We start from the raw sequence: 72,089 nt of genomic DNA on the forward strand, positions 1-72,089 counted from the left end.
AAATATTTCAAAGATATACAAGCATAAAAAAAATTATATTTTGTAATCCATATACTTGCATCTCTATATTGTCTATGAAGGTTAGACAATTTATGTACCATAAGTCATAAATAGTATCCTTTTATTACTAAAACACATATATAATATGATAATTGATTAATCGGTTTTTTTATTTTTCAGATATTTTTTGTTTTTTTTGTTGTATCTATGTTAACTACAGCATACTCTAGAACTTTGAAGAAACGTGATTTACAAGAAGTTGAAGACAACGAGGCATTGTATACTTCACATGGTAATTATGGTGGCGGTGGTGATCATGGACACGCAACATCTTACCAGAGCTATGTCTTACACGCTTTCCACCCATCTAAATTCCATGTTAAAGAACACTGAAGATCATAGATTTCTAGAGTAACTAAATACTTTAATTTTACAGGAATTAAGACCTTCTATAGTCTAGCTATTAAAGAGCTATATTAGCTATAAAGCTAATTGTATTGGATATATTTTAAATGTGCATTAATTTTTTCTATTTTTTATTCACATATAATAAAGGATATTGAATTATAAGATGAATAGAAATAATTATTACATAGTGTATATTATCCTCATCAAAATATTACATATAATAAAATATCCTTTATGAATTAAATTAGAAACTATTATATTAATAATTTACAATAAAGTTTTAAATACATTAATTGCAATATTAATATTCAAACGTGTTTATATAAGAGAAAAAATGTTTTTGTATATTATTTCAATAAAATTATAATTAATAATTTTGAACTTATTTGTAAAATTCATGTTCAGATTCATCCTTTTTTATGTTGTTTTTGTATCCTTTTTCAAAATCTTTTGGTAGTACAATGTAACGATTTTCTCGAACAGCATGCATTCCAGCCTAAAAATGCAATACAAGTTTTTTAGATTAAACAATATTCAAATGAAAGTATGAAATTATATTACTCAAACAACATTTTGATGGAATATCTTTTAATATATATTTAATATACATTTTTAAACATGAAAATATTCTAAACAATTACAAAATGTTTGTTTTTGTATTTAATTGAAATAAAACTTGGAATGTAAATATTACCTCTTGACAAATTGCATTAATATCAGCTCCAGAAATCCTGTCTGGTCTAGCAACATAATCTTCTAAATCAACTTCTTCACTTAAATTCATTTTAGCAGTTATAGTAGAAAATACTAAACGTTTTTGTCTACGATCAGGTAAAGGAAATTCAATTTTTCGATCTAAACGACCAGGCCGTAATAAAGCTGGATCCAAAGTATCAGCTCGATTAGTAGCCATTATCACTTTAACATTAGTTGTTTGATCAAAACCATCCATTTGATTAAGCAATTCAAGTAATATACGTTGAACTTCACGATCAGCACCAGTTTGAGCATCAAATCGTTTAGTAGCAATAGCATCAATTTCATCAATAAATATTATAGCAGGTGAATTTTCCTTAGCTAAACGGAAGACATCACGCACCATACGTGGACCTTCTCCTAAATATTTTTGAACAAACTCTGAACCAACAACACGAATAAAAGCAGCTGAAAAATAAAATAGAAATAATATTACATACTGACAACCTAAATTTCAGTTTAATAAATATATATAGGTATAAACAAAATACTATTGGTTTTATAATTTATTAATTTAATCGTAATATTAAAAAATATCATAGCAAATGTATTAGAATGATTTTACAAGACATATAACATTAAAAAAAAACTATTTGTTATTATTATCAAAAAGGCATAAAATAAATATTTATTTCTTTTTTTTACTAAAGAAATATTTTTGTAGTGAAAAAAAGATCAAAAAAAAAAAAAAGATGGTTGGATATGATTGAGAATGAGCGCTGTTAGTATGTGCGCAGGGGATTATAGGAAATCAAGATGAGTGGAGGTGTAAGACAAAGGTGGCTGACTCAAAATAGTAGAGAGAAAGGCGAAGGAGAATAAGAGATATTTTTGTAAAATATTATATAGAATTATATACAATAAATACATATTATTTAGATATTATTAGAAATATTTGTCATTTTACAATATAAAATATCATTAATCATTAGGACAAAGGATTTGAAAATATAAACAAAATTTCTTATATTTTATTGGTACAGAACAATAATATATTAAGTTTTGGTGTAAAGGCCACTTAACTAACACTAAGGCTTGTAACTTTTAAACTGAAACAATATAGATAAATATATCAAAGAATATATTTCAGTATAAAGTGGGTAAATAAAAAGTATACAGTATAAAAAATAATAATAACATTTTACATTTTTTTTTCATAGTTTTTATGAAAGTAAAATATTTGTCTTTGGCTTGCCATAGAAAAAAAGTAAAGCATTCTGGCATGTAGTACTGACTATATATATATATATATCATGATTGAATAAAAAATCCAGAAAAAAAATTTAATTTCTTATAATTTAAAATATTAATAAATTGTTATTCATATAATCATTAAGTATATAATTACCAGTAGTGTGATGAGCTACAGCTTTTGCCAACATAGTTTTACCACACCCTGGTGGACCATACATTAGAACTCCCCGAGGTGGATCAATACCAATCTGCTTATATAGTTCAAAATGTGTCAGAGGTAATTCAACAGCTTCTCGAATTTCTTGTTTTTGCATATCCATACCTCCAATATCAGCATACTGGATATCAGGTTTTTCATCTATGATTATACAATTGTTTTTATTAATACCCCATAAAAAAAATATATATATATCACTAACCAGCCTGAAGCATTGATATAGAAGAATCTGCTTCGGGGGGTAATACATCAACTAAAGCATTGCTATGTTTATGTAATGCAACACTAGCAGATGGTTTGAGTAATTCACGGTCAATGGTAGATAAAATACGAACATAATAATTTGACCCAGTAGTACTCCCAACAATACCAGTATTTTGATCTACCGCTTCTAAAAATTGACCTATTACAAGTGGTACACTTTGAATACGTTTGACTTCTTCTTGGGCATGTAAATATTCTTTTTTTAAATTCCGTTGTTCATCTTTAATATATTCTTCTTGCACAGTCAAAAATTCTAGATACCTTTGTAAACGCTAAATATTCCAAAAAGATAATTAAATACAAACTATTTTAATTTGATATTTAAATTGATATACTGTAATTTTATTATTTACCTTGTATCTAGAATAATGATCTAAACTGTCTAAACATGCTTCTACATTGTTTAAATTAGGAAGAGTTGGTTTAGCATCTTGACTATCATCCTGTAAAAAAATTTAAGTATGACAATTTCAATCAATATATATAATGTTCATGGTTTGTAACTTAAAGCATTTGCATATTTTTATTTTTTATTTTAAAATATAGCAGTGAACGAAATAAATTAATTTTTTGATGCTATGACCTCAAATCAAAAATTTGAATACACATATTTTTGCAAATTTCAAACGTTTTACAGGAAAGTGTTTATATTTGTACTTATTTTGCATATATTGACAAATTATTAAAATTTAAAAATTAAAAGCTATATTAATTTCAATATACAACTCATAGCTTGTAAAATGTTCATCTTGGAAAAATATCTGATTACATCAGTTATATCGAACAATGTAATTGTAAAACGTTCACGTGAAAATAAAAGATTCCAAATATAGTTCGAATACTTGATAGTCAATAGTAGTAGTTATTTAATAATTCAAAAACAATTAAAAAATTGGGAGAGTAACTAAATATTTTGATAAATTGATTAATTTATAAACAAGTTCATAATTATTTATTGAATATTCAATGTAGGTAATACTAATTAATAATGAATATATTAAATGTATATTTTTAGATAGTTTAGTATATATTTAAGTGTTTATTGTAGTTTTAAGTCCCAAACCCTGATAACGTTAAGTATATAATTAATAATTCTTATTTGTAAAACATCAAACGTATCAACTGAAGTATATAAATGATATGAGGTGATTTTATTAAATCAAATCGTCAAGTAATGTCCTCATTTGGGGCTATATGCACGAAAAGGTTAAATACTAAGTTCATAGATCTTATGATCATTAAATCAAAAATTTTAAAATACATGTTTAATAATATTACCTAATAATAACTATAACTATATCTGATCCCTAATTGTACCCAATATATTATATAGTTTAAACAATTATTGAATATTATTAGCTATAGGTATATTTATGATACATGAATAAATTAAGTACAATGAATCAACACATCAACGGGTTATATTGAAAACATTGGTCAAGAAACAAGTGAAGCCGTTTTTAATATACTTAATATAAATGTTGAAACATATAAAATGACACTTAGATTTAGTCTTGTCACAATAATTAATGCAAGCATTACAAATTGAAACAATTAATTACTTACCCTTTCCGGCAACACGATACCGATTTCTTCCATGGTTAATTCTAGTTATCGAACGGGTGAGTAGAATGACTTAAAATTTTCACAGGTAACTGAAATAATGGTCGAAAATTTTGTATCCGTTTGCTCGGTGCTTCGATGTTGTTTTGTCTTGCTTCTATTATCAAAATGATTAATCACAATTTTAATGATAATCCAAACATAATCTTATAACCTCAAAACGCGAGTCGCAGTGTGACCAACGGTACTACGACATTGGTCCGGTTTGCGAACGCAACGCAAACCGTGCACACCGACCACGGTTTCCGGTGGTACCGTACCACAGCAACCGATAGATTACGAGACGAGGCAAATTCAAAGTTTACGCCGCCGTCGACGCTCGCAAACAACGGACGGTTGACCAATCGTTCCGACGACCAGCTGCTAATCGCGGTGGCTGGTTAATGAGGCGTGCATGTTCGTTAGTGTGTGTGTGTGTGTGTGTGTGTGTGTCGTTTGCTGTCGTTACGTCAAAGAATGACGTTTGCACCGTTCATCGACTACAACGAATCCAACGTAGTCTTTTAAACATTGTACGAGTTACAATATTTTTCATCGCAATCGTACCATTTGTTATTTGTAAGCGCCCGTGAGCCCGTTTATCAGATGTGATTCCAGTCCGCGGAACTTCACTCAACGTAAGTTTACATCCATATACGCATCCGCAGGCACGTACGCGATTTTCAGTTATTTGACGAGAAAGACGTAGGTACGCGATGGAGTGGACGGCCGATGTTTTTCGGCTCGGCGAATACAAACCTTAGCGGCTCACGATGACCTATTGAAAGCGGAAGAATTGCGATATTCCGCAAAAAATAAAAATTATATAAAAAAAAAAAAAGTTGTCCTCGCAAAGATCGGCCAAGAAACTTTACCCGTATAATACCCGTTATGCCGATCACCTTCCAGGTGCACGTGTGTACAATACGTGGTGCATATTATACACATACTTGTAATTACATTTCGTCCTGGTGAGAAAAAAGTGTTCCGGACATTTTATTCGGATAATCTGTCTAAAACCATAGACCCGTCTGAAACGGAATAAGTCTCTGACCGGGGTCTAATACCGTGGATACTATAGTTATCATTGCGTACTTACCTTGATTACATATACATGTATGTTCAATCAACGGTACTTATTCTAAACACTGAACTGTATTTTGTGAAATTTAAAAGTACGCAGCAAACATATTTTTATTTATTGAAACATTATTGAAATATACAACGTGGAATTCGCTATGGAGTTCGCTAACCTACAGGTTAGAATATTTATTTCATATTAGGAATTAAAAAGAGTTGCTTGGAATGGACTCTTTATTGGAATTATAAAAACGGTCACTTAAATTTGCGAAAATCGTAAAATTATATATATAAGTATATATTTAATACCTTATAATTCAAAATGAAAATCACTTTTCATTATTGTTGTTTATGTTTGTCTGTGTACATTTAGGCTACAAGTCTACAGTATTTTATTTAAAATATAGCGTTTAGAACGAAAAATTGAAAATTTTAAACCCTGCCTAGATTGAAATTCCATCTTCACTGTGCAGTAAAAATACTAATAAATAATTGTCGGTATTCCGCAAGTGATTGACTGGGTGTTATCCATTTGCGCCAAGAAAAATCAATTCGTTTTGGATACAGTCCATTTCTATCAAAATAAAAAAGGTATGTTATTTCCGACAGCTTACATACTTGCATTAATATTTCATATTTATTACTTGATTTAATTAGTTTACTTTAAATGTCATGTCTTTAACGTACAATAAAGTTATTTTTATAATTCTGAAAACAAAAAATTAACGTGTTATGAATAAATACAGATGGTTGAATTTAATTACAATAAAGATTTTCATGATTTGAAAATTTTTATTTATATTTTGTTATGATAAATTTATTATAATTATTTTGATTAATTATATATTATATTTATTGCCTTATTATAACTATAGCAGTTAAATTTTTGCAAATGGACTGATGAAAAAAAACATATTTTTTTTATTTTGGCGCAAATGGGCTGTACCCATAAAAAATGAATTTTTTTTAGCGTAAACCGGCGATGTCTGATTGTCTATAGTTATTCTTGAATGTATTTTTACTGTAAATAATTTTGTTTTTAGCGCTATATTACTTTTAAATTTGGTATACTTTAGTGTAGTTTTTTTAAAATAAATTGTACACATATATTTTTACATATATTCTGTAGGTATATAGTGATATGATTATGTAGCACGTCACGCGTGGATACCATTTTAATGAGTTTTCGTTGGTTAATAACTTAATCGTTTTGATAATATAATATGTGCTGTTGAATGTTATGCAACTATATGTGATCATCTTTGACAAAATTTGTGGTCGTAAATATATAATACTGCAGTATGATTTTGGTGGTGAATGGTTTCTTTGAATATTAATATATATATTTAAGTGATAATTTATTAATATAAATAAATTTATTGAATTCGAAACTATTATTGAGTATTTTTATTTTATTAGAAAAGATTGTTAATAAAAAAAAAAAATTATTATTATGAATTTCATACTACCTACAAAATGTTATCAATCTTAGAATATGAAAAGTACAATTAATTAAATTCTGAGTACAAAATTGAGTTTGTTACATACATTTATTTAAATAATGAACTATTAGATTTAACTATAACAATTACTTATAGTATTTTAAAAAATATTATGTATCGTATATTATATTAATTTATATTTACTATTGATTGTAATAAATTATGATAAAATTGGGTTATTTCATAAATGCATCAGTTATTTTGTATGGTTGAAATGTGAATTTATCCAGTAAATTGTTTGTTATACCCACTCAATTGTTCTTGTTCAATTACGCTTTAGTAATACTTGTCAGTTGTTCAATTTAATAATTGAAACAAAATTTTTAAACTATATTTTTCATTACTGAGTAATGTGTGTTTATAAAATAATAGTTTGAAATTTGAAGGCATTAAAATTCCAAAATATTATGTTTTAATTTTGTAAAATATACCTAATTCCTTAAAATAATATTTAATAAATTATTTATATAATTTTGTAAGTCTTGACTCTAAAATTACATTTTTTTTAACGAATATTTCTATTGAGATACAGTCAGAATAAAAACTAAATAATATTAGATAAAATAATATTTTTATTTAAATAAATTAAAATTAAAATACTATGTAGGCATTATTTTAGTTATAAGATATTAGTTCACAGTGCATTTCAAATAGCATGCGTATAATATATTAAGCTATATATGACTTTTTAAATTGCTTGTAAAAATATATTTTATAATTTACTAGGTATATAAATAAAAAATATATTTTTCCTTTTTTTCTCTATTTTATTACATAAATTAATTCTTAATCATAGCTTATGAGTATTATCCAAATATTGATTTTTCCTTTTACTTCTGGTATACTCTGCTGTCTTCGTAATAATTGCTGTCTTACAATAATTAACGACCGAAAAAAATTACTTATACTATCAGTTATCATTACTTTTAATGAAGAACCGATAATTTAAAGTGATACTACTATTCAAAGAGTTTTATAGAATGTAGAATATAGTGTATAGGATAAATGTAACCAATACTCACTTGTAAATATTTTCACGTACTATTGGTGATAAGAATGGTGTTTTGATGGATAAAGCCTTGATAATATATATAATAATCGGGTTCATAGTTAGTAATTTTCGATGGAAGTGATTTTTTTCAATTTTTTTTTTTTTTTTTTTTTTTTATCATACATTTAATAACAATAAATATGAAGTGTATTAAATTTGAAAACATATACGTTTTATGATAATCAGATATTAAAAATTCAATGCTAATATATTTAAATAAGAGTGATTTGTAAGTAGTTTTATATTATATATATATATATATATATATAGTGTTATATAATAGACTTACCGAAAAAATGTCAAGTATTTATATGGTTTTATTTATTTTTCTATTGTAGAAAAATTATGTCATATTGTAAGCTATACTTTTTAAAAATAAATTTCAAGTTAACTTTGTTGGCTTGAAAATTATTCATTAAAATAATACAACTTTAATTGCATATAATTTATTATATTGTATATTATATTAAGAAGATAGAGTTAAAAGAATATTTGTTGAAATCTAAGGAATTATATAAGAATAAAATAATTAACAACCACAAAAATAAAATAAAATTAATAATGAAAAAAAAAATGATGACATTAAAATTAATATAAATTTTAAATATAATAAAATAAAATCTATTAAATTCCATCAATTTTTTTTTTTAAATTTTTAAAGGTCTTAGTGTTTTATTAGTGATAAGAAAATACAATGAAATTCTAAAATTACCCATTTTAGGTTCAATTTTCTTTCATAACTATGTGACTTCAACACCTAGTATCATTCTCCTATGTTGACGGTCAAGAAAGTTGGGTGTTAAATAAGGACTCAACTTCTTAACTTACTTTAGAAAAAATTATTATTTTGTCAGTATATTTTCAAAGGAATGCCTTATTAGTTATTCTATGAGCTTAATTAATGTACTCGATATTTTTCTCATAAATTCTTCCACGTAAAAAATTGATGGGTCTTCTTATTTTTCTTCTCCTTTGTCTTTCTCTCAACTATTTGGGGTTAGCCACCTTTGTTCTATATCTCCATTCGTCTCGATTTTCTACATCTTACATATTCGTTCCTTATTCTATCTTCAATTGTCACTCCACTCATCCACCTAAGCATTCTCATTTCCGTAACACTCATACTCTGTTCTATTTTTCTGTCAACCACCAAACACTTTGAACCATATAGCATAGTTGGTTTCACTACACTCATATAAAATTTACCTTTCAGCTTCATTGGAATTCTCTTATCACATAAAACGCCCGATGCTTCTTTTCATTTCACCCAACTGTACTTAATCCTATATTTTACAACCATGCCAAAGACTCCGTCCTTTTGTACAAATGATCCTAAATATTTAAATTTCTTGACTTCACCCATCTAATCACTGCTTAATGTATCCTCATACCCTCAACTTCTTGGTATCTTCCTCCTAAGTCTTATTCTATATAGGTACTATGTTTTATTTCTATCAATTCTCAATCTCTGTATTTTTTAGGGCTAACCTCCATTCATCCAACCTATTATTAACTTCTTCCAGATTTTTTCCAACAAAAACTATATCATAAGTAAACATCATTCACCATGATATCTCACCCGGGTATGTCTTTCGTAACTTCATCCATTGCCACAGAGAATAAATAAGGTCATAGAGCCGACCTCTGATGCTCACCAGCATAATAATACGTTAAAATCTTTTGTTATTCTACACAAACACTTTACATTAGTTCTCGAGAATTCATACATATTCTGAATCAAATTTATATATATTTTTGGGATTTTTGCTCATGTAAATAAAAATTAAATTATAATTACCTATCTAAAAATATATTATAGGGATGAATATGATTGTAAAAACTAAATATGAATTGTGTAATTTCATTTTAATATTATTTGACAACCTATGTCATATATGTTTATTATAGTTATGTTTTCCATTTCATATGATATTTTTAAGTATATTAGTTATATAAGCTTTTAATTTAATTTAATTGTAAAAAATTACTTGACAAATAGTAATCTTCACTTCAAAATACTTATATTATTTATTATTATAACAATAGAAGTGTAATAAATTATTTTACTAATTACCATTAAGACTACTAATTTTTTTTTTTTTTTGTATTTAAAGCATTAAATTAATTAATTTAATTTTCACAATTTATGTTTTAATATTTTTATTGAAATGCTATAACAGTAAATGCTATACAAACTTTATATATATATTTTTTTTGATTCGAGTTATGTATCAAACAAAATATATTTATGATTTTATAGTAAAAATATAAATTCGATTTCTAATAATAAATAATATATTGGGGATCTTTAAATAATATTTTAATACATCTTTAAAATGTATTGTTATTTATAGAATAATTTCACGGGAGAGGTTATAATCTAAAAACTTCACCAGCATTCATAATAATAACATTATTTTTAATTAATTGAATGACAGTGATTAAATATTTATGAATCGATAGTGAATAGTTGAGAATAAAAGAAACACATCTTTAACTATTGTTAATGTTTGTTATGCGTGTGTGAACAACTATAATATATTTTTAGTATAAAAATTTAATTTATAATATTTTTGAATGAAATATGTAAAATCGTGTTAATTTCAGAAATTTCATTATGGAACCTTGGGAAAAGGTGTGCATACACGTATCTATGTATGCTATCCTCCGAGAGATGCGACCTATAGATCCATTTTACGTAAAGTATCTGTCACAACTTCCGAAACAAATTACCGAGGAAACAGTAAGTATATAACAATTTAAGAATAAGATTAAGATAAGTTTGAATATAGTTACACAAAAATCATATTTCAAAAAAGATAATCGGTATGAATATATTATTTGAATTATATATTACAAAAAATGTATGTGTATTGGATATCAAATTGTTTTAGATAGGTACTCATGAAAAATTATGTTGATCGTACTACTGATTGTTACATTTTATAATATCTTAAATATTGCAATCTATTTTTTTTTGTGAGGTACATAATAGGTATAATCTTTAAAAATGATTTACATTTTTTAACATTGATACTGTTGATTTCTATATTATTATTAAAAATAAATACAAAATTCATTAAAAAATACTTATATTATGTAAGTTTTTAATACATTTAATTTGCTCATAGATGTATGTTATAATTAGAGAACGGATTTTAATTTAAATAAATATTTTTATGTAGTTTTAATATCGGGAAGTTTTTAACATATGTGTACGTTTCATTTCATTTTGAATGAACTGATGCCAATTTAATTTTAAATATTTTTAAATATTTTATAAATAAATAAATAATAATGAAATATTTTACTAATAAATATACGTAATCTGTAATATTATAGAATTTTCGTTTTTATTTTAGTATTTTACGATGGACGAAAATATATGATTAAGTCTGTACAATATCTTATCTAGGAAGTAGGTACAAATTTCAAAAAACTTGCAAAACTATTTAGCACTTATTTCCGCTAATTTTGGAATTTTAGTTGGTACTATTTTAAAACTAGAATTTTTATTTTTGTATTATGTATTACATATAAATTATATTGAATTATATTTTATTTTTAATTTCAATATTTCAATATTATAAATAAACATTTATGAGGTAATAAACAAATATATATTTAAATATTTTTAATTTTTTACTAAATTTAAATCCATTCCCTAGTTATAATCAACATAAAAATAAACTGAATATTAATTTTTATTAAATCATTTTTAGTTACATTTATTATTTTAGTTACAGTAAATTATTTTAATTTTATAAATAATGATTATGTGGTTAAAAGTTATAATTATATTTAATAATTTAGTTATCAGGCATGAAATTAACTAATATTGTTTAAAATACTTTTTAAAAATTTATTATAACGAATTCATCAATAACTGAATGACAATCATCAATTTTATGACTTTGTTATCTATGGCTATAATGTACTATTATTTAATATTAAAATATTATTAGATAAATACAAACTGTAATTATAAACGATTAATTTATAATGATTATATTACATATAAATTCAAAAATACACATCATTATTAAATTATAGGTATAAATTAATAATAAATGGTAAATAGTTGTTAAAATATGGATTATTTTTTCAATTCATATTTGGATATTAAAATGTATAAAATATTTTATTTTAAATTTTATTCATACGCATTAGCTTTTAAATTATTGTTATTAAATTTTAATAGGTATTTGATTTGTTTTTATATTTGTTACATAGCATATGATTAAACAAGAAGCATTATTAGTGCATTAAAAAAAAATGTTTTAAAAAGTAGTTTACCTAAATCGTCTGATTTAGATTTAGATTTTAGAATAAATATTTTAATATTTAAATTTTTTTTTTTTTTACATTAGTTAACTTTTAAATAAAAGGTTTTAATGATAAAATAATAATAATATCAATAATAACCAATAGTATAAATAATGTCATATATTATATTATAATTTATTATTAATAATATCAATTTATACTAAATTTATAGTAAATTTTATAATATAATAACCCCTTCTGTTTAATAATTATAAAAAAAAATAAGTAAAAAATAAAAATATTTAAAAAGGTTAATTTCTTTTATGGGTATTATTTATTTATTTTTATTTAAGTTAAAGTCTTGATATAAAGGACTGTAGGCTTGTATTACTGTATTATATATTATTATTCTTTAAAATATTTGTTTTCTTATAAATTATAATTTGGTTGGTAATTTAAATTTATTGTTTTTTGAATTTGGATTTATAAGAAATAAAAATCATTCCTATCAAATTTATTATTTTAACGATACTTAACTATAATCTAGAAAATAATAACTGAATATAGATCACAATAACTTTTGAGTTCACAAATATTTATTTTCTTTATTTAACATTATAAATGAATGAAAAAAAATAGTTAAAGTATATGTCATTTTAACTAATAAATACGAAAAACATTTATATTATATTACATTTATTTATTTCTCAACAACATAAAATCCTTCAGAACGAGAGGTTAAAACAAATTCTCTTGTACAATAATTTTTAAGCTTAAATCATTATTTCAATAACTAAAAGTTCTTTATTTATTTTTATAAATTACTTAAATACTGAAAATTATAAAATACATTATGTATATTTTGTACTGCAGCAATTGTTATTGAAATTATTTTTTTAATATAGTTATGGATTTTAGCCAATTAACTTTTTGGATGACTATAAATAATTATATCATATATAATTATATTATAACGAATTAAAATGCAAGATAAGTTGTATAATACATGAACGATTAAATTCTTCAATTAATTGTAGTGGAAAAATTAGTTTTTAAACATTTTAATTTAAATTATTGAGTTGAATGAATTGTTAGTAAATGGCGTGTGTAATGTATAAAACAAAGCTATTTATAATTTTTTTTTAAATCTAAACTAAAAATACTGTAATGTTGATTATGATTATTAAATATTATATTAAATAGTAATTTAATGGCTAACTTTATATTCAATCAAAGGTGTATTTAGATGATATGGGTGTTAGAACATCCCCCATCGACCATATTTTATGGTATTTCATTAAATTGCAAACTTACTTACAGTATAATATGAATAAACGTTGTATACAACTTACAGATTTGACATATACTGTTTTAATTTAATAATTTTCATTAATATAATAATTTATATAAATACATGGTATTTATAAATGTAATACGGGGGGACAGAGCCCACCACTTACCATAAGTATATTACATATTAAAACACCCCCTTTAAATGATTCCTGGATACGTCACTGTATTCAATAATTCCTATTCCATTATTAAGTCATTTAATTTTAAATTTGAATCTTTGTATTCAATTAATTATTTAATGGGAGCTTTGACAGTTAAGCGGTATATCCTAAATTATATTTAAAATGAATTATTGCTTTTTGTTTTTATTTTTTATTTATTTATTTATTTTTGTTATTTAGGTCTTTGTCAAAAACTACTGAGAAATTAAAAAAAAAATGACCCATCTAAAATACAATTCGTGATGAATTTTCAATATTTATGAAGGTACTGCATAAAAATGTTGAGCTTTTTCTTTACATAATGAGTTTTTTCTGAATAAAAAACTGGGTGAAAGTAGTAGAAGTAATAAAATCTACCTTTTATAAACTTTACCTTATCCGATTTACTTAAAATCTAAAGTTGTTTTCTAATTATATAGCTACCTAAAAAGAGCTTTTTAAATATGAATAATATTTTACACATTAGATATTTTATTGGATAGAATTTTTTTTTCCTTTATATATATATACAATCTGTTCCTAAAATGTACAATAAGAGTATTTGCTTTAAGTATATAATGTAACATGAGAATTTGATTAAAGAAGCCACCCAATGATGACACTTTTAATTTTTAATTATTATTTTAAACATTTTTTTTTTTTTTTGCTAAGTTAAAAGATCTCTATACCATTTGCGCTTTAAGCGTCTTGGAGGATTTCCAGGAATAGTATTTGTTGAAAGAGAGGCTAGACAATTGTGGAATCTGCTATAGTAAATTATTGCTTCTTCTTTAACAGATTTAATTTTCAAATCGGTGTGGAGGGTATGATTTGAAACATATGAGGGGAAGTTTGTTAGTTTTCTTAAAGCAATGTTTCGAAAAGCCTGAATTCGGCTTATATTCGACTTTTTAGCATTTCTCCAGAGTTGGAGACAGTAAGTCCAAATGGGTTTGATGAGGGATTTATACATTAGTAGTTTCATATTTAGGTTTGTGTGTTTCTTATTCACTAGTAAAGTTTTGAGCATACGAAGTCGGAGGTTTATCTGAAGTCTTTTTACACGCGTATGATGGGCCCAGGTGAGTTGGCGGTCTTGGGTTAGGCCGAGATATTTTACAATCTGAGTAGATGGAATTTGAGTATCGAAGAGAGTAACGGCTGGACAACGTCCGAGCTTAAGAGTAAAGGTTGTGTGATTTGATTTAGTTTGATTGACCTTAATCCTCCAATTATTATACCAAATCACCATAAGGGAAAGATGATTTTGCAGATTATGTGATGTGACAATGGGGTCTTCATTAGTAGATATAATAACTTTATCATCAGCATAGTCAGCCACTATTGTGAGGGGCGTGGTTAGTTGATCTGAAGTAAATATGTTATATAGAATTGAGGATAATTGCCTCCCAGTGGAACACCAGCACTGATAACAGCTAAATAAGAATATGTGGATTTAAAATTAACTTGAAAGAAGCGATCAGTTAAACATGACTTAAGGAAAGTATAATAAGTAAGAGGCAAAACTTTTTTTAGCTTGTAGAAAAGTCCTTGGTGCTATACTCAGTCGAAAGCCTATTGAATATCCAGAAAAACACAGGAAAAATATAGTGTTTTTTCAAGTACTGAAGAAACTGAGTAAACTAATCGATGCCCTTGATGGATAGTTGAGTGTTGTGCACGGAAACCAAATTGATAGTTGGGTAGAGTTTTATTTTTACTAATAAGGGGAAGCATTCGTTTCAATATGAGTCTTTCCAGAACTTCAGAGAAAAATGGTAGTAAACTAATTGGTCTATACAATATTGCTAAGTCTGGAGGCTTATTTGGCTTTGGGAAAAAAATGATTTTAGAGAACTTCCATAGGAGTGGGAAGTAGGACAGTCTGAGTATGGCATTGAATATATGAGTAAGTAGTACAATTGCGCATTTTGGTAGGTATCTAGCCACTTCCGCATTTATTAAATCGAAGCTCGGTGACTTCTTGAGACAATATTTTTGAATGGTAAATTTAATATCGCACGGTGAAAAATGTTTAACTAGGGGAGTATTTGGAAAGGGTAAATCAAAATACCTAAGTACCGCATTTGTGTTAGTAGGTGAAACGTCTTGATTAGGTTGGAAAACATTAAAAAGGTGGTTTTTAAATAGTTCGGCTTTTTCAGAGTCTGACGAAGCGTAGCTTCCATCAGATCTTTTAATAGGTGGGGTAGTAACTTTATAATGAAGTGTTTAGCCGCTTTCCAAAGACTGCCATTTTTAGTTGATAAATTAGTAAAGAAGTTTTCAAAAGAACGATTTTCACCTTTCGATAAGACTTTTTTAGGAGTGTTGGCTAATTTATTGTATATTTTTTTGTGGGAAGGTAGACAAATGCGTTGGTATATAGCTCGAGCACTTCTCTTTTCAGCTATAAGGATACGGATATTAGGCGGAAGCGAATTAGTATAATTATGTACATGTTTTTTAGCTGTGTTAGCAGATCAAGCTGCTGTTTGAATAAAATTCGTGAGGTTATTTACAGCTGTATCTATATCATCATTATATTTTAATCATATATTTATATGAAGGTTCTGATTCACAAGGTCGTGAAATTTGTGTAGGTTCGTAGAGGCGTAAAAGAGCTTTGGTGGTACAGTACTTATTGGAGGCTAGTCATGAAGGGTGAGAATGACCTATGAGTGGTCCGAGTTTAAATCCAGAATATTATTCATATCAAGGTGTATATTTTAAGGGATTTTTGTTACGAACATATCCAATATATCGGGATTTTTATGGGGGGATGATGGCCAATAAGTAGGACCTGAGGGAGCACCTTGAATTTTTTAGAATTTATGAAATTTTAGAGAACCTTTCCTCGGGGATTTTTTACCCGACAGCCCCAGCTCTGATGCTTCGCATTATAATCACCGCCTATAATAAAGTTGTTGTTTATTGTGTTGAAATAATTGTCAAAGTTCGCATGAGAGACATTATGTTTTGGAGGTGAATAAATTACAGCAACTGTGATTGGGTTGTTATTTAGATGAATTTGTATAGCACAAGATTGAAGAAAACCTTTTCAGAACTTTGGGAGGGATTGATATATTAAAGTAGATTTTACTAAGATTGCTACACCAACATGCGCTGTGTTGTCTGGGCGATTGAATTTATGGAGTTTATAACTAGGTATATGTATGTACGAGTATTGGGTAAAATAGGTTTCGGTAATTAAGGCTATATCAATACGTTTATTGTATAGTACTGATTGAAGTTCCAATGTATGATTTTTTTAATCCGTTAGTATTAAATAGTAAGATAAGTAGGGATTTATTAGTAGCAGTATTAGTCATTTTTTTTTTTATCCAATAGAGAGAAAATTACTTTAGTAAGTTGTGTTATTAGTGGATTTAACAAAGATTTAAATTCTTCTAGAAAATGAGTCATTACTTTATTCATGTTAGGTTCTGAGGAGGGAGGAGGATGAGTTGAGTGTTGGCTAGAGGTAGCCTGATCATAGGAACGAGTATTATTTGAGGGGGAATTATTTGTTGGGTGGTTAGTTTGTATATTAAATTTAGAATTATCAGATAGAAAAGCATTGTTTGAATGATGCTTCTTGCGCCGTTGAATTTCTTTGTATACCGAGCCTTTGTAGCTGGCTGGATGGTTTCCTTTACACAGAGCACACACGAGTGGAGAATCTCGAGAATTGGTGCAGTCAGATGAAAGGTGGGAATTGCCACAGCGAACGCAGTGTGATAGAAATTAAAATAAGATTTGGTGTGACCGTATTATTGACAGTTAATATACTGACTTATTTATTTAGGTTTATAGATTCCTCGAATTTAATTTTGGTGTGGAGCATAGAAGTCAGATTGTAGATATCATTTGATCGGGGGAAGGTTCGAGGTCAATGAAAAAAAAGTGGTAATGGACGCTTATGGACTTTGTGAATAACGTTTGTAACATTACGATCCTCAAAATTTCGAAGTTCCAGTTCAGATTTGATTAAGCTGATTTGCGTTGATGAGTGTAAATTTCTAATCATTACATGAGTGGGTTTGTCTTGATGGAGCTGATACTTATGATATTCTGCTTTTTGATCCTTGAGAAAGTGAATTAGTGTTCTGTATGCATCAGGAGTACTAGTTTGAATTTTTAATCGATCCGTGGAAGACTTACAAAAAAAGTTTATCTACACCAAGTATCTCAATTAGACTTGAGCATAGTTCAGGAAAGTCTAGGACACCTTTTATAAAAATTGGAGGAAGAGATTTGATAGTAGATTCTGTGTTGTTTTAATCTGCATTATTAGAACACATGTTAGGTTAGTGTTATGGTTATCGTTAATTTTGTCATTAGTATTATCAGGTGTGCTGAAAACTTTAAATCGATTTGCTGTTGCAAATAATTTTTTTTTTTGGTTGGTTGACTAGATGATTTGGGTGAGTTTGGAACTGATGAGTTTGAAAGATTTCTTTTATTCATATAAATGGTCCAATTTCCATTATCTGAGGTGTCATTTGAATTCGATTGAGTCGATGTACTGTTATTAACAATTTTAATTGGTGGTACCAATCTATTATTATTATTGTTTCGGTTGTTGTTCCTTTGATTATTGTTTTTTCATTATGACATTAGTATTTGTATATATATATACAAATATTATTATTATTGACGCGATAGCGAACAACGTGATAAGAACGACTAAGAATCTCGAGGCCACCGCGGCGGCTGCCGTAATGAAAATTCAACTGCGGTTAATGTGAAATACCGTCCAAGTAAAACTAAATAAGCGTAAATTTCGCGTTTGAAATTAATTTTAGTTAAAAGATCAAACAATCACTAGGATAATGCATTTCGGCTGGTTTACCGTATTTGTAAGTGAATAATTAATCGAAAATAAAAATAAAAAAATAATAGCACACGGAAGCACGAATACACGTGCGTGCCGGACGACCGTTATCGCAGAACTGGATAGAACTAAAATATTTATCATTTCTGTAGATTTATTTATATCTAAAGAGTATTCAATAATGTTTAAAAATAGTTTTACACTTTTTGTGTATATATTGTATGATATATAATGACTATAGATAAATTTTTTTTGTAGTTTTCTGATTTTGCTTTTGTTTTCTCTCACTTATCAATATAAAAATGGTATTATTGATTATTATTGTAATAGTATGTAGTTGAATTTGTTGAACTCTCGTAATGGTGTTAAATTAATATACCATGAAGTATAATGATGTTGAGGCATAATAAATTGTTATGAAATATTTTTATTATTATCACCTAATATATCTATGAAATAACATCATTGATGGTCCAAATAAACTTGTATTTTTTAGTACAATAATTATTATTTAAATAATTGAACTGTTTTCTAACTTTAAAAATAATTTATGATTTTAGATTGGAGAAGAAGTATATCCGATTGGTACTTATATTAATGTATTTTTCGTTGTTATTGTTTTTCTCGTAACTGATTATTTACGATACAAGCCAATTATGATCATAAATGGAATATCTGGTATTATTTATTATAGTCTACTGTTAGGGTCTCCTACTACTATGAAATTAAAAGTATGCATTCATTGTTTTAAATTTATTGTAGAATTTTGCTAAAAATTATGTATCTAATGTAACTCCCATCATCAAATGTTTTCAGATAGGTCAAGTATTTCAAGTCATTTTTAGAGCAGCTGAAGTGGCATATTACACATATATGTTTGCTCAAATTAAGAACAAAGATCAATACCAGATCGCTTATAGTAGAGTAAGAGCTTCAGTATTGGTTGGAAAATGTGGTTCTGGTCTGCTGTCTCAAGTTGTGATATCATATTTATCACCAAATCTAACTGGATACATATATTTGATTTATATAAGTATTTTTGGTAAGTCGGCATTTTTTAAAATCTTAATCTGTTTAATATTAGATTCTGAGTGAAACGAGAAATGTGTTGAGTTTTATTATAATGTGTATTATTTTTACGCGTAAAGGATTTCGACCAGAAGAATTGCTCCGACTATCAAAATTTCCAAAAGAAAATATTTTTTAGTTAGAAATTCAAAAACAACTGCAGACGTTCAACAAAATTAATATTCATTACGGGAACTTGTTAGATTGGGGTCAGTTGAAACCGAACAAGGCTATTGATTAGCTATATATTGACGTACTTGTACGAATTGCACATCAAAAAAAAAAAAATAGTATGATGTGTGATATGGCGTGTAACTCAGGTCATACTTGCCAAAATATTTAAATATAATACAATTTTTTTTTATTTACTTTTTTTTACACATTAAAATGTATTTATTATTTTATTATATTTCTGGTGTTTTACATATTTATTTAAATTAAATTATGCTTTATAATTTTTATAAGGAGGACCTTGCCGATTTTACGTATTCGGTGACAACGTTGCTGATTTCATGAAATCGGCAATTTCATAAATTCGGCGTAACATATGCACCATTCATTATAGATAGTATAACATTCAATAGCTTTTTTTGAGATATTTTAATATAATTAAAAATGTCATGCTTTTTAGATTGTTTTGTAGTATTGTAAAATATCGATAAAATAATTATAGTTAAGTAAAAAATCTTAAAAATGTAGTACAAATTTTCTCATAAATATTTCTTACGGATAATCAAAAAAATTTAGCTTATATTTAAAAAAAACGTACTAACGTTTGAATTTTAAATGTGGACAAACCATTAAAAATCACGAAAATCCTCTACATTTTAGATTTTAGAATTCATAAATATGTATACATATATATTTATACTTTTCTTCAGAACAATGTTACATTGGTTCCAAGTTTAAAGACTTATACAGTTGAGTTAACTAGTAATTAAGTTATAGTTAACGAAAAATTACTAAAATCGATTATGATTTTAATACTCAAGATTTGAAAATTAAATACCAGATTCATTACAAGTTTTGATTATATTTATTAAAAAATTGACGGAAAAGTTGCAAGAAATTATTATGAATAGTAAAAAATTTAATTTTGACAAAATGGGGTAGGTAATTTCAATGAAATTCATTCATTTTTTCTAAATGTTTATATGAACTTTATTTAAGTGATATTTTTTTGTCGAAAAAATATTAACCCTAGGTTAGTTAGGTATTTTAATTGTTATTAATATAATAATGGAGTCAAAATCTAAATTCTAAAGTAATACTTACATTATATTTTTAAATGTCTGTTTTACCAACTTAATTTTGATATTATTAGTTACTTATACTAATATAGTACACTAAATTTATATATAAAAACCAAGTCACTCAATATGCTTTGCTCGTTATTGTTTTTTGGAAATCAATAGTAGGTACATAGACTTTAAAATGTATCCATATCAATTTCACAAGTAGAATTTTAAATCTCACCCGATGTTCTGTAATTCATTATTAAATAATTAGCAATTGTGTTTTAATTTCTTTAAACTCCTAATCAGTAATAATATGTTTTTATGAAGTGAAAAAAATGTATAATCAATAATTTTATATAAAATGAAACATTTTTATATACTTGTATGGAACAACTATGATAAATTTATACTTGTATCTTAATATTTTTTCCAGGTATGGTTTTAACTACAATTTGGTCATTAATTATACCACCTGTTAAATTTAGTTTATATTTCTACAAACAGAAAGAGCCTGTTATTAATTTCGAATCAATAGATACTAAAAAAATCATTCAGAATAAAGTCATTGAACCATTTCGTGAAAATATTGACAGAACGTATACACAAGTATGTAAAGTAAATTATTATATGAAAAAATCATGTTTATAATTTAAACTGTATTTAACGTAGAATGATTTGAAAAAATTAAAATGTTCCGAAGTCATACGGAAGCTTTGGTTGGATTTCAAAGTATCCTATACAGATGTTAATTTATTGAAGTGGTCGGTCTGGTTGTCATTATCACTTTGTGGTTATATTATGGTAAATATTATTAGTTTATAATAATAAATACAACTTACGAGAAGTAATAGAATTTTTTTTTTTTTTTTTGCTGAAACTTTTTTTATTTTTATTTTTCTATAATAAAATATATCATCTATACAAATATTATATTAATTTAGATTGGACAGTATATTCAAATTCTATGGCAAAAACTTGAAAAACAAGATATTAATGCTCATTTGATGAATGCAGCAGTTGATTCACTAACTACAATACTGAGTAATATTTATATAAAATATTTATTTAGATACGTACAAAAGCCGATAAAATATTTATACAATTATAATTATTTGTTATTCATAATATTACTAATATGAAATTGATAGTTGCAATATAATTTTTAACAATTTATACTTATTATATTTTTATGTTGTAATTTATAATTTTATTAATTTACATCACTTTACAAATATGCAATGTAAAGTTTATTGTTGTCATAGGAGATTAAAACAATTTAAAGTAATTGACAGACTATGTAAAAAAAAAGTAAGTTGTGTTATTTTCATTTGGATCCATTAATATATTTTATTACAATTTTTATAAGTTTAAAGAATCTTTTATTATATTTAATATCATTTTTGAAGAAAAGCGTAAAATTCAGCTAATTTTTCTAGTTTTTATTTCATGTAAAATAATTGTACTTTATTATAATGAAAGAGTTTTTTTTCAAAATAATTTATATTTTAGGTGCTGTTGCTACATATTCTACGGGAAGAATAAATGGAAGTTGGGACAAGTATGGAGAATATTTAATTGCAATAGTATCGATGGGACTAGGATGTATATTAATTGTTCTTTCATCAAATAAATCTTTAAACTGGTCATATGGGTACTACATAATATTCTGTTGTACCTATCAAACTATGTTAACGATTTCCAGGTAAAATAACAAATAAAATTTGAATTACCTGTCAGCGTATTATGTACTCACAATAAACTTGATTATAGTACTTAACTAATATTTCGATTTTATTAATGATATTAATATTGATTCTGCTCTTATGCTAATATTTTATTTTACATTTCTGTTAAATGTTATATTTCTAATAAATTTCTATATATATTATTTCTAATAAATTAATATTAAATTATAATATTAATTTTTAATAAGGTTATATGATTTGCTTATTAATATTAATCTCACATTAATTAAGTTACCTAAAAGTATATTTATTTAAAATTTAACTTTACATAAATGATTTTATAAGCTAAGTAAAACAATAATAAAAGATACTGTAGGCCTTTGCTATTATATAATAATTAATTTTAATACATTTATATAATAGATATTGACATAACTAATGTTGACGTGTAAACATTATTTTCATTCGTCCTATGCCTATAATCAATTAATTAATTTATTTCAAATGTTTATCATTATGATTAGGAAAGAACATAAGTACTTAAAAATTGGTAATAATAAGCTGTTTCGTGTTGACATTAATAATTAATATTATAGTGTTTAAATTTTTTTTTTTAATTTTCCATTCATTTTTATTTTTTTATTTAAATTTGATGATCATTTACATGGGATTCCTCATACTGCTATTTCTTAGTTTAATATTATTTGTAATAATTTTTTATCACCAAATAATAAAAATGCTATTTAATGTGTTCCAATTCATTTTATTAAAAAAAAAAAATAAATATTTTTATAGTTAAAATCAGGAAAAACACAATTAAAACAGTAATAAGTGATTGGTTATGTTAATTAATTAAATAAATAATATATTATTATACGTATATAATTTATATTTTTATGATGACTATAATAAAATTATTTTAAATAAAAAATAAACAAAATGCAATAAGCAACTTGTTTAATATTTAAACCATTAATCGAGTGTATTTTTTATTTCATGAGTTCATTTTTCGTGTATACAGATGAGACTAGTAATGATTTTAATTTACAGTTGTTTTCCAAATATAAATTAAAATATAGCCGAGTCATGGAAAATTGAATCCAATAGAGTATTAAAAAAACAGTTGTCAAGAATTTCCAGTCATTGAGGTTTAAGTTACGTCGTGACATAACTGTATTTAAAAGTGCTGATCATGGAGTGGCAAATTATCTTTTTTTAGTTCACATTAATTTATACAAGTTGAGGGAATGAATAATTAGATACTCTTTCCCTTAAACAGCTGAGTCTTATAAAAGTTAGCTTATAAATTTAAGTCTTATAAAAGTTAAATTTATAAGAAAAAAAAGTTGATTATATGGAATGTTCAAAATTTGAATTAATTTCTTTCCCTTGCTTAATTTTTAGATTAACTGTTGGACTACCAGGAAAGATTTCTTTAAACTTGTTTATGTTGTTCTTTAATTTCCATCAGAAAAAATTACACCCTTAAGGTCAAGTCTGTGTATAAGAAAATATTAATTATTATAAGCCTAATATACAAAATTATTTAGGACTTATATATTAATACATTGCCATACGAATAAATAAATAAATATTAAAACATAAAAAAAAGGTTTTAACGTCTATAATAATAGTATGAAAATATACCTATATTATTTATGCGTTGATAGTCAGGGTTCAAACATAGAGTATATAGAATTTATAAAATGTTAGCGCCCCTTGTTTCTACATAATGATTATTTTTTCTGGTTTTTTCGATAAGTATATGTTTAAACTGTATGTTTTTTTTTTATTAAACGTTTCATTAAAATATTTTTACACTAATATACCAAGTGTAAATAATAAAAAATATGCTTGTATAAATAATAAAAATATTAATAATAATAGTAAATAAAAGTAAAATATTATAATTTTGTATTTTTTAAATTTTAGTGCAGAAATAGCTAAATTTTTAAAACGGGATTGTTATGCGTTAGTATTTGGATTTAACAAATTTATTACATCAATTTTACAAAGTTTTTTTGTTATAGTCATTGTCAAAGATACATTCTTCTCATTTAATATAGAAGAACAGGTAAAATATATTTAAATATTTATAAACATATATCTATTTTATAACCACAAAAATTAAGTATAACTGTATTGATATCCGTTCATATAATAATTGTTTTATTATATATTAAGCATTGATAAATAATAAAAATTATAAATTGTAACACATATAAGCAAACATTTTTACAATTTTATAAATATTTTATAACAATTTATATTAGTTTAATTTTAAGTAATATTAATATTTTTTCAGATTTACTTCTATGGATTATATTTTGCGTTCTTAGGATTTGTGTATATTTTACTGTTCTTATTGGTAATGAAAGGAGTACTAAAGAAAAACATCTTAATAAATACAATTTAAGCATTATTGTGATTTATACAAATATATAAATATGTAAAGTAAGTTGAATAAATAATGAATATTTAAGTCTGTTTACAGATTTCCATATATTTATTTATTTTATAGGTATTATCATAAAGATTAAGATTAAAAAACTTGTCTGTGATTAAAATGAGTTTGACATTGTGTTTAAATCTTTGAATTATTGAAGGAATAGTACATTTAACATTTACTATCTGTGATGACCTTTAAGAATTGCATAGTTTTGTGAAATATTCATATACTATGGGTATGTAAAATAAAATAAAATGTTAGTACTTCAACATCAAATGAAGTAAAAAGTTATAAACAAAAATTAATTTTAAGTCTAAGAATAAGTTAGCATTTAAAAATAGGTTTTAATTTATTTTATTTTATGTTTATTTATTTAAATAGTTGTATTGTATACTGTTTATATTAATGCTAAAAATAAATGTTAGACATACCATTTTTTATAACATTAAGTTAATCATTTAATTTTTCATGTTTAATGGACACAAAATATTTTTTTAATATTAAATTATAAGTTAGATAAGAAAAGTATTCAGGTAATTTCAAGCTTTCAGATACCTTGTAAGTAAATATAATTGTGTATAAAAACAATGTTGTTAATTTCATAATAACATTGTATATAATAGTTCTTATTATTGATATAATATATCATAAATATTATTTAAGATTTTTGTAATCAAATAAAACAAAAGAATGACTAGATCCAAACCTATTTATTTCTATGAATTTCTAAGCTACGAGCTATGCTCGTATTTGAAAAGATCATACTTAAAAATATACACATTTTATAATAAACACATAACATACATCTTAAGATTTATTAATGAATTATTTTTTTATTTTAATATTTTACTGAACAAGAATTTAGAAAATCTACAGGGTTATATTCTACAAAATTTTCTGTTATTTTTATTTTTTGAGTAAATTAATACATTTTTTGGTTTTGAAATGGTATTTACATTTTATCATGATGAATTGTTTGAGTTATAAAAGTAGTATTAAAATTCCTATATAATTAAAAATTAAATAGCTATTTAAAGCCTGTACTTTTCCATTATCTAATGAATTTTTCCAAGTGGAAGAATAAATGAACATTTTTTTTTTCAATTGCACAATAATAGCGAATGTAGTCTTATATTTATATTCCTAATAATTAAATAATTAATGTTGTATTTCAAGGTTTATGAGTTCAATTCAAGGTTATAAGTTATAACTTAGAACAAATGGCAAATGCCAAACACTCGATCTCAGGATTAAGGGTTCACCAACTCATACATTTTGTTATTATTAAACTTACATTTGATATAGCAAGGATTATAAAATTTATAATATTTTAATTTTTACTATTCTTGTTAATAGCTTTTATTAAACCATTCGAATAATTTCCTATAACACTATTGAATAAAAATATTTAAAAAGATTCAATGTGTAAACAAATATATCGAAATATTTAAATGAATAATTAGAGTTTATTTTTCATTTCGTTTATGAGTATTATTTCATCTCATATGCATTTAGTTTATGATAGAGAAAATTAATTCGTCTACTGAACAAGTTTTAACATTGACGCAAAACGTTTCTTTTATTATTTGGCCCTCTTGTATTTTTAATGGTTTTCATTTTTAATTATTGATTATGAAACATGAATATAGCAACGTTTTATACTTAAAACTTATTATTAGTTGTCTTTTTAAATAAATAATTTTACGTTCTAATTATATTTACTTATTTAACTCTACACTAATGACATTAAAATTTGATTATTTTTGACCATATTGTTTCCGATTTAAAAAACATAATTATATTAAAATATAATATAAATCATATACATGTTAAATTTAATTAATTAATGTTATTTTTCTGTAAACAGTCTCGTTTTCGACTCTTAGACCTGGTGAAATACCACGGTTAGATAAGATATAGTTATGGGTGTATATTACTTGAAACCAATGTGCTCAAAAAAACAATTCCAAGTGAAAGAGTAAATCAGTTTATTTATTTTATTTCTATAGTTAGTTTATATAGTAGAAGAATCATATTTTTGAATAAGGTAGGTTAAAATTTTAATGTTTTAATTTTGCTGAAAAAACAAAAGGTAAGCATTTAAAATTTAGGAAAATCAAAAATTTTAAATATTTATAAATTCATAAAAATATTTCGAAACTATAAAATATTTTTAACTAAATAACTATTGTTGATCAATATCAATTCATTAAAGTATCCGATTACAATTTACAAATAACATTTAATTTTGTAACGTTTATAAATCATTATACGACTTTTCAGTTATTTTTTATTTATTTTTTGTTACAAAGAAAACTATATGAAAAATCATGTATCTAATTTTCAAGCCTTATGTTTAAAAATTGAAAATATTATACATTTTTGACTACCAAAATGTAACGGATTTTCGAGGTTTTTTCGTTTTGCTAACATTTTATATACTAAGGTTTGCCATTCGGATGAAAAAAAAAAATTTAAGACTTGTTAATTTTTTTTTCTTCAATCAGTTTTGTTTTTATATATATGTATGAGGGGGAGTTTCCTATTTCGGCCAAAATAATATTGACCGTTTCCGTCATAGCCCTTTTCCGCCAAAAACGAAAAAGGTACGATTCCCGTTTCTGCCAAAAGCCATTTCCACCAAAAAAAGTTTGGAAACCATTGGTTTTAATTTTTAAGCAATATTGAATATATGTTATGGTTAGTATATAGTTATATGTTATGGTATGTGTAAAAGACATTTGTAATGTATACACTGATAACCGTCGATAATAACGGTGCACTGTTCGATATACTGTATCATAGTTTATTTATAATTCGCACACAATAACTATCTGACAAATGTTATATTTCCATTCAATATCTGTTCTTTTTTTCACCAGAACCCTTAAACGTTCTTACTTAATTACCGTTCTTAAAATGGAATTTGTTGTATGTAAAAGAAGTAAAACAATGTTGATTTTTGATAGGTTTAAATATGTTTTTGGTTATAGGTCACAAACAAATGTAATTCAATGGAAATACTTTTTTAAATTTTTTAAAACTTGAAATATACTCGTATTATAATTTATATTTTTTGTGAAATTTTTAAATATTTAAAAATAACGATATGTGTTTTTTCAAAACTCTATCGAGACAATATTTGACCTATCCTGGTTTTTTACATTATAAATAGTTAAATAGAATGGACATATTATAATATGAAATTATGTAATACGAGTATTTTAAAAACTCTAATATAATTTTCCTATATTTGACTAGTATATTATTTATATATTATTATTATTATCTACTTATGTTAAAATTTATAACGAAAGAATATGTAACAATTGTACATGGTTCCCAAACGTCTTATCAAAAAAATTAATTTTGGCGGAAACGGGAATCATACCTTTTTCGTTTCTGGTGATATAGGGCTGTGCGTAAATCAAGGAACCGGATTTTTGGAGGAAAAGGTATATGCCCGTAAGAGGAACTATGTATTACATTTTCAAGACTTTTCAATAAAAATTATTTTATCAGTGCCCTTGAAAAAAAAAATATTAATATTATTAGTTTCTTGTCACTACCTACTGTTACTGTTATTGTTAAATTAATAATTTATTCGTATAATAAAATGTGATCTTTAATTCGCTGTTATTATCTCCATACTTATTTATACTACATCTTAAATTTTATCCATTATATATTATAAGTAAGTGAAACTGTACTCAAAATAATTATCTTGCTAAACGGTTTAAAATCCGTTTATTAAATAAAAATAAATAAATAAATAAATAAATGTATTCTATAAATACTTCAAAAAATTGATATAAGCATTCAGTAAGATATATTGTGTCTACGATGGTTATTTTATAAGTTACGACGAAAAAATAATTCTATTTCATCGAAAACCGGGTGCCATAATTTTGTTTTAATTTAAAAATGTTCTTAAGTTTTCATAATTATTAAAAAAAACTATTGGGAATTTCGTAAAAGGATCCCCTTTTAAGTATTAACTAACTAACATATTTGGCCAGAGATTTCTTATGATTATGATGATCGAAGGAATTATTCTGCTCGAAATTGTGTACAAAAATTAAAGAAAAATATTGCATGATAAATAATATTTATTTATGCAGTTGAATATAAGTAATACATATGTTTATAATTTAGTCGTATACTTTGTAATTGTTAAGTTTTTAATTGTTTTTTTTATTCATTATAACACTTTTGTTATGTGAAAATTCACTACTGGTATTTACCTAACAGTACGTTTTATTGTTATTATGGTTAGTATAGTTAAATATTCATTTAAAAGACCATAATGTCATATGTATGAATGTATAAAATACATTTTTATGAAGTGTTTATAATAAATGATACTATAATTATCATACAGGTTTTGGAAGAAATAGTAGGTGAACATAAAAATAACACATTTTAGGTAATTCATTCAACATCAAAGTATTAAATTATTTCGATTTATTATTCATAATCTTTAAAATTGAAAGACAATTATATAGCACAATTCCTTGCCTAAGTGTTATAAATATTTGGGTTTTCACAAAATCATATGATTTTACAAAAAATGTATATTTTAGACCGCATAGAAAACATATTGAACATTTACAAAATATCATTTTATAATTCGGTTTAAATTTAAATTTTTTACGTTTATAATTTTAAAATGTATATAACATTCAGTTTTAGTTATATAAACGTAATCTTTATTACTATGAAACCAAATATAAACTATTGGCTTACGTCTTCTACGAAAATTCATAGTAAGTCTTAGCACAATAACAATATATTTAAGCAGATAAAGTATAATTTTACAGTAAAAAATGACATAAAATTATGTAACTTTTATGAGACATTATAGAAAATTTAAATACATAAATGTCAAAAATATTGCAACTACTGCAAGTCTGAAACAATACAAAATGTTGATTCAGATAGTGCTTATCTGTAAAGATATTTATGTAGAAGTCAACTATAATTATGGCGTGAATTTCGAGTGTTATTAAATAAAACTCATAGGAGTTTTCGGGCTTTTCGCCGTATGAAATATTTAGTACACATCGAACTTGGTGATACATTAATAAAATATTTATAAATGAATTTCATATATTTACGAATAAACTCGTATTTGTTAAGACTATAGAAAACGTGTCAGTTATCTACGGATATCGATATCGGTGAAAATACTTAAATATATATTTTAAATTACTTTTTTCCTCTTACAAAAATAGAATAAATTATTCCCCCCATCATGGAGAAGAAGTTTGCATACACGTTCCCTACAATTTAACCGCTATATGTTTACATTATCTGAACTCTAAAAATGTGTGGTGTACAAGTTGCAGCAGCACGGAAAATAATTACTCGTTTTCGGTTAGGATATATTGAATGTGTGCAAAGTGGGCGTTTAAGAAATACACAATTAAATTTATTCAAACAGTAATTTAAACATTTTTACACGTATTTATCTTATATTATTACTTTGATAACACAAATCAGACATAGGAATATTTTATCAACTTACAGTTATCCAATTGGATTTGCTTATTAAAAAATAGTTATATGATAAGCTAAATATTTTCTTTTAAAGTCACATAAAATTTTTTAAGTTGTAAGAACTAAGAATAATGAGTGTGTGTATATGTTGTTGTAACTTAAAATTTTAAGCGGTTCAATTTAATAGCCTTAATGAAAAGAAGAAAGAGTTCTAGTAGTCGATGCGAATGATTTAATTTAATTTATGATTTAAATTATGATTTTTGAAAAATTTCATATGTGAATATTGATCAAGCTAATGGTCAAATATATGCAGTCATACTCGTAGTTAAAATCAAGCAAAAAAAAAAAAAATAGTTAATAAATTCATATCAAGTCAGGCATTCGTTTATTTTTACTTGTTGGGAGTTGTGCAGTAGGAATTACAATTAATGTATTACATTAAATCTTTTAAATAGTATACTTTCGGATCTCGTTGAAATTCTTTTAAAGTTTTTGAAAAAATAATAATTTAGAGTCAAGTTTATTGTGTTTAGGATAATGATACCCTTTTTTTTTTGAGCTAATGATGATTTCATACAAATAGAATTTCAGATAGAACTTAATTTATTTATTTCTTTATTTAACTAGTACCAGTTTATTCAAATTGTTTACCTAAATAATATATTGTTCTTAAGTATTATTTAGTATAGTTCACATTATCAAGTAATTTTTTCCAATCTTCTTCTTAACTTTCGTTCTATACATGTTATCCATTCCATCATAAATTTCATTTATTCTGCTGGCTTCTTAATTTAATTTAATTTTTCTTATATGTATTTATTAGTTTTGTTGTTATTTTTATTATTATTCACTAATTAATACCATTGTTATTTTTGTTTATGTAATAGCTTTGTTGTAATATGTGAATAAAAGCAAATTAAAAAAAAAAAGTCATTTTCCATTATTATTTTACTATTGAATACCTAATTATTCATTTACAATTTTTTTAAATTTTATTTTCATATTTGTTTTTTTGCAAATTTTAACATTCAAGACATTCTTAAACTTTAACATTAACAGTTAATACAAATGATTAATAATACATACATTGAATCATTTTATTATTTATTAATTAAAGCCTAAGAAAAATATCAAATTAATATAATAATGTATATGTAACATGATAAACTTAGTAAGCTCAGTTTCTTTTAATTAAACAAAAATAAATAATTAAATAATTTTAAATTTTAATTTTTTTAATTTTGTTTTCCATATGCAATTGATATTTATAGAGCTTACTTTATTATTTTATAACTCCAATAAGCATACTAGTTTTCATGTTTTAAAACACATTTTGCATTTTTATAAATTGTGTATTTTACATTACCATTTATAATAATTATAATAGCCAAACAGTGTTCCAATTACTTTTTTCATTTTAAATTCTGAGTGTTAAGGAGAATCAATTTTTAATGTCTTTTTAAGAAAAAATATTTATTAAAATATGAAAAATGTGAAGTTACAAAATAAAATGCTGTTAAGGTTTTATTTTCAACTCAAAATTACCTTTTTCGTGTGACGGACCAAGACATTGGTTATTACACTGCGGTTCTACCGAAATTCTACGCAATAATCCTTCTTCTTTTTTATTTTTTGCATTGCAAGCTTTTTATATTCATATACCATTTTTTTTAAAAAATTATATCTGCATGAAATGAATTATAAACCTCTTTGACGTATGTATGTATGTGTGTACATTTTATTTGTTAAAATTTATATAATCAAAATCCGGGAAAACGACATTATGTCATATTCTAACCGAATACAAACGATTATAAATTAAATGAAAATATTTTATTTTAAATTGTAATATATCTAGGTGTAGTTATAGGCACCTTATATTGAAATAATCAATGGACATATTACCAAGGACGTCCATATTTGAAAATTCAGTGGGAGACATTGTATTTTTTAATGATATTGACTACATCTCTGTTAACATGTTTGTTATATTTTATTATATACTGGTATATTTTTATTAAAATAATTACATAAGTAAATAACTAGACCAGTTTATAATAACATGTAAAAAAAATATAACATAGACATTGCACTCAATTTTTTAAGTTATTAACAAAACAGATATCTTCTAAAACAGACAAAAAAAATGAAAAAATATTTTTATAATATATTAAATATGTATAAATATGAATAAAATAATATATATACATGAATGCATTAAATTGCATTATGTTACCAAAAATTCTGATTTAATCTTAAAAAATTAACTATAAATTTTATTTATTTTTTGAAAATATGTCGACAACATTTTCAACTAAATTTAAATCTTGAATTTTTTGTCTATGTATAATAGCATACATAATCCGGATAGTCTCTGCCTGTCATTGTGGATCTTAACCATTCTTTTACACGGCAAAGTGTACTACATGATCTCTGAATAGTACATGCTGTAGGTGGTATGATCATGTAAATGAAGTAATATCATAATCATCATTGATTTTAGTAAAATGTTTAGTAATATTCCAATAATCATTCCATATTTGACCTTCTTCAATATGATTATCAATTTCGTATAAACCATATACTTTTTTTAGTGCACGTATGAAAGTCGCATTTACTTAATTTTATCACTTCTGATGGATGTAGTTTATCTGTTTCTAATGAAGTTTCAACGGTTTGTGAGAAACGAGATTCTAAAAAATGAATTGAAGATTCCAAGTTAGCAAAAAAACTGAATATCTATAATATTCTTTAAGTGTTTTGGCATTATAATTTGACCGATTTGTTTGTTAGTTGGAATTTTTATCTCTGTGTATAAAGTAGTGGTAATTTTTTAATGTTTCAAAAATATCATGGTAATGTGTATCGACTTAAGTTCTATGCATTCTGAGAATTAACAATCAATAATTATTCATGATGCGTTGATGCACAGATAACAAATTGGATTCAACGGACTGCAATTTACTGACGAATGACTAAAATTGATGAATATGTTGAAATTATAATCAAACATACAATACATATGTCTTTCGATGTATTTAAACAATAACATTTTATGTATAACAATCACGGGAAGTCCATGTCCCCCTCGCCAACCCTTATGGACGCCATTGCGTATTACCCTGCAACGAAAAAACCAACAACTAGATTTTTAACAATACTAACCCGTATATTTACCGTAAACTACTCGTGTTACGCAGTACGCTCTCGCTCACGAAAATATATCGGATCGACTGATGTCTGAGATGATTAACTTACCGGTATAAACATTGTGTTTTAAGGTTTTTTGAGGTAACGGATAAATTGTTCTCGATAATGTTACCGTATACCGGAGGAGTTCAGGACATGCGTGTTAACGCGATGGCCATTTACGTTTCACGTCGTCGTGCTTTGCAGGGGCACGTATACGTGTGACGCGCGGACGTTCGAAACGTGAGTTTTGTTTGAAGGACTCACGCGGAAGAAGGACGACAAACGCCGATAGGGACGTTGATTTTTCGTTCACGCACGTCGAACGTTGAACAGCGCAACTGCACGGTAAATCGGCAACGGGCTCGGAGATCCAACCGGCCGCCAACGTACGCTTCTTGCACCGCGTCGTCAAAGAGCGTACCCGAGTGATGAACACCCGCGCGGGTACACCCGACGGCGATACAGGGCACCTGCGGGTCAAAGGTCGCGGTGCAGTGCATGCGCGGCGATGCGGACCGAACGATCGTTCGCCGAGACTTAATGATACGCATATTGTGCAGGCGGTCGCGGGCGAGCGAGTGCGTACCGCGGCGCCGAAACTTTCCGAAGTTTTTCCCCCGGCGCTTCTGAGCACGATAACAATGCATTATATTGTACGCACGCATCGTTACGGTGCGCACGTGTTGCGTTTGGTTCGGTCCGCAGTACAGCGACCCCGATTGTCTTTGAAAAAATGATCGCTGTCGACGGGATTTCGTTTTATCCGTAAGCCCTCAACTTGCATGACCATCGTCACGCGGTCGCGTCGGTGTCGGTCTGCGGATCATGATCGGGCACAATAATATTCAACCGTACGACTAGTTTTGACTAAAATAAATATAAACAACTATTCATTGATTTTAACGGATAATTTTAACTACAGGAATACCTATATAAAATATTTTACCGAAAATAAGTAGATCAAGACGATCGTTCGTTTCATCATGATCGTTTACACTGTTGGCGTTTTTTTTCATTTTCATTTTTCTTGCTTCATTATCTATTTTCCACGGGCCCTCCATGCATTGAATAATATCAAAGAGCTGCAGGTGATCGTCGGGTGACCAAGAAGCATTAACTCGCGCGAATATGTTACTGTTTATGGTAGTATCACACTGCTCTGCGCTTTTGAATATTGATAACATGGAATTCACGTGCCGATTTAACGCTATGGGGTCTTATTTCTAATGCATTAATAATGAATGACGGAACGTTGTGACTTTCAACACTGGTTCCAGAAAAACAGAGGTAACACTAAACCTGTACGTGTACGTACGCAATATGTATGCGTTACCCGGATGAAAAAAATAATCGCGCGCGTGTTATTCGGTCTTAAATGTGAAATACGAAATGTTTAATGTTAATACAAATCGAATAAATTTTTATTGCCCCGGAATTCAATGCGAATAAAAAGCTGACACATTTTCTTAGGACGGATCTATATTTGTGTAGTATATTCATGGGGGACATGCTCTAAAAAAATTTCTGTACCGAAAAAAACTTAGCTATAAAAGTATAAGAGCTGATACGTGTATTCGACTGTAACGGATAAATCATTTTTTTTTTTCTGTTCATACATTTTGACAGTTATAATTACCTTCTTATTTAATATAATAATAACGATTAGGAAAACAAAAAAATAAAATGCCCGTACAATAATCACTGAAGAAAAAACATTTACAGAAATCTGTTTTCGTATTTCAATACTTAGTATTGAGCATTGAAGTATTTAGTGTTAAGTAGATTTTCATCACGATCACTGATATATATTAAAATTTTTTGTGGGGGGAAGATTTCAAAATTTTCTAAAAAATAAGTAATATTGTAATATTATGAAAAATACGTTTTACACGATATAATATCTATAACAATACGTAAATAAGTAATTTGTTTATACGTATATAATCATTACAACTACATAAATGAATGTTCTCTTTATCCTTTCTTCTTCGTTCATTTATGACTTTGAACTTTTGTTTTCTTTTGGAATCCAGGACCCTTCCTACTAGAAAATATTCCAACGATCACAATCATTTAACTGTGGCTGCAAATCTTGTCCATCGAAAATGTTAAGAATGCGTTCCCGTTCGGGAAAACGTATTGAAATACCAACAACGTCGTAATCATGTAAGTATAAAAAATATACCGTCGTCCGTCATCCAACACGCACGTCGTTACAGTCGAATCCGTCGACAAACGGATCTCCGTCAACTATCGTTTCTTATCGTCGCCGAACCGTTGTTGATGGTGGCGGTGTTGGTGGTTGCATATAGGTAAGACGGTGAAAAAAATAATAATTCCTCACTCGTCTTGAGCAGAACCGATCGAAAACCGTGTCCGCACAACAATACCATACGCGTCCTAGAGCCGCGATAGTATCGCGTAACGTCGCGCCGAGCCGGTGGCGCGGTAACGGCCGGCTGAGCGCATGCTCGTTCCGCGGGTCGCGGGCTCGGCGGTGCCTTGCCGTCTCACGGACGTTTGAAAATCAGTGTCCGTTAGGGTGTTTCGACGCGAAGGCGTGTGAGAAATCGTCCCGGTGGAAAAAAAAATAAATAAAAATCACGTACTCCGCACGCGTGTTCCGTGTGCGCGCGGTCGCCAAAGGTGTTCGGGAGTGCGTCCCTGGTGCGTGACGGACGTGACCGCATACCGGGTCACCGCGAACGCAGAGCAACGCGTGTCGACCACGTGCCCCCCGCACACGGTGTGTGTTGTTCGCGTCGGGTTCCAAGTGACGAGCGCGCGCGCGCGTCTTTCCGACCGGGCCCAGATCGGAGAGCTGACGACCGTCTTCCGCATCCGGGGTGAGTTCTCTACCGGTAGGTCTCCGGCGCCCGTCCGAGATTTCTCTCCGAGCGCGGTTATCGCACGGGGGTGACCGCGATCGCGTGCACTCGAAACGGTGCCGAACACCGAGAGCGTAATGGATTATTGTTTTATATTTTTCCGATCGAGGGACGAGACGAACGTCGTCGGCGAACGCGACGTCGTCAGAAGTCCGATCGTAGTGTATCTAGTCAGGCCTGGCGAGAAGGGGTGGGGAAAGGGATGATCCCCCGGGCCCGGAAATTAGGGACTGTAAATTATTAAAAACTAAACATAATTAATGATAAGAATTTAATGAACACTGCAGAAAAAATTAAGGTATACCTCGAGATATATCCTCTCCCCCTGGTCCCGGGTTTCTCACTCCGCGATCCTGTATGTAGCGATGTAGTGCCCGACGCGGAGCAATTCCACCTCCGCCCCGTGAAACGTTTACCGCGAAAACCGCTTCGACAAGATCGCGGTACTCTCTACCGGCGCGTGCATTGCTCCGGGGAGACGAAGACGATCACTACGATATTTTTCTCTTTATTTTTTCTCCCCCCCCCCCCCCCCCCCCGATTGCGCGAGGTATTATTATTATGCCGAGCACGCGATTGAAAACCACACGCGCACGTCTTCGTCCGAAAACTTTTCAAGTTTATTTATTGTAAGCATAACGCACTGCAGTGTGCAATAATAATACGTATATAATGCAAAGTTTGCAATTGATAAATCCTGCATCGTTATGGTTCAGAATTTATACGCAGTGTTTGGAACTAATGCATATCATGTTTAGAACGTTGAATACACGGCGCTGTGAAAGCTCGGCGCATTAATATTCAACGCGAAGCTAATTTCTTTAATATCTCGGAAAGTTATCAAACAAATTTAAAGTGATTTTTATTAATATTTTATCTGGAAGTCACAGAAATACTTCAACAACATAAATTGTATACAATAATGATGGAGACGAGCATAATGTGTGTACACCAAGTATTATAATATATGTTTCACCTATTTGCATACACGGTATTCAAAGTGATTATGTTTTTTTTTTTTTTTTTTTTTTTTTAAGGGATTTCTCGGACGTGTTTAAACATTCATTATGAATTAATTCTTTTAAATTAACGGCGTAGAAAATACGTTGTATTCAATTAGAAATTACTTCAATTATAATCTCAACCCTATTTTTTTAATAAAAGTCAATTTTATTATTTATTACTATTTAGCTTTTATTTGAAGGCTTTACGGCATTATTCAGCATTTTTATGTAGTATTTAAGTCAAATCAAATTTGTATTCCTTTAGTTAAAAAGTAAATGAAAACCTAATCCACCTTTTATTATAATAATTTATTTATTTCTTTTTAATTCAAGTGAACACTAAAATATTGGTTAAATAATCGTAGACACGGTTATTTTTTATACAAAGATATAATTATTTGTTCGGTATTTAAATCATTAACATTTCAATATGTACAAATGGCTATCGGATACGATTTAAAAAATGTAATACCTACCCGCACAACTAATTTTATTTACATATGAATTGTCTATTCTTTTAAATTGGTCATAAATTTATCATGCACTTAATTTTGTACGTGTTACGATTCGTCTTCAATTATGGGCTCAAAACGGTTATCTTTATATTTTGATTTTTGTGAAAATACTTTCAGATAATTCATCACCATCCCTGTTGCCATCGTGTTACTGTAAATTGTAGACGAACTCAGTTGGTTCGAACTGCTAGATAACTTTATATTTATATATTTGACAACAATACATTTCTTGCGAGTAGTTAACAGTGTGTTCCGTAAATTTCCGTGACAGTCTTGCGAAATTTCAAAAGAAACGTAAAGTTTTCTTTAGATACATTCCGTAATTTAATGAAATGTGACTAAAAACACGTTCTGGAAATGAAATTTCAATGCTGTTACAATCATAATAATATATGATAGTGGTTATTGTTTATTTAGGTGAAACTTATTCGATCGGATTACTGTTTATAAAATGCTCACGAGCGCATAACGAAACAGAGCCAAGTTTACAGTTATAAATTACCAATGATAAATTTTTAACTTGTAACCAAAAGTGGTGATTACATTTTAGCGGAAGGTGGCTACAATAATACAAATATAATTATTTATGTTTTTGGGATATTATTTTTATTTCTATGTGCTGAAAAAATAAGCAACTCATGATTAATCATTTCTTAGGTTTTTGGATTGAGTATAAAATATATTGAAGAAATTCAAAGTTTTATTTTGAGTAAGACTTGAAAAACTTTTGAGAAGGCTATGGTCTTCGTAAGTCCTTTTCCCTTTGTGAGAAAAGGGTGATTGTTTTTTTATATAGTAAAATATCGTAAGATTATAATATTAATTTGTTGAATTAATTATTAGTTTAAATTCTTCCAATGATAAGAGAGAAAAATGTATACGGAAATAATTGAATATATAATATAACAGCAACTACTCGGAATATTTATTATATTATTATACTTAGTATATTTTATACTGACCGTCTGGTTAATTTCATGAAAGAATTAAATACATTAAAAAATAAGGTTTTTGAATTATATAATAGTGAATTGTGTACACTTATAAAAAGTAGAGATATGGACAGTGTAAATAAGGACTTTGAACTGCAATTCAAGCACGAACTACTGGCTTCAAATTCTATATTATTATCTTAGCAAGTTCTGCGAGATTTTATTTATTTATATTGTTATACTGGCATTGGTAAACCGAACATTTTCGTATGAACGCAAAGAAACCAATAGTTGCTATGTACCTATGCGCGTAAAACAATACAAATAATAATAATAACAATCCATTCACGCGAAAACATTTAAAAAAAGCTTAATTTGTAGAAAATCGTGTAAAATTGCAATATATGAATCCATGAATGGTAGAATTGATATGTAAAACTTGTGTTTGAAACATTCGCCAAACCATGTAATTTCCTATGCACGAATACGTTAATTGGTCTTATTGCATTTACTTACATATTGCAATATTATTAACAATCAATTAAACTTTTTAATAAAATATTGATAATAATATTTATTGAATCGTGTATTATATGTATTGTACATAATATTATAATATTAGAAATGCACTGCAGTTGCTCAACAAACGTTACCGAATAATACTTCAGTGACATTATCGTAATAATAATATGCACTTTACATCATATTTCGCATACGTTAGCCAATATTTTCATTCGCTGGCCATTATTTCAAACCAGAAAACATTTTTACACTTAGAAAACGGTCTATGGAGGAACTTAGCTTTACCTAAAAATGTGTTCAACGCATTACTTTCATGTAACGGCATGTGTCGGGTGGTGCATTAAACCGCGTTGTTTTTTCGTAGTTTTTCAAACGCCTTTTATTATTTTTATCCTACGGAACTACGGGTAAAATGAAAAAATGACCACTATATTGTATAAAGTAGAGCGTTCAATTTCCTAAAGATTGATGGCAATATTGTATACGGGAGTTTCGGAACGTTTTTAGTGTCCGAAAAAGTGTTTTTCGGAAAAAGAGCACTTGGAAAAACGCACATCGTCACATTCAATCAATAGATTTTGTATACACTTTTGTATACACCAATGCGTGCTTTCGTTCACTAGAATTCCGAATTCAGAAAAAACCGCGCCGTCGTATGTAAGATTAAGTTGAACAAAAACGTTACGTCTGCACTTAGAAAAAGAATGTCCAACGTCTTTTAAAAAGATTAGACCGCATAGACCGAGTTTAGAAGTTGTAGTAAGCCACCCACAATTTTACAATTATCAATTTGATTTATAATTACGATTGCGTAAACGCACATTTTTATTTTTATAGTATTACATTTTATTTATAGTAACAAGGAAAATCTGTATAAATTTGTAATTCAAAAATCAAACCTTTTTTGGAAACGACAAACACAAAAAACATGGCGTAATTTTGAAATGTTTTTTTTTTCTTCCGAATGCAATATAAAATTCCGAACATCGAGGCTTGCACGTGCTTATCTTGACTTATTCGTTTGTAATAGTACTTAGAAAACATAACTGATTGGAGACCCACCACGCACCACATCTGTCCCGCCTACTATTTTAATCTGAACCGCGTTGAAATTAAACACTCTAGAATTTGAGTATAAAAATGTTTAGAAAACGATTGGCTATGTTCTATATCGAAATGGAATATTACACCGTTTGTACATATTAATGTTCATATTAATTATGTTTTGATCGCTAAATGTTTGAATATGACGCATTAATAGTCAACACTCATATTCAATACTCTTCTCAACGTAGTCGTGTCCATATGTGCTGTACGTGCGCTGTATAATTCGGTCGAAGTTTTAGTTTTCGGTCTATGATCCGTTATGCTTCAGTGGTCTGAAAACCAGCATCCTGATCTACTTAAATCCTTTAATGTTCTCCATCTCTTGTATATAATGCCGTTGACCAATGACACATACCGTTTACGTGCAATATGCTATGCATGACCATTTAATGTACGAAACGTTTCTAATGTAATATCGTGTTATTTTATCATCATTTTCATTTTGAACCGGTACAATGCAAACGTCATTAATCAAACAACGAAATAAATCTCGGACCATCCGGGTGGCAAATCGGAATGTGTCAAATTACATGATATCCGCCGATCGTAGGAGGTAGGTTAATTATTCGAGAACAATATGTATTCTCAGCGTGTACCTACATAACGAGGGGAAGGGAAACGAACAATTGTTCGTACTCTACGTACTTCCATGATACAGTGAAGGACATGGAACGGTAATAAAATTAATAATAATAATATGACGTTTAAAAGCAAACATTTTTCCCATTCACGAGGTCCATTCGCATTTCGGCTCTTTCCTTTTCACATTAGTTTTATAAAGTTTTTTTTTCCGGTCAACAAAAAAAGAAATCAATAGGTATTTTTTGACATATTTTTGAATATAATCGCATTTGTTTATACCAATCCAACAACATATTTGCGCATCACTATATAGAAAATCGAATTATTTTGTTTGGAAGCACCTTATATTCGTGCGGTAAATTAATTTTATTATACTGTGAAATCATTATACACACACAAACAAGTCGTAAAACCGCAATGGTTTTGATGCAGTTTTAAAACTCGATAAAATATGCAAACATTTTAACCATAAAATGTGGTATTGAAGTCAATACGAATTATGTTTAAAAAATACGTTTATCGTTGCAATGGATCAGATTCAAAAAATAGAAACACGTCAGTATCAAATAAAATTTCCATAGAAAAACCTTAATCATTATTGTTTTTTTTTTTAGCGAATTTTCGTTTGAAATAAGTTTTAAAAGTTTTTCATTACACGAGAGCCGAACAACTGGGAATAATACCAAAGTTGAAAATGTAAAAATATAACATTTGATTAATCTGTAAATTATGTTGACCTAAAGTAAATTTTTCAATGTTTACCTTGGGACTCGGATGCGTAAAGATGTATTAATTACTATTATTTATTTATTTTTTCGCGAATACTAGGTACCTACTTTTTTATTAAGGAGATACCGTTTTTATAATAAGGATAATATAATTATTCCTATTATTAATTGTGGTGATTTCGGGAACGTAAAGTTTATACAATTAATTTTTTAATAAACGTATTAAATTACACGATCTACTCGAATTTCGTATTCCGTGTGGCCGTTTTATACTCCGTAGTATCGTCGTCAATGAGATTTTGGGGACAGATTGTCACGTGCGCCTCATTTCGTGGGCCACGATTAAATAATTTTAGACGAACGTTGTAAGTCTTACAAAAGAACGATTACATTGAAATAACGACAAGTAACGATTTTACTTGATTGTTACATGGTAGTTTCATCAGTGTAACATTTACAGTACCTACTACCAGGTCCTTGAATCTAGTGATTAGATGATACGAGTGACGATAGACGTTCTGTTTCTTCGTGGTCGATATTAGATAACTAGCAAGATGACTGTTTTTTAGTATTATATGTGATACACAAATAATTTGCTGATTGTAAACGATTACAAAAAGATACAGTAGGTTAACAACGAAGAAACACAGAAATGCTCATATTTTTAAACAGTAATTTTTAGTAATAATAACAAAATCTTAACAAAAATTATATTTAAAACATTTTATGTAAAGAAAATAGTACCTATGTAGAAAATAGTTAAATATTTGTTACACATTTAATGAATAATTACACAAAATATTCTGTTGTTACTTCGAAATGAACACGGCAGTGGGTATCGACTACCGATTTACTGTTTCGGCACGTACCGATTACTGACGGCGATAGACTAGCTACTAGTAGTCACGGTTATACAACGGTTGCCGAGCATGTAACAAAAAAAAAAAAAAAAAATGTGCCAATGTAACGAATATTTTGGAATTTGTACATTACGTATTATAACTGTACTGATTGAAACGATTTCACAAAAGAAAGGATAATTATTATGTGTAAATTATTGAATTAAAATAATCTATAATGGGGGGGGGCTTACAGCGTCAAGACCGTGATCATACTATAAAGTGTTATTACCGCGGTACATGAAATACTTTATGATTTATTTGATATCTTTTCAGCTCAGTGCATATACTCGTACGTACTGCATTTGTCCGGAACGGGGTGGACATGCTGCGGCTAAGGTGCGAACGACTGTAAACAGTTATTGTACTGAACACGTGAAAAGTGATGAAGCCAATGAGTATATGATAAATATATATATATATATATATAAATTATTATAATCAGTTATTGCGGTAACTATCTGATCGCCAAAGTGAACAATGGTCGGCGTTATTTCGCTATCGGAAAACTAACTTGTTTTGTAATAACTCATTATGTTATATCATAATATACAATAATATGCATCCCAGCGCGTGGCCGGAATTATTCGTCTTGGAGTTGAGTTGTCGTCTCGAAATTAGAGGTTAAACATCCTCCATTTCCATCCTCCAGCCGTTTAACAGCAGCCGCCATAAGAGACCTACGTCGGACCAATATACTTGACCAGCTACAACTCTTAAACTCACGTTTATACTTGTTTGTATTGAAGACGAAACAAAAATGTTGTAATATGTAGCGAATCCATTTGTGTTGGCATCAAGAGACTGATTAGACATTGTTGAATCATAATCGGAACATTACTACAGCAATAAATTTTTTATTCTAAAAGTAAAAGGGTTCCGATCGCTCCGAGTGCCTAAACTTTCACTCGATCGAAAGGGGTCGGTTACGCCGTACTTGTTCACGTCGTACGTAAAGCGTACAAATGGGAAACCGCATTGACTTTCCGATGTCGAACGTTCGTCGCAGTGATACGGATCGAAAGCAATACACACACACACACACGCACGCACGGTGGATGCGTGTTAGAAGGTCTGCTGGCGACGACTGATGGTACGTAAAGGATTTATGTCGGTGGCGAAACGGTAACAGCTATGATCGATTGTTTAAGCAATCTTTCTCTCTTAACGTCTCTCTCTTTTTCTCTATTTCTGACTCGGCCTCTCGGCTTTCACGTTTCTTCGTGTCCTTCCCACTATATATACATACATACATCTGTGTGTACACGTGGCGTTAGCACAACGCGGACCTAGAGCTATTACAGCTCGTGTATACACCGTTAATGGCTGTTGTTGTTGCCGGTGTAATTTAACCTTCTAAAAGTGACCTCTACGCCGGCGGCGCGCCGATTTAATGGGTCCTTCAAGTGCAAACAAAGTCCGACTGCGAGTTCGCGCGCGATCGCACCCCGTCCAGCGCGCAAGTCGCGCCTATCTGCAGTTCTTTCTGCACGATAATGTTCTGCATCGGTCAAGATATTAACACGCACACGCACACACAAATAACTCTTCGGACATGTGCACGCGTGTGCGTCGGAATGTGGCTGGACATTTTCAATTTCTCCCTCTGTCCCAAAATATCCCTTAGACACGTTGTATACCATATTGTATTGTAATCGGAACGCAGTCGTCGTGGATGGAGTTTTTCGTGAACATCTATAAACAGTTACCAGACGATAACAGTCTTACGATTTTCGTCTCACGAAAGACGTAGATCACGTATCGAGACGTTAAGTTGTACGGACATTATTGATTCATCCGAGTAAATTAATTCGACTTCGATAAACAGTCGTGTCTCGTCGATTTAACGAATTAAAACTTAACATTAAACTTTAAGGATATTCGTCGCGGTGCACGTTTAATTAAAAAATAATAATGGGAACGGGACGTTTAAATGTAATGTTTTTCGAACGAATAAACGGCGGTGGTGGGTCGAAAACTGAAATGATACATTTGAATGGCCTTCCGTAAAATGTACGCGTGTTTACGTTACCGTACAATATACGTACCATACTACTGATATTATTATTACTATAATTGGATGTGAAAACAACGGTGTAGTAAATTTTATACGTGTATATACAACAGTTAATACTGTATTTTCGGTAATAACCGTTACACGGTGTAGTTTTTATATGACGACACGGAAGTTTCCATTAACACTTCATTGCACGTAGAATTTAAATAGATAGCGAGAAAACGGTTTTGGAGTCTTGGAGAAATTTTCTTAAAGATTTTCAAAACCCCGGTCTTAATAATAAAAGTTAATATTTAACTTGGCCGTTTATGCATAAATATATATATATATATAAATATTTGTACAAGATAGAAAACGGAGAAGTAGAAAATGTTTTATCTTTTCGTTGTGCCCATCTCGCACGTGTTCGAAATGAGAAAACCCTCGCGATTCACGAGTCTCGGGTGTACACGGTTATCGCGTGATCCAAAGTGGTTTTACTTTGTTTTTCACCTGCGGTGCGTCAGTCATAGCAAGCGGTACCCACCTATACCCTGTGTTTATTCATTATTTCACGTTCCGACTCATTTACGGTGTACGCGCGTTCGTGCATTATGTATCGGCGTAGACGTTTCACGGTGCACCGGGTACGCGGATGTTGTTGTACAATAACGCATTAATGTTATTCACGTGTTCTTTTTGTATCCAAGAATGTGTTGTATCTAAGGCCGGTAAAAAAATGCCTAGGTTTTATTTGGAACGAAAAACGGACAGCTGAATCACGTTCGCGTCCGTCTGCACGTGCACAATAATAATTGTGATTTTTTTAAACACCCGCAAGCTGCTGGAACCGAATGGTTGGCTGGCGTAGAATTTCGCGAAGAACTATGCACTATTTATGTCTATCAAATCATTTGCCGTCCGCGCGATCCGCTTGATTGGAACCTTAATTCAATAATTAATACCGACGTACACTACCGGCATGGTACATTAGTTTTTTTTTCTCGAGTTTTCTATTCATACCGTTACAATATAGAGCAATAAGAATGATTGATGGAAATACATATATAAATATAGTAACAAATTAAATTACTGATTATACTGAGTGTAGATCCCAGCGAGTTTTGATCTTCCAGTGGAGGTAATACGTCTTTTAAGTATTTCCGTTGGGTTGCCTGGGATAGTGTCGGACGATAGTTTGGATATTAAAGGGTTATTATGATGAGCTATGTGGCAGTTGAAACGTTTATAGTAGATTTTGGCTAATTCAACTAAAAGAGTTTTAAGATCACAGTGGAAAGTTTGAAACATAGAACGGGGCTTTAGAAACTGTACGTAGAGGATTGGATTCGAACCTTTGGGTGCGGTTAATATTGGAAATGTTGACAGCACCCCAAAGTTGAACTCCATATGTGTATATGGGACATTAATTTATATTTTATTAAAATGTGCTAACAAACATGCAAACAATTTAATCAAGGATGTTGCATGAAGCTATCCGTTGATTCGGAACAGAATAATTAAATCAAAGAGAATAAAAATTGTGGTAAAAAACTACGAAGTTTTTACATAACAGAATATTTTGTTTCGGTTCCAAAGAACTCGGTGTGATACACGTAATTTGATAAATGCTATCACGGGAGACTGATCGTTACAAAAGATTTATCGACTTTGGTGAGTGACAAAATTGCCGTTGTACCAGTTGTGCTAAATTATGATTGATACGAATGTATATATTATTTATACACCTACGTCAGGCACGTAGCTATCGCGGTACCGATACCTGTATTCTAAGTATGATTGCTACCATGGGAATTTAAGGGTTTGAACTATTTGCAAAACATAATACTATTGTCTAACATAAGAATAAAAAATGGTTTCTACTCGTACTTATTAAGTATGCGCAGAAACAAACAATACAGTTTATTTATTTATATTTTACTTAATATACGAGAAGCTTAGTTGACATGATATTTATCATTTATTTTTATTTTAATCATGATTTAAATGTGTTAGTGGCAACGTGATCAATCATAATATTCTATACGATAGCTAGGAATTTTATAAAATGACGAAAAAAAAATCGGTCATGTGCAAAATAGAAAAATCCGTTTATTAATTTACCATAATGATACTGAACGCCCAAACCAAAGACAATTTATTTTATTAGAACAAAAATATGTTTATTAAGAGATAACAATTATTACAGAATAAATGCATACAAAAAAAATTAATAATTTAAGTAATGTGGCTCTCTTTTTTTTTTTTTTGGTTTTCAATTTAGCATTAGCAACATCTTTTATTAATTAATTATATCGTTTATCGGTTGAAGATATACTATTTTTTTTTTTTATCAAAGTGTTACATTACCTAATAATTCAGTATTTCAGTATTGAAACATTGTTTCATATCCCGTACTTAATTGTCCACGCATGAAATCTTGTAAAAGACTGAAATGTGAAATTTACTAATAAAAAGTGTACTAATAAGGCTGCAATTAACTATCGACATTACCTCTTAACATTTGGAGCTCATCATAACTTTTCGATATTACATTAACAATGTTGATAGGATGTATTGAACACATTGCCTATATCATATATGGCAATTCATATAACACCTAGGTCATTTAAATAATTTTATTGACAACCGAATATGTTTGGTATTACATAAAATTCCTAGTCATTATATAAAATGCCATGATTCTATTCATTACAAGGTGGGTGATTACTATTCAAATTTGGTATTTGCCATTGTAATTTTTTTTTTTTTTTAGTTAAGCGACACACTAGTACAGTCATCATACACACAATTATTATTGTAACGCAGAAAATTCTATGAATATCAAAATAAAAGTTCGTTATCGATAGCTCAATATTATCACTGTATTAAAACCGTACCCTAAAAACTAAAAACTAAAATCAAACAATCGACAAGGAGTCATTTCAACAATGAATGACGTGTGTTTAATCATTGTTCCGGACCCGGTGCTTTATCAAACGCAATCGAGGACAGAAAATGCGCTGTAATTTACAGTTGAAATAGCTTTAGTCTTCACTGAGATACGGTTTTACATTAAATGTGATAAAAGTTCCGGTGAAAAAACTTCTATCTAATGGAAGGCAAGAAAAAAAATCGGAATGGAAACTAAAGACGTTCTTCGGGAAACTATTAATTATAATGTTTTAAATAATAATTAAAAAATAAAAAAGTAAAATGATTTATAAACTTTTAGATAATCGTTAAAAGGTGGTTTTTTTTTCATCGATGAAAAAATTAACGTACCATTAATGTATCGAAAAATATCTGTTCAGAATCTACGAGATGTTATAAACTCAGCACACGATTAAAAGTATACGTAATATATATGAATGAAGTGTACTTATATTTATGATAGCATGTAATGTATATTATAGGTACACACATCGAAAGAGCTTGACTTACTTATATAATATGTGGTACGATCATTTGGATATCAAATTATATTAACTGTAAGGCTATAAATTATATTTACCGAACCTAAGATTAAATTTAATTAAAAGTCGGGTACCTGCGATCAATTGTTCCCTCTTTTTGACCTTAATCACATTAATCAGAAACTTTGGTTGTTCATAAAGAGTCACGAGGTAGCACGAGCTATTAAAACTTTGGCAATTGAACCATACGATTACTTTTGCAGGAGACAAATGAAAGGTCAGCTGGAGTTGGAGCCAATCTTATAAAACATCAATATATCTATATATATATATAGATATATCCATAAGTGCCAAAAGACGTGAAGAAGTAGTATCGAAATAATATGAAATTTTTAAAAGTTGTTTGGCGAAAATTGTACTGGAAGTAATTGAACATTTTTGAAACTGACAAATTTAAAGTAATAATAATATGATTTCGATTTAACCCCGATGACTGCGTTATAACGCCGAAAACCCATACGGAACGGTCGAAGCTCTTCGAAAACACAATAGTATAATTTGATTCTATTATGTAGGTAAATCGATAAAGGAAAAATTGTCTAATACTATATTCTTGTTAACCAAATAATTTATAGATTCTCAAGCGCTGAGTGGTACGCGGAAACAGCCATAATAATGTTACGTGCGGAGAAAATGTATTTTTATTTTAATTAAATCAGAATACTATATTGAACGCTGAAACATGCGAACGTTAATTACCTGTCCCAACAACTTTAGTAAACAATGTAAATAACAAGAGTGTATATGCACAAAATTGCGATGACTTACTAACTAAATAACTAAATATACATTTTGGTTCTTAATTAAAATATATTTTCTTTACCACGAATCTAAATGATTTTTCTTTCGGGTGATGCGCATTTTCTAAAGTAGTTGTGGACGATTTATAGTGTACCTATATAAAATACAAAAAGGTCAAAATCACGTATTATAGACAATAATGTATTGTTTATAATACTTGTGTACTAAATTCGAAAAGTAAAAACGCTTTTAACTTGTCCGTTAGCGTTTTTATCGTACATAATTTATTTAAACTATAGTTATTTGGTTCATAATCATATAATAATGATATTAAATACCGATTATAATGGTGTTGAGGAAAATTAAACATGGGAGAAATGCATTAACAATGGGGTTGAGCCATGTTGTATTGCATACAATCAAATCATTGATTATATTATAGGTAACTGTAACAATAATAATAATAATAATAATAATAATATTGTAAAGAATGTAAATTAGGTTTGAAGACACGCCCAACTCAATAACGCGATTTAACCATAAATAACAATATATACATCGTGAACAGCGACGTTTTCGAATGTTGGTAAAAAATAACGTAATCACAATCACATTTCAGAACTTTAAAAGTAACTTTTGCTCGTAAATGTTGATTATTATTCTATAGAAAATTATTGCATAACTGATAATGGTCTTGGTTTGTTATTCAAACATAGCACAGAATAACATCAAATAATACATTCGTCCATTATGTTCGAAATATAAAAACGACACAGTTTGCCGACAAGTGCGTAAAATATTTCCATTCAAATTAATTAATCAACGCGTACATATATAAATCAGAAATTGAAAAAATAAACCTCAAATAGTTATAATTTGAATTTATGCCAAAAGTTTTATAAAACATTTCAGGTAAAGGAGTTTCAAATTTTGTTCATAAGACGAGCAATTTCATATAATACGAAATGTTTTGTCGTTTAAAATATAAGTGATTATAATTTAAAACTGTTCATAGTTACGAAAAAAAAAAAATTAAAGCAACCATGTGTTTGTATTTTTATAATATTTCTACTACTCTCTATTAAAATCCTTATCGATGTATTTACAGTTAAAATATTGTCTTAAACATTTGTTTTTGCTTAAAAATTTTTTTTAAAGGACTACACAAAAAATTTTTGTATTCTTATATTATAAATTATTTTCATTTTTTTATGGATTACAAAATATGTGTTCGTTTTGTTTTACTTGGATAAAATTAATCGCAATATAATTAGTTTTTATTAAGTGTAATTGCAGAGAAATAAATACTATATTTGCTAAAAATTAAACGCATATTTTTTTCTATGGGTGTATATTACAATCTATTAGTTTATGCAGTACAATAATAAAATACTGACCAATAATCGGTTGACGTATTATGCCCGAAAACAAATGTCTTCTTCTTCTCGACCCCAGTTGTTAAGTGCGCCATAGAATGATAGTGTACAGTGATAAAATGTAATAAGAAGTAATGTCGTCGAATCATGATATAAATATATCATATGTGTTACAGGTAATGTTAACTTTTGACTAACGTTACTACTAGTCGGCTAATGTGTAATTTTTCGTTTATAAATATAAAATATCAACTCTATCGAAACTATGTTAAAACAATTAAATAAGATTTTTTGTTAGTACTCTGCATACTATAAGTGTCACAATAACAAATCTTAATTTATAATAAATATATATCCTAATAGGTATAGCATCTTAATTGGACGATTTTTTATGATAACTTTTATGTTATGCAAATACAATACAAGATGTTGATCTGTAATAAGTCTATTTTTTCATGTGATATTCATGATATATTGTGTTAAATTTTTCATTCGATTAAAATGGAAACAAAAACAGAATTGAATCGTTTATTTGAAAAACTATTCTCTAAAAAAACGGAAATATTCATTTTATTTATTAATCAAGTAAAATTAAGTATAATTAATGACTTGAAATGAGGCAAAAAATATCTTCGTTAGGTGTGGTATGTTTGTAAATTAATTGTGTATTAACTAATTACTAATTGTGTCTTACTCTATTTGATTTATTTCTTATTTCTTTTACACAAATTCATAGATTTTTAATGTAAGAAAACCTATTGTTTACGGTTTCATTTTTAAATTTTTACATTGCATTAAGTAACGAATTGTTCACATGTTTCAATACTTTCTCTAAAAAATAGAAAACAGGAGAAAAAAATAAAACGTTGATTTTCAAACTTTATCATTCGTTTTTGAAATGCAGTACGGAATGTTTGCGAAACTCGTCCCACGCATCATAAAAAATATTGAAAGGTGGAATATTTTACAATAGCAATGCGAATTCGTAAGAGAATTATCACGGTGATAACCGTTTGTGGACGGAAACTTTCGCGATACGTGAACTGTACGTAAATAGTGGTGTACCGCAGACAATCAAATATTATAAAAGTATAATATATAACACAATTTGTTGGATCCCCAACACTCATTCCCAAAATGTTATATGTTTACATCTACTGTATGATACCGTCACATTATTCTTCGGTGCGACAGGGATGTAGTCGATCGAATCTCTCGACCGTGCGTGATTCAATTGGTTTCGATGAAATCCGTTTATCATCACGCAGCGGCGGCAGTGACCAATGTCAACGTTTGTCCTTCCGCATTTGCGCAGTGTGACCACGGGCGAACGGAAGTTCCACCGCGAAACACACCGGGTAAAAATCACCCTCGGGTATATCTACGTAAGTTCCTACACGAATAAAAATTATATAAAAAAAAAAAAAATACATTTCTTTCCCGTTTTATTCAGATACGGGGCTCATAACGAAGTCGGTACGATTGACATTTGTTGGTTTTGTGTTTTGTAAAAAAATCTAATCCAATTTTAATTTAACGAACTTTTGTTCGTGCGAGAACTTACGCGTACCGGTATACGGTTTTTCGCGAAGGAACTCACATACATGAAACGTTTGCCTGCCGTGCTTCGTGCGGGGAACTTACGGTCTGCCGGTTTTACACAGGATGTCGCGCCCACTCGTCCGTGAGTCGAAACGAGAATCGTCCGTGGACTGAGTTAACAATCGTTTCGCCGCCATCGGACGAAACGCAGAAGCTTCAACGAGTCGCGTCGTGCCGAGTCCGTCCGCGGTGTCGGTTCGGTCAATAATAATCTCGTGCCCTGTCACTTGGCCACGTCTGTTTGCAGCAGCTGCCCGTTTCCGGTTACACGTCCGACGACCCTTTTTAATTATACGGTCCACCGCAACGTTTCACTTGTCGTCTTGGACGGTCGAGAATGTTGTCGTTAACGGTCTCGCAGTGGCGTACGATCATCGTTTACTCGTCCCGCCGTTGGGTTTAAGGGTGGATTACAAAAAAAAAAAAACGTATCCATAATATCAATTTATCACGGAGACATAATTATAAATAATCTTGTAGCCGCCTGTGGTTGCACGTCGATAACTTGTTGTTAATCAAATTTATCGCTAAAGAAGTAAAAATCATAGTGGTTCGTAAATAACCGTCGTATTTATAGAATTTTAATTTTCAGTTGACTATTATTTTTAAATTATAACATATTATTTAGCGCGTTAGTGCTCCGTCGGGTCGGCGGCTCCATTAGTTCGGGGGCTCGGGGCTCGTGACTCACCACCCTTCAGGGTAAATACGCTATCGGGAACGTACCCGTGATGGAATGTTGGTGCGGTAACGATACCGCAGCAATCTGGCGAGAATTAAAATCGATTCTCCGGTACCAACTTTCGGTTTCGAGTTTCAAATTTATCGTTACGAATGGCTACGAATCCGGTTACCGAAAAACAGTGTATTTTTTTTATTCCATTTTTTTTTTTTGCGGAAAACGTTGACTTAAACAAATGTGTACTTGTCGTGCATTGTTTATCGGGATATCGGACGACGTGTGCGGCTCAACGTTTCTGCGATGATTTTTGAGACGCGACTCGACGCAGGATTCGCCGTAACATTAACGTATAAAATCACGTCGATAACGATCATCAAGTTACAAAATCAAAATCACCTATTGTTGATGAATGCAAATTCATTGCCGTAATACCGCTGTGAAACAGTCGGCGCAATTTAACTTAATCGCGAGACCCTTATTGATACGTAGCAGTATGAAAAATAGAATATACGGTAATACGATGACCACGTGTTGTAAGACCAACGCTTGTTTCGGGTGGTAAAGCTACCGAACCGTTCGGAATCATTAATGCGTCGACGGGTACCAAAATTGAAGTCTTACAATAATCGTCATCGTTGCGGTAAACCGATTATATACGCGTACCGTGGTACATTGTAATGGTTATTGGTGCGCCGATTCATGATTGAACGTATAGATCCATTGACGGACAACTTACGCGCGTATCGTATGCACAGGTACGCTGATACACTATTACGAGTATAGACGCTTATTGCACCGGTTCCACGTCGATACAGCGATAAGTAAATAAGGCGTGTTCGAATGCGGTAAGAATCCGGAACGTAATATACGCTGTTGAAGTTTAAAACGCTCGCGGATATTATATGACGCATGCGAAGTACTACTTATATATCAACATAATGATGTACTAAAATACGTTAAAAAAAATAAAAAATCGAAAACAATCAAATACATTTAGTTAATTTTTTTTTTTTTTTTTTTTAATAAATACTTAGACCTTATGCTACAACGAAATTGTACTTTTTGATTTTTGGAATGCAAATTTGAAATTTTAATCATGAACTATATCTTGGAAAGTTCCCTGAAAGAAATCATTCATCACAATCAATATATTCCAATACCGAACAAATATTACATCAAATAGGTAATTTTTAAGACTTAACCCTATTTTATTGAAACAAATAAACAAATGTTTCTTAATTATATTTTCAAAATAAAATGTGTTATTATTATTATTTTTTTTTTTTTTTTATAAATGTTTGCTTGAGTTAAACTAAACTTAAGGAACAAACTTAATAATTAAGGCAATTTATAAATAAATCACTAAAAATGTAATATTATATTTAATATAACATTTAAGTATCAAATTTTATAATCTGATGAATATAAATTGCATATAATTCAGACATATGGATATACAACGTACGCGGTTATGTGTCATTGAGTTTACTACAATGTGTACACAATCATAGTCAAAAATAATACAAAGATACGAACGAAAAAATTATAAAGCTCTATAATAATAATATAGTCATACTAATTATACTCTGAACGCTCCTGATAATTTTGCGGTAGGCGATATAATATTTATATTAAATTATACACATTTTTCGATGATCAATAATTCTTCCTAAAAATTACTATACATTAGATAACATTAAAACTTTTGTTTTTATCGGTAAAAAATTGCCGTTCCTAAAAAATGTCCACCAAAAGCAACTGTCACTTTTGTGTCACATTAACCCGGCACTGTGTATTGGCTGCTTTTATTCCGATCCGCATGTCTCTACACGATTAGTATCTAAGGAAACCGATATAACATGTGTAATGAAAAGTTTGTTATAAATATAAAATGTAATATTTACTAAATATTAACCGTACAAAATAAACTTCTTATCTACCTAAGTTAATAGCAATGATACTAATAGTATGTTTTGTTTATGTTTGAATTAAAATTTGAAAAAATTGATCAAAATCATCGACTTCATCTTGATAAAATGTAAAATAACTGTATAATTATTTAAATTATTAAATTTATATTTTCGAAAACTTTAAAAATCATAAATTTTCAAATATAAGTTCCAATTATCAAAAAAATCTCTTAATGCAATTTTTTTGTAGCGCAAGGTCTTAGTATTTATTAAAAAAAAAAAAAGTAATAAATAGTTAAAAAAGTAAATATTAAACAAAACAAAAGCTATTGCATTTCCCGAATCGTTTTGGGATACACACTAACAAAGATTTCTAATTTTATATTACAGAACGCATGTGTAGTATTTTAATTGACATTGTAAAATATACACGAAAAAATAACCACCCAATTGTGACACTTAACAAATGGTTTTCAAAATTTATTTCAGTTAAAATTTGGGTCTCTGCACCAAATTACAAATTAAAAACCTCCATATCTTAGTTTGTTCTTTCGGTTTTTGTTGCATTATTGCGATATTGCTACGCAAACAGTTCAATGTTAGTTATACAACTAGATATATATAGTTGTTGTTTTCGAAATGTTCTCAAATCACGAAAAACGTGGGACAGTGTATTCGTATGTATTACGAGTGATTCGTCAGCTGCAGTGCGTTTTCCTTTAAAACGTTCTACGCGCGTTCGAGGAGATCACTGAATAACGATTGCATTGGCAATTCAAGAACAGGTAAAAATAGATAATCGGCCAACGGTTCATTATCATTGCACGAGGGTGAAACGGACGTTTCGAAGGTTTTGTCATAATACATTGTAATAAAGTGGATTCGGGTCGCGATAAAACGTAATACATCTACTCAGATAATATGCGCGCATTATGAATATTAAAATCGCCATTCCGGACTGTTGTTACAGATATCTTCCGTCGTCTGTTTTAATTAAATTTAATTTATAGCAGAACATCAGTTAGGCTTGAGTCGGCCGATGTAACCGACATCTGTAGGAACCGTTTTACCGTTTAGTATCTCTAGGTATACATTATAGCCGACCGTGGTAAGACTAAGGACTCCGCGTTGGAATTATCGCTCTGGGCCATAATTCCCGACGCGACATTATCAATTATATGCGAAATATGTTGCGGGCTCGTTATATATCTCTCGTGCGTTGTATCGGGAAAAACGTATTACGGTTTACGAAATTTAAACGTCTGGACGTATTATTCCCTCTTATTCGATTGCGTAATACGTTTCCATTAATCCTCGGGACCGCAGGAAATCCAGTAACACGCAATTAAACGGTTCGGATTAATCGTGTGATTTTATATTATTATCGCGTTCTACCGCTCAAGTGCAGCCAACACGTAAACGTTCAATATTCGAACGTTTAGATTAGATTTTCAGCGAATATTGTCCGATCAGTAATGATCGAACAAGCGTTCATTTTTTTTAATTTTTTTTTTTTTAATACCGGTCACCCGATCACACAGTGTATGCTGAACGTGTATGCGATCTCGTTTTCCGATTACTCGACCCCGGCTATTCGTTCGTCGTCTACCGTGGTGACAATAGATCATAATGTTTTCGGCGGAACGGTTTCGAGTAAATTATATTGCTTAACGGTGTCGGTGAAGCAATGTGGTTTGTTTAACATCAACAGAATTTGTAACACAGTTTTATCAAACAATCGTTTTGTTTCAAAAGCGAAATCAGGTCGGGCGCACATTGAGATACGATGACGCAGCGCAGCATGGTTTTCTGCAGTCTACTGGAACGTACTAGGGCATATCGGGAAACAGGGCAGGGCAGAGCAGAACTGTGCCCGTGCGACACAGTTTCCCGCGCACGTGCCACACGCGTTCGGAATATTTTCCAGTTACGCCGGCCTAACATACACGAGTTTCAACCATTTTTAATTTCTACTCTCGATATTTTATTTTTTATTATTTTATAATTTTACCGCGGAAGAGTCTGTGATTGAAACCGTCCAACATTGCAGTGGCACTAGTCGTGTAGACTATACGAAGACAAGATTGGAAAATGAATGCATTTTTTTTTTTACAAAATTACTTTTCCACCATTTTTTTACGTACGCATTTTACCGACGTTTTGCATAATGAATATAATGAAAAAAAATCTACCAAATTCATCATTAGAATCTGATGCGGATGATAAATTTAATAAATTTACCGCTATAATTTCGCTCAGGACCGGATGAACGGTGACACAGAACTGCGTAGTAATATGCGCTCACGTCACACAGTTTTACCTGCGCTGCCCGACGGCTGTGCTGCGTCTCAATGTGCGCTCGGCCTTAACGTCTGAACTGGGTAACACGTGAAATCCACGTAGTTTTCACAATTCGATGCGGACACGTGAAGTCGAAAAAAACACGGCAAAGTAAACATTAATTTAACGTATTCGTTTTCCGCGAAAAAAAGAACAGAACAACTTTAAACGATCGTATAATTATTCTTGGTATTTTTTTTACAGCGGTCTTATTATTTTAATTGCGTGTTTGTATTTAATTGTATTTGCTTACATTTATCTCGTTGCATAATTGTTTACAGCAATCGTTTTAGTCGTTTATAATAAACCTTATTTGTAAATTTAATATTTACTTGTTTTTAACGAATATGCACTTAGTTATTATAACGTTATTCTATGTAGTAATTTACATTTTTAAGAGGCTAGTGATGTAAAAAAAAAACCGTTTTCGATTATTTACCGAATAATTTTAAGGGTACTACCAAATCTACGGCGAAACCTGTAAATTGGTTTATTTAAATTTTAAATGAATTTATTTTATTTTATTTTAATTTAGTTTTATTATATTTAATAAAACCCTCCGTTATTTTAAACCTGATGTTAATTTTAGTTGTTTCTAAATTGTTAGCTTGTTTTATTTTTATTTACAAGATCACTTCAAGTATTGGTCCAAAGAAAGTCTATTATGAAATAATATTACATTAATAAAATTAATACAATTAATAAAATATAAATAAAAGTACAATAATTGCCAACAATAATATCCAAGATACTTACGTATTCAGAATGAATGTGTAACACCTACTACATGTACTCAATAGTGTGAATAATAAATACATCTTGTTACTGAAATGAGATTTATGATTAAAATGTATAATAATATATTACAATGAAAATATAATATGCAAAACCGACATCACGTAGAAAATTATTAATGAATCGTGAAAAATATTGCTATGCTATAGATAATAATTAAAATTGAATAATAGACGGTTAACTATGGTTAGTTATGGTTAGGTAACTGTAGATAATTTTTTGAAAAATAGATGGGTATTACAACCAGATGTTAAAAGTGTAGGCAATAACTTAAGCTTTTCAATTTTCAACTATTTAGAGTGTAAAGAGTAAACGAATATGATGCGAATAAATCATCATCGTAATACTGCACAACAACTGCTATGATTCGATTAAGATAGTTTTTGCACATGCATATACTAAAATTTTGATTTCATATAGTATGAATGTACATTCTTACTATATGAAATATACTATTTTCTATAATATATAGTAAATATAGTATTTACTATATGTCATATAGTATCGATTATAATTATTATTATTATAGGTTCACTAGTTTGTGACGGGAAATTATTTTTGATTTAATCCATCCACTTACAGATCAACTCATCATGACAAAATGCATCGAGTAAAAACAAATAAATAAATATCGTATTAAATGGTATGTTAAAAGAAAGTAAAAATGTATAAAATCACATTTTTTAAGTTCCATTCCTATTGATATATTTTGGCATTTAAGAATCTAAATCGAAATGTGTGTAGCAAATGTATGATATATGTATGTGATATTTCGCTAATTATTTTATTAATATTTTTATAAGAAAAAATATCGGCTTCCAAATTTATAATTCAAATACTTAAACATTCAGCAAAAAAAGTTTAAAATGCATTTTTTTTATGAACTTTCTAAACAGAACTATACAAGGTGTACAAATATAAAATGTTGTATAAAATAAATATTCCCAAATTGTACACATTCATCATGAAAATGCATGATATTTTAAACAAGTAACCGGTCAAGAAATACGGGTTCGTATTGTTAAAACCATAAGCCATCTATAGTTATAACAGAACCATGATCGAATAATGAAATCTAAATTTGTGTAATTTAGCCAATAAATTGTTATCAGAAAATCTCTCTCGTTAACTAAAAATACACTTATGTAAGATTAAAGATCTAAAGGGATCACTTTCATCAACGTCAGATGGTTCCCACACTGGTGAACAGTGAACATCTGGTCTCATAAATGTTCATTTTTGTTTTACGATTATATTTTGCCAGATGTACTTATTATGTATACTATTTAGACTTACAAATAGTAAATACCTATTATTAAATAAAAAATAAAAAATAAATCTGTGGTATTCACGTCAGCTGTCAAGTCAAGGGAGTTTTCAGTTTTCGCTATTATATTTTGGCTTGCAGACTCCGGCCGAGATTTTTTATTTGTAAACCATATTTTTCAAAAGCATTGACACCGTGGTTGTCGTCACGATAAGTAGGAATGAACGTCGTTAAATAAAAAAAAAAAAAATCTAAAAAAGCTTGATAATTAATCATGCATGGTGGGTGGAGACACGTGTACCCGCCCCTTATGCATTTCGATCCATTTTCGAGGGTAGAATTTTTTGGCATGGGTTCTAAAGAGGAGTTCCTGAAAATCATGCACTATTTAAAATAATTTAAAAATTGACGAAAAGTTGAATGGGTGGTGCCGGGTTAGTACATATGTATGATTGTAGTTTTGCTTTTCCGTTTTATTTACCAGATCGTTGTCATAGATAGTGATTTTGTTGAACTCTGCGTTTTGACGGTTGAAAACTATTCGACCTACGGCAACGCGTTTTTTACGACCGATCAGACGATAATAATAATATGTGGAGCAGTAGCGTAGCCAGAAAAATATTTGGAAGGGGAGGTGTAAACTTTCAATTCTCTCCTACATAAGTACCAAATTTTTAATTTTAATAATTCGATTAAAAATAAGTTCAAAATGTAAAATGTGTTTTTAATTAGTTTAGGTACTGAAACTGCGAAAATTGTTTAATGATGTATTCAATGATATATTGTTAATGGGGAGAGTATAAATATTCAAAAGAGCGGCGGTAAAAACTGATCCCGCAGTTGTATTAAAATTATTAGTATAGTATATAGTACGATTTGTTTGGCTATTTTCATGACTGTCATATTCATTGTCGCGAATATTGCCTAACCTAACCGGACATCACGAAAAAAAACTAAAAACTAATATAAAGCTTCAAGTGAACAAAAATCTAGAACAGGATAATTTTTATTTTATTAGTTTAACTAAAAATGCAACCGTCATGAGGTTTTGTTCATCTCATGGAACATTTTAGATACCCGTAGTATCAACACGACGCCTTTTACCGCCCAATTGAAAACATCGTTTGGTCTCACGTCACACGCATCTGGAAATACGATTTTTCCTCGGGTTAAATCCCTGCCCCTCCCTGGGTTCCTGATATTTAACAGGCCATAATATATTGTTTACTAACAAGCCTATTAGGATTATTGTGTACGAGGTCATCTTGAACACAAATTACTTTTTCGGAAAACCTTATAACAACTAAGTACACGTCTCTTCCTTTGCTCCGCAAACGAGGCACATTGGCGTATTAAACGCAGCGTTTTTCAAAACCAACCGCGGTACTTTTTGGAAAAACGTTGATGATCCAATCTAATAATATAAAACCGCGTTCAATTATCCGGGGAACAAATGCAGTAACTGTTCATTTGTATGGTTCGTATTGTGCTTCTTAACTGCATTCATCATTTCGTTTCGAACTCGGGGCGCTGGTTTCCTAAGAATTTCGTACCTCAAACACGCGTAGTTCTATAAGCACTGCGATAAACTTTCGGTCGCTTTGATTACAGTCAGTGATTTAATTATTTCTCGTTGCTCTTGGATTTAAAACTGTTCTGCACGGCTGTGCATTGTACAGATACAAAAACGTTAACAACACCGGATCACACCGAGACACCGTAATGGAAACGATAGTTTAAAATACAAATTGGTCACCTTATTTTATATCTCAGACGTGAACCACGGATTCAATAGGCAAGTCGATACAAAGATCAGAGGGTTATATTATTTATTTATAATATAATATATAGTAATGGAAATATAACCGTTTCCAGTAAATTCGTGTTTATTTTCAATCATTACACAATATAGGTACACATGTTTGTACGAGTGTCTTCGACGGCTAACGCACTTTTTACGCGGGTATACCTGTTACTTGATACGGGTCTTAAATATTATTGTCGACAACAATACAATTATCATAATAACGTGCGCTTGCACCCGATGCAAATATAATTTAACACATCTCTTTCTCGGTCAAAAGATATGTATAATATGTAAACACGTTCTGCACGATATACATTAACAGATATTATTTTCTATTTGGTCGTATGATCCTGCCCGTCAACAGGATCCAACGGGATCACTGATATTGGATCATGTGAGTTTAATGTATTTGCTGTAACGGATCTCTAACCCGTTGTCGTTCCGAGCGACGCTTCAGATTCCCATGAACTGAATTGCACGAGATCGAGGAAACCAAAGGTTATGTGAACAAATTTGAGTGAAGTCTTGTTAGCTAATTTTCGTGACGTTTCACGATTTTAATCGTTTTGTACCAGAAAACAGAAAGTCGTAGAAAGTCGTTGGATATTTACCGGGAGAAACCGATATGTAAGTATAATGTTATATCTTCGCATATGTCTACTCTGATGTGTTTTTATTCGTATTTCAAAACGGACAACGTGCGTGGTGTCATTTATGGTCGTTCAAGAATCGTAAATCTCACGAGATTTCGTTGTCGCACACATTGCGACAGCGCTGTAATGAACTTTTTTCGTTCCGTTTTCAAAAACTAATCGTAATTCGCGTTGAATGGTGCCGTATATTAATTCAATAGCACTTTCAGTGACGTACGTATTTCATTGTATTCGGATGTCTTGTACAGTGTGGGAATTTTATGCCTGAGCTTTACACACACACACATATATATATATATATATATATAATATAGAGAGAATCAAGTTTCTTGTAGGAATACGTAACGAGTTACATTCAAAATATAAATTAATCAATTTCACGACTACTGTAGTTCGTGGACGGTGGAAAAAAAAAAGTGGTAATTATAAAGCGATTCCATAGTACCTACATTTAATTTGATCGGTAATGTAAATTTTCATAATTATCATTTAACAAAAATAAATAGATTTGATCGTCTACAGATTTTCTTTGTCACGTTATAAACCTCATTGTTGAAATTAAAAATTGATAATACTCAGTGATTATATTAATTAATCGTCGAAAAAAATAATATGCATGTTTATTGATTCACGAGTTATTAATTGTTAACAATTTTCGTTTCGCAGCCGTTGTATTTTGTTTCGTGAGAAACTTCACGATCAATTTAAAATGAATTGTAATAAAATATCATAATTCTCTAAGTGTTGTTATTTATTACTTATTTATTGTTTTTACGCGAACGGATAGTGCCCAAAGTTCGTGTGAAATAACCAATTGTAACTTTCGTCAATTACTTTTTTATTTATTTTTATTATAGTCGATTTAAAAAAAAAAAAGTTTTTTTTTTCGTATTCGATGAATCAAGTAAAATCCAACTTAACTCGTTTAATTCATGTACCGATTAACCAATGTTAATAAGTTTTTATTGCTGTTGTATCTATTATAATATAATATTACATATATTATATATTATTATACTACATTACGTACGACACACGGTGTCATAAAATTAATAAAATATGAGTAACATTGGGAATTCGAATGGAATATAATAATTCATCGTTATAAAATAACCATACATTTCATTTGATCTATAAATACAATGATGGTCTTATCGATTGAATGTTTAATGATTATTCGTTTTGATTGTCCGTTGGGCCATACGAAATGCATAAGACACAGAATATTTTTGACAAGTTTTTAAAAAATTATGTCTCGGAGTAGGTCGCGTGAATAAATTTAACATTAAAACAACTTGACCCGGATGATTTCGTTTTTTGTTTTAATTTGTTGAGAGCATAACTAACACGGGTAAATAATTATATATTTAATATAATAATTTAATTTTAAATTTAAATATTAAATTTAATATAAGTAAATAGAAGTAGTCCATTTGCTAGCATATTATTAATTTTTAAATTTAAATATACCTTTTGGAAATCACCCAAACTCTATTAAATAGTACCTATATTGTGTATAATACTTGCCTACTCGGTAAATGTCTTAGAACAGAGTTTATAGACGCTAGTGACTTGTAAAAACGATGTTTTCGACAAATCCATTTTGTCGGAAGTCGAGCGTAATTTTGACCGATATATCCTTAACTTCCCATTGTGGTTCATTGTAGGTTCACTTCCGTTGTTCAATCTGTTTAACCTTTATCCGAATGAAAAAAGAAAATCTTTTAGCCAAATACACCGTTCTGTTCTTTTATCTCGTGGGGCTTACGAAATGAACTGCTGTTAATTAAACTCACGAGGTCAGGCATTCAGGCATTGTAAACCCAGGTTGGATCGGGTCTGAACCACAAAAACAAAAATGAAAAGATATTTTCCATTTTTAGGATTACATAATTTTAACGCTTTATGGTCGACGGTGCCTGCAAGCAAAATATTTTACATTTTATAATTAACATTATGTCATTTTAAGGTATGCATAAATGTGTAATGTTCTTAAATCTCGTAAATATGGTACATTTATGTCAGAAATTAAAAATCTATTTCATTCGAGCAAGGCTTTGTTTTTTTATTTTTTTTTTTTTTTTAGAAATGTTTAGTCGTGAGTACTTTAAAGGGTTTGAAATGACAAACAAAACTTTCTAAAACTAAAAACACTGTTCGTGAAATAAAAACGAAATACATAAAATTATATATAACCTCAGGTCTAAAGTTTACAACTGAGTGTAGGTAGTTATCAAATATTAGACGAACGAAAATGTCGTAAATATAAATTACATGTAAATTCTATACTGAAAGTATCTACTTAAACTACACGTGAATAATATAAAGCAATGTAGGTAAATATTACTATCAAACGATAAAAGCTGTTTTTAGCAGTCTACTGAAATTAATATTAAAGATATTTTTTCTACGTCCGATTTGAAGGATCCTAAATACAAGCCCTTCAAAGTTGTAACCCGAACAGGAAACTTTACCGCGTTGTTGTAAAACTTTTCCTTTTGTCACTTATTTTCTCTTGTAATGTCGCTATGCACGAACCTGCACGGCTCAACTACACCATGTAGTAGCCCCGCACATTTGTGGTTGACTATAATCCACGCAATACATTTTTCACATTCATCACACAATGACGTTTGTCAAAAATGATAATGCATCTTATGCTATACTTACGAGTATATGAAATAAATATAGTTTATCAATATTTTTGTTTATGATTTAATCGTTTACACGTTGAAGCATAATGAAATCAATGTATTCTTGTACAGTGTGTTAGTCTAACACTACGTATTCCGTTGGGATATTCATTTTTTTCAATACTCAACTGAACGGGTGGACCAATTTTTCTTCAAACTTTTTTTTGGTCTGAATTAATGTTAACTTTCCTCTAAATATTAAAAATTAAGCTCGCTCTAATTTTGTATTGCTGTGTAACGTATTATAATGTAAAAGGTGAAAAATGAAAAGTAATTGATGATTTATTCTTATGACTCAAAATAAAGAAATTTAACTAAAGAACATGGACAAATGTTGAAATTTCGATAACACTGATATTTATAAAATCCAAAGAAACATTTATGCAGCTCATCAATCTTTGCTACCGAATTTACCGAAAAATATTGAAGTAGTATCATTCGGCAATCAATATAATGTAATGTCATATAACTATAAAAGAATATAGTTATCTAAACGTTTTTTTGACTTATAAATATATTTTTGCCAATTATTTAATTTATGTTTAACTTTAAAATTAACTATTTTATTTATGATTCATCAATGGAGAAAAATTGTCAAGATTAATCAGTGTATCGCTGTGCAGTACATTAAAAAGTACGGCAATTATACTCGTAGTGACATACCGCAACTATAATCTTAATACAACGTTACACAAAGAAATGATAACGGATCACGGGTGATAAAATGAGAAAATATTTAGTCGTTGCTGATGTTTAATTCCTTCTTTTAAATAAACATTATACATAGTTTTATAATGATATCTGAAATACTATTTTTGAAAATAATACTTTCATCCCGCGTGCAATCAATTTAAATAATACGCAAAATTAAATTTGAATAAACGTTATGGATATTACATTTTAAACATCTTGGCAATTATTATTCAACGGCTACATAAATCACCATAACTTAGAATAAGACTGTGATATCGTTTTTTTTTTTTTTTTTTTATTGCTTTCATTATTTTATTGCAACTTTTGTGCTCTATATATACAGCAAGAAAAAATGTATATTATTTTTATATTATAAAAATAAATTTATACGATGCTCATATAATAAATATCTACCAGTTTATGTGGTATATATAAAATATACACATTACATCTTTATCTCATTCATACACATCAAACTAAAATTATTTTTGTTGAATTTTAGTGTTCATGTTATTAAACGTAGCATTCCGATTTTCTTCGAAAGAAAAACCAATTTCATTTTTAATTAGTATCACCATATTATAATGAAATTAAAACACTCGCAACAGTTCAAAACTTTTATACTACTATTATTATTAGTTCATTAGAACTAGAAGTATCTACGAACACTGACAAAAGGGTAAGATGAGCATTATAATATAAACTAATTATATTGTTCTGATAAAGGAATATTTCAATAATGAAACCCGTGTTTCATTTATATGAAAATCATCTCCGTTCGAATTTGATGCTCTAAAAAAACCGTTGAAAGTGGTTTTATGCCGTAGCTTTCTACGTGTGTGAACACTTGTTACTTGTTTTATCGACGTTTATTTATTTATTTTGATTAAACAAACTTTATTTGCAATATGTACAAACGAAAAAATAAATAAATGAGATAACACAATAAAATATTATAATATGGCTTAATTAACACGAGGGATGGAACCCGTTCAGCAACAGTACCTGCTATTTGACTTGATGGGTTCATAGTGGGGAAACCATTTTTACTTTACAGATTAATTTTTTATTATTTTTTTTTTCATTGATATTAAAATATGATGAACAGAATCAATTGAACCTCCGTCCGATGACGAAATTCAACTTAAAAATTCGAAACTCGAAATTCTTATCGACGTGGCAGCATACGAGTATATTGGTTTTATGTTGGTATTTATTTGCGCACTAGAAAATAATAAACTCTTCTCAAACGGTGCTGTCTTTTGCGCTTTATGAAACGGTTTTTATAGTATTCGTCTTCTGCTGATATGCTTTTAGTCTTTACATCATGCATGTATAATATGTACGTATTGATTAATGTTGCTAAAACACATATCGGACATGTGCGCATAAAACGCGTAAAAAACATTGACCAACATATTGTATGGATCGATAAACAAGTCTCGTGTAACATATATTTTTATACTCGTACATTTAAAACAAATACGAACCTTCAACGGGCTTGCTTTTCAAACAATTTTTCGAGAATAATAAGTGTTTATTATTTATTTATTTATTTATTTTTTTTTTTTTGAACCGTACGTAAACGCGTACCAAACGCTGCCCTTCTACCTACGGTCACCGACCGTTACACTACTGTCGTCGCCGCTGATAGAACAAAAGCGCCGGTGATAATAGAAAGAAATGAAAAATGCATTGTGTACGCGCACGTATTAATATTTATCTGTACATCGGTGCTACCTTTGAGCGGTATTACAACCGTTCGTGTTTAAATGCGCTAGTGTACCTGTGCGTTATTGTACGCATACATTATATACGAGTGCGATATTTGTACAATATATTATAACTACCGGAGGTTTAAGAAGAAACCTTTACAACCGTTGGCAAATAAATCCGAGTTCGTTCCCGTGTACGCGCTATACATATTTTACCGTTATTTGTTCGACTACTGTCATTTTGAACGGAAAACAAAATAAAAAGTAAGTAGAACCCGTAAACGGCCTTTCAACTAGCTAGGTAAAAAAAAAAAAAAAAAAACCAAGGAAATACCTATCATCACCACATGATGTGTGTACACATAAATGTTTGCTTAAAATATTCACGAACGGTTCCGACGGACGATAATCGTGCAAATTCAAGCGACAAATTCGGACTACCAACATTGTTTTACCATCTAGTATTGCGTTATCGACGGTCGGCATTTCTACGTTCACGTGACCGAATTCTATTAATTCGCTTAATAATACGCATTCGATTATAGTTTATGGTGTATGTACCGTTACACATATTGCGCACAACACGACGCGTACGTAAAAAATTGCAACGAATCAACGCGGTTGTGTGTTTTTATCCATGTTTTTCGTCTCATATTATTATTCGGAAATCATCCGCACGCCACAAATTAATTTCTCAACGAACGCGAGTGCCGGATTTATGTTATTATGGGTATACGTCAAAATGCAACATTCACTCGTTTTGTACAACGTAGAATAATACCGTATAATTTTAGGCAAAGTAATAATAATTGTTAGGTACTCGAATAAACATTGGCTAGTTGTTTTATAAAATGTCTAGATATTTTATACAACGACAGTGATTTTAGGCAATGTAATAATAGTTAATTATTTTTTTTTTTTGTGCAGCATCTAAACATTTAATGAAATTCAACAATTAATTCAAGTAAAGTTTAAATCAAATTGATTATTTACATTTTTTTATTACTATAAGAGAAAGGTATTAATTAAGCATAGAAAATTAACTACTTATTAGAACAAGATGAACAGGAATGACATTTTGAGATGTACAAGACATTATTTTTTAAACAGATACATTTTTAATTTTGGCATTTTGTTGAGCACGAGCACTCAAGAAATCCCTGTCCACTTCTTCTAGTTGACTGGTTAGTCGCAGTCGATCGCTACGCCATTTTTTTTTAAACTGGAATCTCATCTAAACGAAGATTTGTTTTACATACTATGAATTGCGATCTTGCATTTAATTGCTTCAAGGCGTCATCTCTTATGGCCAATTGATAAAAACTGTCTTCGATTTCCAAAAAATAATAGTTTGTGCAGTTTGCAATTTAAATGAAGTAGATTAAATATATTTTTGAAACAATTACCTTAAGAACTATAGTCAAAATATTTCAAACATCATCACGTTCTTTGTTTATATCCGGCACTGGTACTTTTACTGTTGAACCAGTAATTGCAGGAAAACATTTTTTTGTAGACAAACTTGAAAATTTGAGCTTGAATTTTTAGACCTTTAACAGGGTTTCAACCAATTTTTTTTTAATGTCAATACTTAGTTCAGTACTTCTTTGTATTTTTCAGTTATTAGAAATGTACTTTTCTTATTTGAATTGTCGCAGATTTTTTTTAATTCGATATTAAATCGTTCCATTTTATTTTGCTAAGCTATACTGTTAAACAAGCGTATTGTTACAAACTAAAATATATTGGTTAATACTGATACTATATAAACCAATACCGATAATTCTTATCGAACTAACATTAATAATATTTATCTGCGAACATTTTTTTTTGATTGAACTAATAATACATTGTCTAAAACGTGTTTGTCATTTTATATAATATCTAGTTAAATTAGGCAATATATATTTTACCTAGAAGATTTATGCATTTTATAAAATGTCTAGTCATTATGTACAATTAAACTTTGACTGTAACATATATATACGAGCTATTTGCCTCCAACCGAGAAACCATCTAACGACAACTTAGTGGTACATACATTTTAACTATTATTAATCAGTTATATTTTAATATAGTTTAGAATTACACTACGAGTATGCGCAAAAGAATGTTGCATTGTTCACAAATGGATTTAGCCGGGGAAAAAAATTGTGATACTTTTGTCGGTATACTAAACCTGTTAACATAATCATACATTTTATTTATTTTGAATTTTTTTTTTTTTTACCAACAACGTTAAAGTATATAAAACGCGTATATAACAAATGCATCTGATATAACTAAGTTTTAGATTCTGAAAAAAACCTTAAAATTTATTGGTTTTATGTTGATAGGTTTTTTTTTTTTTTTTTTTTTTAATGTAAGCGCTTTTCAGATAATAAAACACCATCGAAAGTGTCGTGCAATACATCTTATTAGGTTGGGAATTGGACTCCAAAAGTCCTTTAGAAAGATCGATTTCGATTTCGGTGGTAATTTAAAAAAAAAGACCTTTAACCAAGAGAATTTTTATTATGTGTATTATTATAAGTAACTCCGTGTTAAAAAAATTTTAAATCCAATGTAAAAGTTGAGTTGTTCTAAATGATCATTAAGAAGATTGATTACATTTTGATGAGGTCACATTTTTTATTACGAGTTAGGAAAGTGAAATTTATTTTTTATTTTTAATTAAAATTTATAAAAACCACAGAATTATAGCATACTAAAATCAAAAAATAATCAATAATTATTGAATTAAATTGAAATTAAAATTATTGATTGTCTTGATTGAAATTAAAATTAAAAATCACATTTCACGTCTACACTATAGGTTAATTTTTAATTTGAAAAATGAAATAAAACAGACTCACTATTTGACGTACATTGTGTTAATATGGTGAAATTTGCGATGGTTAGAACCGTCGTGGTATATTTTAGAAGCATACCAGTAAGTGTATTGTAGTAATGATATTATTTTTAATTGGAGGTAGTGCAAATAATATGTGTTATATGTAATTTATAATTATTTGTTTTATTATTTGTTATTAATTATGTGTTAGAACTAGATGACATTAATGAAAAAAATATTTTGAAGGTAAGATTTGAATGTATTCAATGGTTACAATAACAACAATTATTAACAAGTTACAAAAATAACAACATTTCGATTTAATTATCTTTATCTGTTTGAAATTGTTTGTAAAACAAAAACCACTGATTGTTATGTGTGGGTGTAAATATATATTTATTCATTTTCTTATGAATTCAGAAAAGGTGTGTAGGTTCGACCCCTAAAATATTTCTTTGTATACGTACCTAGGTGAAGATAGAAGTGTGCTGTGTACAACGCATCGCCCTCGAGTGAAACGCGCGAGATTATTCGGGACGGTTGTACCGAGCAAAACGTTAGTGCAGTGAATAATAATTAGGGACCAAACGGTGGCGGTGGCGTAGAGACCCGCCGGAGGAAATTTAAACAATTAAGGAGACCTGCATATATATATATAATATACAAATGTATATGTACAGGACGATCCTTGGGTGGCGTAGTGGGATACGGTAAGTAAGGAAATTCGTGCATGAGAGTTTGTCGTACGTGAAATGATCCTTGCAACAGCAGTAGCAATAGCAACGAATCCCATCACACGCGTGGTTCGTATCTCTTCACCTCACCGGTGCACTCGTGAACGCACGCACACCATCCGCCCGTCCGTCACTCATCGCGTTCGATCCTCTGCGGAAACCTCAAGGAGACTGGGGACAAATTAATGATTTAGTATTTAAGGGTGGAGTGGTGATATGGGTGTCAGAACACCCCCATTGACCATATTTTATGGTATTTCACCAAATTGCAAACTCACTTGCAGTATAATTTGAATAAACGTTGTATACAATTTGTAAATTTTACATATACTGTCTGATTATAATAATTTTCATTTATATAAATAGATGGTATTTATTAATGAAATACGGAGGAAGAGCTCCCTACTTACCATAAGTCTATTACATTTTAAAACACTCCCGTTATATAAATTCTGGATACGCCACTGATTATTATTATTATTAATATATATGTCGAGTCATAAAAGTGCGTTATACTTTTACCCAAGTAAAGTTATAGTTTTGGAAAATTCGAACACTCCTATCGTCATTAAGATTTTTGTCGAATACTTCTGGTTTCGATTTCGGTTTACGGCAAATACGTAGATCGAAGGTTTATTGTTAGGTATATGACAACTTCGATCAATTTCGAATCAAAGCAGAAGTAAACTATATGTATTAAAAGCTATAGTTTTCATGACTTATACTTTTTTGTGTTTCTTCAAGAGTTTCTTGTGATATTATCACCTTTTTTTTTTTTTTTTTATAGAAACACTATTTTTATTTTACTCAAATTATTATTCTGTTAATTTTTTGGAAAATTTTGATGTACCCGAATATGTATTGAGACCAAAACTTTCAAAGTTATTCAAATTTAATTATGAAAAGAGCGGTAGAATTTTATAATAATTTATGTCAGATACGAGATCAGCTCGGTCGGTATGTATTTACCACTAGCACTTATATTTTATACCTTATCACTTAGTATTTTTCATCATCATTGGCAATATTATTATGTTTTGAATTATTCTGAAATAAAACAAATAAATCATAATTTTCACATCGAAAATTCGATATACGTATTGTATGTATTTGAGGTTTTGGCATGGAAAATGAGAATACGTAGAAACCGACCAAGGACCAATGTTTATGTGTATTATTATTTTTCATTATTTTATATGTATTCGCATCAAGTTACTCACAACCATATGAAATTATAGTCAAAATAAAAATATCAATATTGTAATTATTTTTCTCTTTTTGCCCATTGTTTTAAACATTCGCAATCGGATTCTTACTGGACTATCATTGTACCGACGTGCAATAACGTACGCTGCTCTGGCCCTCCCCTATGAAAAAATATAGCCATTGTTTATGCCGTGAATTCGCACGTAATTAGCATGCTTTTGCATGACAGATTTCAAAATTTGTACGATTCGTTGCAAATCTAAACCTCCCCCTTATGACTTTAACACATAGGTTAGGTTAGGTTAGGTTAACCTAATTACAAGTCGTATAATATCGTATTCAAGTCGTAGGGGGGGGATGAACGTTGCTCCAGCCCCACCCTTTGATTTTAGATTTGAAAGGAATCCGATATCGCGCAAATTTGAAATCTGTCATATAGATTCATGCAAATTACGTGCTAATTAATGGCATAACAATTTTTATATTTTTTATAGAGGGGAGGTAGCGTAACGTACTTTGCGCACCAACTTGCGAAACGCCTAAAACGTCGATACACATCCGACCACCGAACGCTTTATTGAATTTTCGT

General features: G+C 29.2%; 2 protein-coding genes across 6 annotated transcripts; one reads left to right on the forward strand and one right to left on the reverse strand.

The window, feature by feature from the left end:
* Nucleotides 1–743: 743 nt before the first annotated feature.
* LOC112686152 (26S proteasome regulatory subunit 6B) lies at nucleotides 744–4,438 on the reverse strand. The gene is made up of 6 exons (XM_025558333.1): nucleotides 4,406–4,438; nucleotides 3,193–3,282; nucleotides 2,778–3,111; nucleotides 2,513–2,716; nucleotides 1,103–1,572; nucleotides 744–904 (listed from the first exon to the last, which is right to left on the reverse strand). Exons 1-6 carry the CDS (start codon nucleotides 4,436–4,438, stop codon nucleotides 791–793), a joined length of 1,245 nt encoding a protein of 414 aa, XP_025414118.1. The 3' UTR covers nucleotides 744–790.
* Nucleotides 4,439–4,442: 4 nt separating this feature from the next.
* On the forward strand, nucleotides 4,443–25,097 carry LOC112686150 (folate transporter 1-like). Of its 5 annotated transcripts, none has more exons than XM_025558329.1 (11): nucleotides 4,443–5,079; nucleotides 5,969–6,112; nucleotides 10,682–10,817; nucleotides 19,231–19,401; nucleotides 19,487–19,712; nucleotides 21,410–21,582; nucleotides 21,646–21,777; nucleotides 21,918–22,017; nucleotides 22,486–22,678; nucleotides 24,594–24,735; nucleotides 24,967–25,096. In XM_025558329.1, the coding sequence occupies exons 3-11, from the start codon at nucleotides 10,692–10,694 to the stop codon at nucleotides 25,075–25,077; spliced, it is 1,374 nt and encodes a 457-aa protein (XP_025414114.1). In that variant the 5' UTR covers nucleotides 4,443–5,079; nucleotides 5,969–6,112; nucleotides 10,682–10,691; the 3' UTR covers nucleotides 25,078–25,096. The 5 variants fall into 5 exon arrangements, with proteins under 5 accessions (XP_025414114.1, XP_025414116.1, XP_025414113.1 ...); XM_025558331.1 differs by lacking the exon at nucleotides 5,969–6,112 and having other exon boundaries at nucleotides 24,594–24,632; nucleotides 24,692–24,735; nucleotides 24,967–25,055; XM_025558328.1 differs by lacking the exon at nucleotides 5,969–6,112.
* Nucleotides 25,098–72,089: the final 46,992 nt, after the last annotated feature.

The sequence above is a fragment of the Sipha flava genome, unplaced genomic scaffold (assembly GCF_003268045.1).
Source record: "Sipha flava isolate LNK unplaced genomic scaffold, YSA_version1 2_pilon_pilon, whole genome shotgun sequence".
NCBI classification, from domain to species: Eukaryota; Metazoa; Arthropoda; class Insecta; order Hemiptera; family Aphididae; genus Sipha; species Sipha flava.

Coding starts and splice junctions, on each gene's coding strand:
- LOC112686152 (XM_025558333.1), bottom strand. CDS start 4,438: ATGGAAGAAATCGGTATCGTGTTGCCGGAAAGG. Junction 3,283..4,405: donor GTATCGTGTTGCCGGAAAGG/GTAAGTAATTAA, acceptor ATTTTTTTACAG/GATGATAGTCAAGATGCTAA. Junction 1,573..2,512: donor TGTAGCTCATCACACTACTG/GTAATTATATAC, acceptor TTTATTTTTCAG/CTGCTTTTATTCGTGTTGTT.
- LOC112686150 (XM_025558329.1), top strand. CDS start 10,692: ATGGAACCTTGGGAAAAGGTGTGCATACACGTATCTATGTATGCTATC. Junction 19,402..19,486: donor CTACTACTATGAAATTAAAA/GTATGCATTCAT, acceptor AAATGTTTTCAG/ATAGGTCAAGTATTTCAAGT. Junction 22,679..24,593: donor ACTATGTTAACGATTTCCAG/GTAAAATAACAA, acceptor TTTAAATTTTAG/TGCAGAAATAGCTAAATTTT.